Source organism: Apodemus sylvaticus, chromosome 9 (assembly GCF_947179515.1).
Source record: "Apodemus sylvaticus chromosome 9, mApoSyl1.1, whole genome shotgun sequence".
Taxonomy (NCBI): Eukaryota; Metazoa; Chordata; class Mammalia; order Rodentia; family Muridae; genus Apodemus; species Apodemus sylvaticus.
The window spans coordinates 47,273,139-47,345,227 of NC_067480.1; the positions used below are offsets into that span (position 1 = coordinate 47,273,139).

Below are 72,089 nucleotides of genomic sequence, written 5' to 3' on the forward strand. Positions count from 1 at the left end.
CCTTTCCCCTGGTGACTAAGTTTACCTGCATTCATTCATCTTTTTAAAAATAATACATATAACAAAATAAAATATAATACACAGCAAAAACTATCACCTTGAAGTTGGACAAGACAGACCAGTAAAAGGAAAAGATTCTGAGAGAGGGAACAAGTCAGAGACCCCTCCTCGTTCATATGTTCAGGAATTACACAAAAACAGTAAACTGGAAGCCATAACAAAAGCACAGAGGACTTGGTTCCAACCCATGTGTGCCCTGTGCCTGTTGATTCAGTCCTTGTGCGTTCATATGAGCTTTGCTCATGTGGATTTAGAGGGCCTTGCTTTCTGGGTGTCCTCCATGCCCTCTACCTCTTTTAAATTCTTTCTGTTTCCTCTTTGTTGAGGATCCCTGAGCTTTGAGTGGAGGGATTTGATGGAGCCATCCGATTTAGGGGTGAGTGTTACAAGGTCTCTCACTCTCTGTGCGAGGAGTGATTGTGAGTCTCAGGGTTTGTTTCCATCTGCTGCCAGAGGAGGCTTCTCTGACGATGCCTGAACAAGGCACTGATCTCGCTTTATCACTATATTTCTTTCTCTCTCTCTCTCTCTCTCTCTCTCTCTCTCTCTCTCTCTCTCTCTCTCTCTCTCTCTGTCTCTCTCTCTCTAGTCCTCTTCTCTCTGTGTCTGTGACTGTCTCTCTGTCTCTGTCTCTCTCCCTCCCTCTCTCCTTTAGATCAGTATTATTTGGTGTTGCCCTAGGACCTACCACTATTTATTCTACATACCTAATTAGCCAACAGTGTCAGGTGTGGGTTCTGTTTCATGAAGTGTGCCTCAAGCCTCAAGTCAGATCAGTTATTGCTTAGTTATTTTTACAGTCTTTGACTCATCTGTGGGGTGGTGAGCTATGCATAGGCAGCCTTGTCCCTGGTCTTAAAACCCCAGAGACCCAGGAAGTGACTGTAGCCTGCAAGGGACAGCAGGCGTTTGGCCACGCCCCTTGGTCCCCTGGCTCCTGTGCTCAGCTATAGCCTCCCACAGGCTCCCCACCTCCCCTCCCTGCTGCAGAGAGGTTTGTGGCCATCAGTCAAGTAGGAGCAGCACCAAGCCCTCCCACGTGCAAATAAGGTTTCCCCAAGCTCTCAGACCAAGCCAATGGGTAGTGCCTGCTGTCAGACCCTAACCCACCCCCAAACTGTATGTGAGAATCCGATCCAGAAGGCTTAGAGGTATGTGAGAACTACTCCATTCTCTGAGAGCTTCTGTCATAAGAGCTGTAACGCGTGGGGAGAGATCTGCTCTCCTGAAATGCTACCTGAAGCTCCTCCTAGACTGACTCAGTGCAGGGCAGGGCAATGTGGAGCAATTGAGACAGCATGGTGGAGACAGAAGTGGAGCCAACTGCAGCAGCAGAAGTGGCAGAAGCAGCTCCACTTTCCTGCTTGCTCGCTCTCCCCTTTGCCTGAACCCTCACACCTGGCCTGGCCAGAGATCTCCGTGGAAAGCCTCCTCCGGTACACAGGCCCACACTCATTGCCCTAGTATATCTTGTATGTAGTACACTATTGTAGATAAATGATTTGTGACCAGCTTGATGTATCTATGGATCTTTTGATAGCATGTACAGTACCTTTCTGTAAGAAAGACACTGGAACATAAGGTAAAGGCTCAATGAAGCTTGACATCTTCATAATCGATGACTTATATAGGTATTGTCTTCAGCAGTGAGGTCTTTCTGTCAGTTTGTGGAGAGCAACCTATAGTCTTGGCAATAGCCTGAATAGTCTGGGGATTCCTGTGGGTCCCCCTTGAACAACAATTCAATTAAATGTAATGCAATTCCAGCACTGGAAGCTTCAATTGGTGACAAGAGATAATCAGTTGGGCATCTTCCCCCCCTCTCCCAGTTATTTGGTAATTTCATTTATATCACCTTTATATTTGTATATATTTTAGGAATCTTCTACTAAATTAAGTATCTGCTTTACCTATCAAATGCCCTTTGATTATTGCTATCTTTCCCTCCCTTTTACTTCCTTTCCTCCCTCGCCTTACTTGGCCTTACTATTTCAGGACTTCATTCATCTATAAATATTTATTCTATTTACTTTTCTTAATGAGATTGATTCCCTTTAGTTCAGAGGTTCTCAACCTTCCTAATGCTGAGACACTTTAATACAGTTTTTCCTGTTGTGGTGACCCCCAACTGTAAAATTATTTTGTTGACACATCATAACTGTAATTTTGTTACTATTATGAATTGTAATATAAATATCTGATGCACAGGATATCTGCAACATTCAAAGGGGTAGCAATCCTCAGGTTGAGAGCCATTGCTCTAGTCCTTTATTCTATGTCTTCTGTCTGTGGTTCTATAGATGGAAGCTTGGCTATTATTGACTTAACAGTTAATATCAACATACAAGTGAATACATATCATATTTGTCTTTCTGGGTCTGAGTTACCTCACTAAGGATGTTTTTTATAGTTCCATTTCAATGATGTCTTTCTCTCTCTCTCTCTCTCTCTCTCTCTCTCTCTTTCTTTCTTTCAACAACTCAGTAATTTTCCATTGTGTAAATACTTCCCATCTAGGTTAGTATATCTAGGTTGTTTCCAAGTTTTGGCTATGATGAATAGAGCAGCAATAAACATGTTTGAGCAAGTGTTCCTGTGGTAGGATAAAGTATCCTTTGGATATATGCCCAAGAAAAATGGAATAGCTGGATCTTTAAGTAGACTGATTCCCATCTTCCTGAGGAGCCACCACATTGATTTTCATGGTGACTGTACAGACTGGCACTCCCACCAGCAATGGAGGAGTGTTCCTCTTATTCTACACCCTCAGTACCATGAGCTGTCACCTTTTTGTTGATGTTAGCCATCTGACAGCTTTATGATTAAATTTCAAAGCAGTTTTGATATTCATTTTCATGATATCTGCAGATGCTAGATATTGTTTTAAGTGTTTCTTAGCCACTTGAGTTTTCTCTATTGAGAATTCTCTGTTTAGATATGTACAACATTTTAAAATTGAGTTATTTGTTTTCGTGATATCTAGGTTCTAGAGTTTTTTTTATATATTGAATTTTGTCTATATAGTGGATCTATAGTTGATAATTTTTTTTCTCATTCTGTAGGCTGCTGCTTTGGCCAAATGTGTCCTTCGCATTACAAAAACTTTTCAGTTCATATGCCTATGCTAATAGTATTGTATTCAGAAAGATTTCTGCTGTCCTTTTGAGTTTAAGGCTATTACCCACTTTCTCTTCTACCATGTTAAGTGTATCTGGTTTTATGTTGAGGTCTTTGATCCATTTGGAATTGAGTTTTGTGCACGGTCACAAGCACAATTTGATGAAGTACAGGTTTTGAAAGCATGGCCTTTTGCCTACAAAATTCATGATGGCCTTGTTTTTAATAGCTAAGTAGTATTCCATTGTATAAATGTACCAAATTTTCTGTATTCATTTTTCCATTGAGGGACATCTAGGTTGTTCTCAGCTTCTGGCTATTATAAATAAGGCTACTATGAACATAGTAGAGCATGTGTCCTTGTGATATGTGTACTGGCTAGTTTCGTGTGTCAACTTGACACAGGCTGGAGTTATCACAGAGAAAGGAGTTTCAGTTGGGGAAGTGCCTCCATGAGATCCAGTTGTGGGGCATTTTCTCAATTAGTGATCAAGTGGGGAGGGCCCTTTGTGGGTGGTACCACCTTTGGGCTGGTGCTCTTGGGTTCTATAAGAGAGCAGGCTGAGCAAGCCAGGGGAAGCAAGCCAGTAAGAAACATCCCTCCATGGCTTCTGCATCAGTTCCTGTTTCCTGACCTGCTTGAGTTCCAGTCCTGACTTCCTTTAGTGATGAACTGCAATGTGGAAGTGTAAGCTGAATAAACCCTTCCTCCCCAACTTGCTTCTTGGTCATGATGTTTGTGCAGGAATGGAAACCCTGACTAAGTCAAATTGGTACCAGCATAGTGGGGTATTCCTGTGACAACCTGACCATGTTTTGGGGAAGATTTTGGAAGGACTTTGGAACTTTGAGCTAGAAAAGCTGTGGAAAGTTTTGTAGCAGCTTGGAAGACAATGTTATGAACAGTGCAGAAGATGGAGGCCTGGCTTGTGAAATTTCAGAGGGAAGATTAAAGACTCTTAAAGTAGCCATGCTTTGATAGTGAAGATTCTGTGGCTTTGGTTAGCTTGGGCTGAAGAATCGGCTGTGAGTAACAAGATACCAGAACCACTAAAGCAAACCTTTGTGTTACTGGGACTATTGATGCTGGTTAGCTGGAGCTAAGAAATTAGTGGTGATTAAGAAGAGACCAGCATCACTGAGATGAAATCTTCTTGGAAGTGTTTTCTGAGAGCACAGAGAGTGTGTTCCAGAGATAGCCACAGTTGTGTTTTGTGCTGTGACTGGACTTGGTACTGTGTAAGAGTCATCCAGATGGTACTGGTTTTGAAGGCATGAAGGGGTCATGAAGAACAGCTGAAGCTCTTGGCACACTGAGAGGCCACGGAAGGCCATTGGTGAAGGTGCAGCCTCAGTTGCAATTGATGGCCCAGGACTTGAAGGGGTCATGCATAGGAGCAAAGGCTTGTCACCCTGATGAGAGCCTATGAGAGGCTATTAGTGATGCCTAATTACAGTGGAAGATAGCAGCGTTTTGGAGATGCCAGTACCATGTGATGACCACCAAGAACAGCAGCAGCAGTGGAGTACAGGCAGCTGAAGCCTAGAAGACAAGCTGTGTGCTACAAAGGGCAGAACTGAAGAAGTGACCAAAGCCCTTGGAGGAGCCCAGAAGATCGTGAGTTGGATCCCAGACATTGAACCATTGGAGTTTGAGTTTTGTGACTGTGCCCTGATATGTTTCCCTCATGAAGGAAGAAAGTATTTTAGTGGAGCCCGCAGTTGAGAGAATTTGAATTTTTAAAAGACTTTGAATTTTAAAGATATTGGGCGTTTTAAGGTGATTGAACTTTTAATATGTAAAGACTGTGGGACTTTTAAAGTAATTTAGATCTTGGGGATGAATAAGAAAGTAAGGGTTGAGGCTTAATAGTGATGTGTTTGTGTGTCAAGTTGACAAGGGGTCAATTGTACTGGCTAGTTTTGTGTGTCAACTTGACACAGGCTGGAGTTATCACAGAGAAAGGTGTTTCAGTTGGGGAAGTGCCTCCATGAGATCCAGCTGTGGGGCATTTTCTCAATTAGTGATCAAGTGGGGAGGGTCCTTTGTGGGTGGTACCACCTTTGGGCTGGTGCTCTTGGGTTCTATAAGAGAGCAGGCTGAGCAAGCCAGTAAAGAAACATCCCTCCATGGCCTCTGCATCAGCCCGTTTCCTGACCAGCTTGAGTTCCAGTCCTGACTTGCTTTAGTGATGAACTGCAACATGGAAGTGTAAGCTCAATAAACCCTTTCCTCCCCAACTTGCTTCTTGGTCATGATGTTTGTGCAGGAATAGAAACCCTGACTAAGTCAATATGGTAGAGCATCTTTTGGATATATGCCCAGGAGTGGTATATCTGGGTCTTCAGGTATAACTATTTCTAATTTTCTGGGGAATCATCGATTTCCAGAGTGGATGTACCAGTATGCAATCCCACCACCAATGGAGGAATGTTCCTCTTTTTCAACATCCTCACCAGCTTCTGCTGTTGCCTGAGTTTTTTTATCTGAGCCTTTCTCATTAAGGTAGAATCAATCATAGGGCTATTTTGATTTGCAGTTCCCTGATGACTAAGGATGCTGAACATTTATTTCTGTAGATGCTTCTCAGCTATTTGAGATTCCTTAGTTGAGAATTCTCTGTTTGACTCTGTAGCCCATTTTTAAATTTTGTTATTTGGTTTTCTGAAGTCTAACTTCTTGAGTTTTTTGTATGTTTTAGATATTAGCACTCCATTAGATGTATGGTTTTGAAGATCTTTTCCCAGTCTCTGGGTTGCTGTTTAGTCCTAGTAACATTGGTTTTTTTTTTGCCTTATAGAAGCTCTTCAGTTCCATGAGGTCCCATTTGTCAATTATTGATCTTAGAGCCTGACCCATTGGTGTTCTGTTCAGGAAATATTCCACTGTGCCAATGTGTTTGAGGCTATTTCCCACAAATTTTGCAGGCAAATGGATGGAACTAGAAACTATCATCCTGAGTTTGATAATGTAGGCCTCTAAGGATATACTGATAAGTGAATATTAACTAAAAATTACAGAATACCCACAATATAACTCACAGACCATATGAAGCTTAGCAAGAATTCAATCCCACTTAGAAGGCAGAACAAAATGATCATGGGAAGTAGAGAGAGGGAGGGATCTGGGTGAGAGAGGAGAGGAGAGGGAAAAGGGGGCCATGATCAGGTATGGAAATATACAGAAGAGAAGCCGTGAGGGTCAGGAGAATGAATAGAAATATGCAGCAGTGTGAGGTAGGGGACAGGAGGAACCACTGGAACATCCCAGACACCAGGGATGTGATAGGCTCCCAGGATCCAATGGGGATGACATTAGCCAAAATGCTCAACAATGGGAAGCTGGAACATGAAGAGTCCACCTCCAGTAAAACAGATATTGCTCCCAGTTGAGAGATGGGGCCAGCCACCCATCTCAAGATTTTTTTGGTGCAGAATTGTTCCTGTCTCAAGGAAGCGCAGGGACAAAATAACAGAGCAGAAACTGAAGGAAAGGCCATCCAGAGGCAGTCCCACCTAGGATTCCATTCCATCTGCAGGCACCATAACCTGACACCCTTGGTTGTTGCTGCCTACAGCTACTGCAAACTGGTTCCTCGAAGAGAAGCTGAGGAATGGATGCGGAAGTGGCGAAAAGAATGAGGGCCAGGGAGACAGTTACCGGTCCAGGCCGAAACTTTAATAAATGTTAGTCAATATATAGCTTGGGAAAAAACCCTACCCCCCACCCCCACTCTGGGCTGAGTTCCGGGGAAGTCGTCTGGTGGTTCTTGGCTCCAATGCTCAGGCAGCTTAATTCCTGCTTAATTCAGGAATTCATAGACCTGGAGGAACAATGAACTTCACCTTCACTCTGAGCAGGAGCAGGATCCTGACTAGCACAGGAGTCCCTGCTCAATAAAGGCTGGGAGAAGAATTTTACCTTGACCAATGTCAAGTTCACTCTGAGCATTCCACCCTAGGATAAAAATTCTTGCTGAAACCTACTTCTCTATTATGCCCTAATGTCAGATTCCGGCCTGAAGTCCTTGTCCTTGGACAATATCAAGTTCCTACCAAGTGGCATGACACCCTGTTATGGCTCTGTACACTTGATGATGCCAAGATGTACTTGCAGACAATAGCCTGGTATGGCTGTCCTCTGAGAGGCTCTAATCAGCACCTAAGACAGATAGAGACACTCACAGACAACCATTGGACTGAGCTCAGGGAGCCCTATGAAAGAGTTAAGGGAAGGATTAAAGGAGTTGAAGGGAATTGCAACCCCATAGGAAGAACAACAGTATCAACTAACTGGATCCCTCAGAGCTCTCAGGGACTAAGCCACCAACCAAAGAACATACATGGGCTGGTCAGTGATCCTACAGCATATGTAATAGATGCCTTGTCTGGCATCAGTAGGAGGGGATGTGTTTGATCCAATGGAGGCTTAATGTCCCAAAGAAGTGGGTTGCTAGAGGGGTAAGGTGGTATTGGGTGGGTAAGTAAGTGGGGGAGCACCCTCTTAGAGGTGAAGGGAAGGGAGGATACGGTGGGGGGTTTATGCAGGGGGGGTCAGGAAAAAGGACAGCATTTGAAATGTAAATAAATAAAATAATTAATAAAAAAGATAAAAAAACTATGTCCTTGGGATGTTATGGATTTCCTAAATGACTGTTACTATGTTTCCCTTTCACTTCTAATTTGGTTAATTTGCATATTCTCTCTGCCTTCTAGTACATTTGTTTGAAGGTTTGCCAATCTTATTGATTTTTCTCAAAGAATCACCTCTTTACTGCATTGGTTGGTTTGTTTTTACTTGATTGATTTCAACCCTGAGTTTGATTATTTCTTACTGTCTACTCCTTCAGGGCATGTTTTCTTCTTTATGTTCTAGAGCTCTCAGGAGTGTTATTACGTCACTAGTATGAGAGATTTCCAGTTTTTGAAGGGAGTCACTTCAGTGCTATTGTGGACTTGCCTGTTAGAGCAGTCTTCATTGTGTCCCATAAGTTTAGATGTTATGTATTCATTTTCATTCAAGTATGGAAAGTTTTTTGTCTTTGTTAATTTCAGTTTTGACCTTTCATTGAGTACAGAATTCTTCACTTTCTATGTTTTTGCTGCTGATATCCAGCTTTAATTCATGGTGGTCAGAAAGGAGTCAGTATGTTATTTTCATTTTCTTGTTTTCTGTTGAGACTTGCTTTGTGTGGAAGTATGTGGTCAGTTTTGGAGATAGTTCCATGATGTTTTAAGAAGAAAACATATTCTTTTGTGTGGGTAAAAAGTTCTGTAAATATTTGTTAGCCCCATTTGATTTCTAATTTTAGTTATCTCCTGAATTTCTCTTTAGTTGTCTCGATTGCCTGTCTATTGGTGAGAGAGATAATCTTCCACTATCAATGTGCAAGGGTTAAATATGTGGTTTAATCTAGAGTAATATCTCTTTGAAAAACTTGGGTACACTTGTATTTGGGCATAGATCTTAAGAATTGAAATTCCCTCTATTTTTTGTTTAATGAATATGAAATCTCCTTTCTATCTCTTCTGATTAGTTTTGATTTGAAGTCCATTTTGTCCACTAATAAAAAGCTAAATTAGCTTGCAACCTTAAATATCTTTCTTCTGTACATTTACTGTTCTGATGACTAAGAAAAGAAAGGGAACTTTCTTTTCTGGTTCAATCTATTTGGTATTCTGTAACCTTCTTGAACTTACATAGGCATCTAATTCTTCAGGTTAGGAATAATTTCTTCTATGTTTTTGTCAAACATATTTTCTGTGACTTTGACCTGTGCTTCTCCTTCCTCTATTCCTATTATTTTTAGGTTTGGTCTTTTAATAGTGTCCCAGATTTCCTGGATGTTTTGTGCCAGGAAATTAGTTTTTAGATTTAACATTTTTGTTTGACCAGTGTAACTATTTCTTAATGCCTGAAATTCTCTTTCATCTCTTGGGTTCTGTTGTGTCTGTGGTTCTTGTACAAGTTTCTAGGTTTTTCATTTCCAGACTTCTTTAGTTTGGTTTTTTATTTATTCTGCTTCTATTTTCAGGTCTTGAACTGTTCTATTCATTTCCTTCTACTGTTTGTGTTTTAATAGATTTCTTTAATGGATTTATTATTGTCTCTTTAAAGACCTCTATCATATTTATAAAGGCTGTTTTAGGTCTTTTATTTGTGCTTAAAATGTGTTAGAATATTCAGGGTCTATGTGGTAGGGTTTCAAGTGTCTAGTGGAGATGTTATTATTATGGCTATTATTGATTTTTTTCCACTGGTCCCCAGGCACTGAGAATTTGAAATATTGTAATTCTATATCTAGACATATTTGTTTGGTGGATATTTTGTTCCATGGTTTCTGTTTCCTCTCTCCTTCTTAGGAGACTGTGGTGGTTGTATGAGCCCTACAGGAAAATCTATTAGGTTCTTGACAGGTGTGGTCAATGGGGGTTCCAGGTAAAATGTGTGTCTGGGTATTGGGACTTGAAAGTTAGAAATGGGGATATACTGGGGATGGTGGTGGGGTTTCACAAGAGGGAGGAAGCCTGGGTGTTCTACCAAGTTCTGCTTAGTTCTGGGAATGTGTGCTGGGAGCAGAAGATCTGCTAAAAAGCTAGATTTAAAAGAGCAAAGGAAGAAGTGAAGGTCTGCAGTTAGTCTACCAGGTTTTCTGGCAAAGGTGGCCTACATGTTTGGGGAGTAGACTAAAACATAGAGTTAGGGGAGGGAGGTTGGGAGGGGAAGACCTATGGGATCCACTAGAGATGGGGTGGGGGAGGCTGCAGCAGTTGTTATGCTGTAGAGATGGAGAAGAGACTGGAGAGTAGGATTTGGAGAAGTGAAGTAGATCTGCAGTTAGCCTCCCTGCCTCCTTGGCAGGAGTTACAATCTATTTTGTATAGGTTTGTCTATTCTGGCTACAATTCATAGTAAAAAAAATCACATGATAGGGTCCTTGATGACTGAGTTATTTTATAAATCATAGCATTTTAAAGCTCATTTATGTTGCAGCAGCTGTTTCTTTCATTGATAAAATATATTCTGTTCTACCCAGACATCATGTTTGCCTTGCCTTTGTGTTCATCGTTGGTTAGATGTTTGAGTTGCTCCTACCTTTGATGATTATGAATAATGCTTCTCTGAATATTATTTATTGGTAAGTTTTTATATAGCTATAGGTCTTAATTTCCTTCATACAAATATTTAGTAGTTAATAATATATCAATGTTTAATGATTTGAAGAACTAATACACTGTTTCCAATGTGGAAGCACCTTTTCTACATTCCCACAACACAGCACATGACAGTTCTCATTTCTCCACATTTTTCTCCATGGTTTTTATTATATGACCTCTAAAAATCATCGGAGGCATCTTGTGAAGTGTTGTCTTATGACATCTCATTAATAATGTTGAGTATTTTTTCCATTGCATATTGGTCATTTACATGTGTTTGCAGAAATACCCATTAAGATATCTTCCCCATTTTTAATTCCAGTATTTGCCTTATATTTTTGAGGTGCAATTGCTACTCTGAATTGCACAATTTTTCAAGTCCTGTAACTCCTGGCGTGGAGATGAATTTATTTGATTAATCAAAAACAGCCATTTCTTTCCAGGAATTGTCTCTTGGTAATGCATCACTTAACCCAATCTCTTCATTTGTGAACAAAATTCTCTGTAGTAAATTGAATCTGAAATTTCAGTCTAAGTGAAAGTTTAGTGCTGTAAATTAATGGATATAATTCATATAATCAGAAATCACAAATGGAGCCTCTTAGCTTTTTTTTTATACTCTGTAGATGCCAGAGATATTAGAGATACTTAATTCACAGTAAAAAAAAAAAAATGCTTAAAGTCTTATCAACTGAAGTGCATTATTGAAATAAATTTCACGTGGGATTTAAATATTCTCTTCTTCATGTAATTGAATCTTTTTGTCATCCCTATTACTTTTGAAAACAGGTATGACAAATTGTTGGGGCAGGGGATCCTTAAAAATATTCCAAAAGAATTCCTTATAGATATTTTATATATACTAAAGAAAAAAATGACCTTTTTGTTCCCTTTATGCCATAGAAAAATCACTGTCTGAGAACGAAGCCTGAGATTGCCTATGGTATATTCAATTGAATATAGGTACAATTGTCTTCAGCAACAATGAAACCACAAAGTCACCCTAAAACCAAATAATAATAATGATGATGATAATAATAATAATAATGGGCAGAGTTTTACTTAATGACAGTGAAATGCAATACATTTCATCATTTATTGTAACCTGCCATCACCTGAAGAGCCTTTTGCTGTGTATAGATAGCAAACAGTACTCTTTCTCCTCCTGCTCAGTGGGGAAGGCCAGGCTAGACTGACTCTTGAACTCAGATTTCCCTTTCCTGTCAGATCAGCATCTCTCCTTTTAACACTTACCTCTTGCACAGCATATGTCCCTAGTTTTACTTTTCTCAACAACTTGTTTTTGACCAAGAATTCCCTTAATAGATTATTCCCACAACAGCTGCCCACCGACACATTCACATTCTGTAGACTATTCTTAAAGAAGAGAAAGGCTTCTTATCTAATAAGATGTATTTCCTACAGAAGGCCAGCATTCTTCTAGGAAACTTATGGCTTATTAATAATCTTTTTCTTTTATTCTTTTAAAGATAATAGCAGATATTCTTAATAATTTCATTTAAATAAGAGAAAATATTCAACATATGTTTGCATACACAGGTTTGTTTTAGCCTCACTTTATTTATTTATTTTTATTTATTTATTAATTTAAGCAAGCATTGATTGAATTGACCAATTTAAGTACTTATTTAATTTATCCATTTCAATAATTCATATTAGTGCATAAACTGTAAAGTGGCATTTACTACAAATGCCAATCTTCTTGGACAATTATCAAAAGAGTATGTCAAACGCTAAAGGAGGTTTTAAAAAAGAAGAATTACTTCAAAATATTCTTAGTAATTTATTCATTATATAAGTATACCCTTGCCTGTAGAACCACTTTGAAAAAATCTAGCACAAAATCTAACATTCATTTCTTTAAAATGAGTTATATTGTTATATAAATAAAAGCTTTTTATGCACTAGTTTGGTGTTTGGGGTTTTTTGTCTTTTTTTTTCTTTTGTTTGTATTGTTTTTGGCTTTTGAAAGTTTGTTTGGTTTGGTGTTTTGCTTTTTTTTTTTTCTCCCTGATGTAGAGCATAGAGTATTCAGGGCTGGCCCAGAGACAAAAGAAAACGCATCACACTGTCCTCTAGCTTCTTGGAAAACTGAGTGGGAAGTTGACCAATCTTCTCTTTTTTATTCATGAATTGTGTAAGGGACAAGAGGGACAGGCCCTTCATATACTGCAAACAGAGAAAGAGAAGAAATGTGTCCCACTTCATTTTGGGTTAATTTTCTTTTATGAAGAATTGTGTTCTTTTTCTAATGAGCAGGTGGTAATCTTTTTAAAAGCTTGCAAGTTATTTTCCAAATACTGTAGTCTTTAGGATATTGAGCACAAATATAAAAGGAGAACTCAACCAGAAATGTAACAGACATTTTGGAAGACAATTTGCATGTAAAGTGTTTTCAGAAAATTCAACTCCAGTTGCTACAAGGGGGAAAAATAGTATCTCTTTGGTGTTTATCCCAAAACTACATGCTGGGAACCAAAGGAAAATTCACCATTTTCCAGATACAGAGATCTGCAACATGAGGGATCCAACCTGCTCATGCTTCTAATCCTGAATTACCTAGATCCTGGAATACAGAAAGCTATAATTTGGTTCATTTTATGGGATGCTTTCTCAGTCACAAGAAGCAGAGCAAAACCTAAGCTGAGTGTTATGTCTTTTCTACACTAAGGGGAAATTCCACACTAAATGATTTGCAAGTCTAAGAATACTTACGTTGTGCATAGTAAGATATCCAAAGAGAGATAAGCATCATGCTTGGTTAAACTAGGATTGCAGCTTTCCTGCAGCTTCTGTGATTTTCTTTTTATGTGTTGGCCTTATTAAATAGATCATGCTACTCTTTGAATTCCTAAATGGGCCTTCCAGATCTCACAGTAAGTAGCATAGTGACTCATGATATGCCAGAACAAAAACAAAGCTTTATTGCAGTCCTAAAATAATGTGATTTTCATTAGTGAGTTTGAGACATTTATACCATATATTAACTTTTTAAAAGATTTATTTATTTTATGTGTGTAAGTGTTTTACCTGCATGTATGTACACTTCATGGGTATCTAGTGCCATAGATATTAGAAGAGGGACTCAGGTACCCTGGATCTAGAGTTATGGATGATGATGAGTTACCAGTGGGTACTGGCAACCAAATCCCAGTTCTTTGCATGAATAAATATCCTTATCATTTAGCCAATAGTCAAGTCCTGATGCTGAGAGACCCCAACTCAAAATGTTTAAACCCCTAGCAATTAGCCTAGACATAGTTCAACTTAGAAAACCGTCAACCTTAAGATAGCACTCCCACTTAAAGTGATATAAAAGCACACTGGAAAAAACAAACCTGCTTTAGCCTCAGAACTGGCTGGGATCATGCTACCAAAAAAAAAAAAAAAAAAAAAAAAGCAAAAAAAGCAAACTACCTGGGCAATGAAATCATAGGTGACTTTATGTTGTAGGAGAACATACAGCTCTCATTTTTCTAACCAGCATAATTCCTAACTACACTCTAAATGTTTATACCCAAAAATAAGTGCAAATCTTACCCATCATCAAAGAAACATTTCTTTGCAACAGACAGGGACCATTATAGAAAACCACAACTTGTCAAAATGCAAAGAACAAGTGACAGTGTGGTGCACAGCCCCAGTTGACACATCTACAATAGAACTCTTGCACCTAAAACTCAGTGATTATTGAAGAAGAGGGGACAGAAAGCTTGTAAAAGGCAGATTTGCTTTGACTTTGCTTTGAGGTATTATCTCCTAGAAATATCACTGAAGCTGCACTCATAAAGTCTTATAAACTTGACTGCCTAAATAAGATCTGAACAAGAATGACAATAGACGTGCTAACATGGAAAGGGGAAATCACATGGGGTCTCAACCTTAGACAAAAGACTATAGGCAATTAAGGAATGCTGAGAAATAGTCTTCCTCAGGGAAAAGGTCGCTTTTTTTGTTTTGTTTTGTTTTTTGGATTTGGTTTTTTTGAGACAGGGTTTTTCTGTATAGCCCTGGCTGTTCTGAAACTCACTCTGTAGACCAGGCTGCCCTCAAACTCAGAAATCTGCCAGCCTCTGCCTCCCAGAGTGCTGGGATTACAGGCATGTACAACCACCACCTGGCTAGGGAAAAGGTCTCAAATTGGTTATCCAGCATGAAGTGATCGGCCTTGAAATCACATAATTCAAATAATATTAAAGGACTAAGCATGTTGTATGTATATATTTAGGAACATACATATATATGGAGCAATAATTTCAGAAACAGAGATCATGAAGTTGAGAGAGAGCAAGGTATAGGGCTGGGCTAGGAGGAAGAAAAAGGAAAACTACGGAAAAGGATGTAAGTGTACTTTTGTGTCAAAAATAAAAAAGAGAAAATACTAAGGGTCAGCAAATGATTTCCTTTTATAAAAGACCAGGTAATGAACTTGTTAAGCATGAAATCTGTGTTGCAGCTACTTAGCTCTTCAATAATAACATATATATATATATATATATATATATATATATATATATATATATATATATATATATGTGTGTGTGTGTGTGTGTGTATGTGTGTGTTATAAGCAGTATGTGAATGAGTGGATAGCTCTGTCTAAATAAAAATTTATGAACAAAATTTGAATTTAAAAGTAAATAAATAATTTCTCCTTCCACCCCAAAAATGAATTGTTGAACATGTGTATAGATGCCAAAGGCTCCAGCAACAGACATGTTCAGTTATGAGGGTTGAGTTTGAGACCAACTGGGGCTACATAGCAAAACTTGTTTCAAATTAATTGAAAAAAAAAACTAAATAAAAACTTAAAGCAACAAAAAAGAATCAGTTATATGATACTCCTACCTAAATGTATTACTCTACAGGTCATCTTGAGGACACATCATGCAAACCACAAATTGTGGACAGTCTACAAAATATTTAGCAGAGTCTTGAAAGACATCATTGTTGTTATTATAAAAAGATAAGTAGCTATAAGAATATGTTTTATGGGGGTGTGGTGAGGTGTGGGGGAAGGGGGTACCTCAGCGGGCCAATCTCTTCCCCGAGGGAGCAGCCACAGGACAGTATAGTATAGAATAGAGTTTATTGGACTGGAGAGATAGCTCAGTGGTCAAGAGCACTGACTGCTCTTCCGAAGGTCCTGAGTTCAAATCCCAGCAACCACATGGTGGCTCATAACCATCCATAATGAGATCTGACTCCCTCTTCTGCAGTGTCTGAGGATAGCTACAGTAAATAAATAAAAATAAATCTTAAAAAAAAAAAAGAATAGAGTTTATTTAGGGCATGAGGAGGGGAGTTCAGAGGGTAGTCAAGGCAGAGAAAGGGGGAGAGAGGGAGCGAATAGAAAAGTAGAGGCCAGCCATGACCACCTGGAGAGAGGGGGGAAGGGAAGAGGGAGGAAGAGGAGCCCAAGAGGGCAAGAGAGAAGCAGGCAGGAAAACAGGAAGGAGTAAGAGAGGGAGGAGGCAGCAAGCAGCCCCTCTTATAGTGGGCCAGGCTTACCTGGCTGTTGCCAGGTAACTGTGGGGGTGAACTTTAGATAGAATGCTAACAATCATGGTCATGAAAATTTAAAAAATAAAATATTTCTAGAGCTCTTTCAGACAAAAAGACTTAAAAGTACCGATGACTAAATACAGTGTAAGTGTAAATATTATTGAAACCAGAAATAGTCTAGTAACTTAAACCTATGGGAATATCTTGTATACTGAAGTAATAAGCAGAATTACATATGAGTTATATATAATGAAGAATTAGTTAGAATTTATACATTTGAGATTCCTATATTATTTTGTTATTTATTGTTGGTACTTCATTAAATAATATCAATAACACTTGTTTAGATCTTTTGTAAATCTATATCAACTATTAATCTCATAGTAAAGAAATAAAAAATTATTTATTCTGAATCAAGCATGAATGACCACACCTCAGAACCAAGGTTCAAGTGGTCCTGAACAATGCATTACAATATAAAAGTGGTTATATGCACTTTTACAGTAATAAAACAAAAGAAAATTATGTGGGGTCACTTTCCAAATGGCGGGACATTTCCACAGACAGGGAAAACTGTGCTTAGTTTAGATGTTATCTGATGGCATTCTTGGCTTACCCATTGGCACAAGGTAGTTGTCTGTTAATGCATGCCAAAAGTTTTAACTTATAGTTGAAAGAATGTTAGGTCAGACACAGAGGTAAGCAATGAATGGCTACTAAAGGAACTAAATAGTCTGGTCCTGTAATAATAGTCCAACTTCCCCCAATCACAAAGTGTTAGTAAGTTCTCCAGCCTTGTTTGTAGAATCCTTACATAGATGTGATAGCCTTTTATTTCTTTCTGGGAATTCACATGTTGACATAAACTTATAAGAGAACAGCATCAGTGCATATCAATCACACATGGTTCTTTTTGAAAAATGCACATCATTCCTAAGGTTGAATTGTTATCAGCACATGGAAATGGGAATCAAATATTTCAGCTTTCACATCCATTTAATTACTTACTGTAACTTCTAGGTCAGAGCAAAAAGCTTTTTATAAAATTAATCAGAGCCTCAATTCTTTTAGAGTAACTCCTTATCTCTCAAACACTGTAAACATTCGGTCTTTTATCAATATTTTGGCTTTGGTGACTTAGAGAATCCTTTCCATCATTCTCAGACAGCTCCTATCTCTATGTCAAAAAATGTGGCAGGATAAAAATAATTGCACGTTCAGAACGAGCATCCTGAACTTTTCCCAAGTCTTATCTTGTTTTTGAAAATGAGCTCAACTGAATTGTGAAAACCGGAATTCGATTTGAAAAACAAAGTTTCTTTTTGCTGTGTTTTTTGTCTTTCGTCTATTACCATTCTTTTTGCTGACAAAAGCACAGAATATCGATGTTTTCTCCCAGACACAGTAATAAATAGTTCATGAACAAACCATGCCACATTTCTCTAGATTTTAGTTTTCAATATCTATAAAAAGCTACTCTTAGCCAGCTAGCTATTTGATAAACATTATTGAGTGTCATTCTGCATTATGAAGAGAAAACCTCCCCCCTGGAGGTCCTGAGCACTTAGTGCATGATTTAGATCTTCTTGTCTGGAATAACAATTTGCTCTTTGGAGCTAACAAAATTATATCTATGGCTGCACCACTGGTATGGAAAAACACCTCTGGGGTCCTTCCTTAATCATTCATCCACATGGACACTATCTTGTCTTCTTCTCTTTCAGTGGTTGAAAAAGCAGTGAATACGCTTGAAGGACCAGGAAGAAGTTCAGGGTGGAAGCTAAACAGAAAGTACACAACGCACAAAGGAAAGACGCTAGAGTGCTAGAGTGCCTTCTATTCCCCTTATGTACATCTATAAACTAAAGGTCATATAAAGCCAAGAAGCATTTAAGGTTGAATCTTAGCCCAGTTTCTGATTGACATGTCATTTTTGTTTTTGCTGTAGCTCTTAGTAAATTCTTAGTAAAGTGGGAACAATACTTTCAACCCAGAGAACATGGATACATTTAGTCTTAGTTAGGGTTATTATTGCTGTGATTAAACACTGTGACCAACAGCAAATTGAGAAGGAAGGGGCTTATTTGACTTACACTATTACATCACTGTCCATAATTGAAGGAAGTTAGGAGAGGAACTCAAGTAGGGCAGAAACCTGGAAAGAGGAGCTAGTGCAGAGGCCATAGAATGGTACTTACTAGCTTCCTCCAAAGGGGGTTACTCAGCCTGTTTTCTTACAAAACCCAGGACCATCAGCAGAGGGAAGTCACCACTCACAATGAGCTGGCTCCTTCCCCATCAATCACTAATGAAGAAAATGCCCTACAGCTCTGCCTTTTCTTAACTGAAGTGGAAACTTCTAATTTCTTTGGAATGTTATGTCAAATGATGGTTTGCTGGGGCACACAGGTGAAAGGTTGATTTGTTGGAGCAGATATTAGAAAAAAGATGTTTCCCTGAAGCAGACACAGGTGAAAGAATGTTTTGATATAGCAAACGTTTGAAAGGAGCCATGATGAAGGAGTATAAATATGACCCCACAGACAGTGAGAGATGAGCACTGAGCGTTGGGTTTGGTTTGCTCCACCTCAGTATTCTTCGCTAACAACATGCATGTATTGGATCACCTTACACAGCACTGTTGAGCTCAATTTGTGGTAATGCAGCCATTGAGAGAAACTCTCCAAAGAAGTGCTCTTGGGGTTCCTGCAGCAGCTTGCTGTAGTGGCCTCAGGCTGGTTGGCAAGCCTTATGGTTTCTTCAGGATTGAACTACAATTGCTGGTTCGTGGCTACTGTCTGCCTGCCTAGAGGACTGTTCTACAGCGACTGAGTCATGTTTGGTGTTTGCTATAGGACTGAACTGCTGCCAAAGAAGATGGAGCTCACCTCTAAAGAACTGTTGCATAACAGGTCCATTCCCCTATATCCTAATATCTTTTTCTCTTCCACTACCTCTGTTGGGTGGTGGGCTAGAACTTGAACCCTTGTTCAAGAAATTCATGTCTACAGTTCCCTCCTCTCAGATTTCTTCCTCAAGATACTTTGACTTGTACAGAGTTGTCATAAAACTATCCAGTAAGGTCTCTGTAAGGAGTCAATGAATTGTGTGACAAATGAGACGTAATAAGGGGTACTGCACAGCAGTAGACTGGTGGGATATTGTGATATATGAGAACCTTATAAGTTGAATACTCTTTCTGCCTGGAGTATTCATTTTTTAGGGCAGACTCTACCTGTTCAGAGATAACAAACAAACACCCTTAGGATTTACTGAATTACATTTTCCACATACTTTAAGATTCTCCTGTTTCAATGCCTTTAACTAAGGCTGGGATTTTCTGGTTGGTACAGATTTTGTCATTCTCTGGTACTGTCTACTAGTAAACTCCTGGCACTCCTCTTACCTCAAGGATTTACTCCTACCTCTCTTAGATCAAGGCATTCTTTTCACCAAATAATGTTTTTTATGTGACTAAGATATCCTAACTCATCAGAAATTGCTACTTCCCAAAGGCTTTCTCCCTACATCCAAATGCAGGATTTCAGTGTCACCTCTTATCTAGAGTAAGAATTTATGTTTTAGATCTAACAACAACAGCAAACAAAACAAAAAACAAAAAAAAACAAAAACTCTGGCTGTGCCAGATCTACTGATATGCAAAACACTTCTAGTCTTCTCGTTCTTCAGTTATCCTTCAATAGTTAAAAACTTGGGTGAATACAGAAAGGAGCACCATAAAGATGATAGGGTGGAGAGGAAACAAAAGTAAACAGAAGAAAGACACTAGACACGCCTCCTACTGCCTTTAAGTGATGGTAAATGGCAGGCTATGTAAGTCCAGGGAGCATCTGAAGTACAGATTTTGAATCTACTTTATATACAATGCAATATAGTAGCTCTTCCAGGGGATGCAGAGCACAGATTCCAAATTGAAAGCATTGCAGCTGAATAGCTGTCACTGTACTAGGGGCAGACTGGTGGGGTGGGCTGAGTAGTGACTTGTTTCAGTGGGAACCATTTTTTGCTGTTGACATTTCAAATTGCAGGAGCATTTGAATCGGACACTCACAGCACAAGGGTGGGACTCAGTCTTGTCCAGCTCTCTTTCACTGATGACAAGTGAAAATTACAGTATAATTGAGCATATTTGTAGAGGAGAATTATTGACTATAAACGGTTAAATATATTACCTTCTACCTATTAACTCTCAGAATAAACCCAATTTTCATGCCAAAACATCTCAAACCCCAATGCTAAGGTCTGAATGTTGTGTGAGCACAATTTCCCACTCATCTTCGATCATGGCGAGTGTCTCCATCATCAACAGGAATATAGGAAGGAATGTAATCTTAGATTTAAGACTTATATTTTAAAAGTTTAAAAAAGATTGCTACCTTTTAAAGGTTAAAATGTATGAATAGCATTGGTTTTAATTTTTCTTTACTATGTATTTTATTTAGTCTAACACATAAAATATTCTTTAAACATAAATGTATGCTATATGCAAGCATATTAAGGTGTTATTTGTGCTCTTCATTCTGAGTCTTTAGATCATGGGGCCATTTTATGCTTAGAACATGTATTCAGACTGATGTAACTCCAAATGTTTGCAGCCACATGTTCACTAAACACAGCAACTCTAAAAGTTCTTCAGAGCTTCTCCAGGTATCTCGGGGCTTGCAGGTATACTGGGTTAGTAAAACATCAGTCAAAAGTAGTATAACTATTATATTCTAATGTTCTGAGGCAATGTATTTGCTAGCTGATTGGTATTTTGTATTCAAGCAGAAAACAATTTGTTCAAAGGGAAGACAGGCAGGGGGGGAATTACCAAAAATTAAAAGAATATCTATTTACAAAAGGAAAATAATTCTTAGTTCTTATTTCATAATTAGTTTAGTTCACCATGAGTTTACTTTCAAAGAGTTGTCCTTTTAATTACTGAAGCAAATATCCTGAGTTGTATTGTCTCCATTCCATGTAAACATAAAACAAAATGTAGTATCTCTACATAAAAAGAACCCTTTAGTATAACAGAAGGCCTGCCAGATTTGCTTTGTAACGCAGCAGCAGGAGAGGGTGCCTTAACAGACCATGCTGAGGTCCCTGCCTGCCCCACCCAAGCACCAGCCAAAAGATGTCTCTAGTATAAAAGGAAGTTTATATGGAGCAAGGGAAGCAGGGCGGGTGAAAAGGGAGTGGGGGCAGAGAAATACAGGCACAGAGAAGGACAGAAGGAAGGGAAGAGGCCAGGTGGGAAGGCTCCAGAAGAGAGAGGGAGGGACGGAGAGGCAAAGGAGGGAAGAAGGGAAGGAGGGAGGGAGGGAGGGGTAGAGAGACAAAAAGAGAAGGGGGGAGGGGAGAAGCCTGAACAGCCTTTTTATAGCAAGCCGGGTATCTGGCTATTGCTAGGTAACAGTTGGGTGGAGCCTAGAGGAAATGCTAACACTGCTTAGATTTCATTTCATGACTCCTTGCTGCAAAGGCATCTTGAGCTTCCTTAAACAAGCACCTACATCTCCCCCACCCCACTCCTCTTAGGAACAAAACAGTCACCAAAAGCTATTGGTGAGCTCACAATATGTGTCACAGAGATGGATCCAAGTTTGGGGATAATGTCTACCAGGTCCCTGATAGGCTTGTGAGCTTTGCATACCTGCATTGTATGTTTCTAACCACGTGCTCTCAGCCTTTACTCACACAGGACGTGTACCATGTTTCTACTAGCTCATATCACCTACAGCTCCGATAGAAACTACTTTTGACAGAGTCCTTTGGTTTCTTTTAAGAAGGTCCTTGGTTCCTAAATCTGTGCTTACAGCATCACACACACACTATACAATATAGATATATTCAATAGTATAGTTTTAGACTTTTTGGATGTATCAGACATGACTGTGCTAATAAATAAGTCTCTAACTCTTTCTTCCACCGATGCAGCTTTACTTAGCCACTCCCCTTTATTCAATCACTCCCAAACAGTTTCAAGTCAGAGCACTAAAGTTGAGAGGGAGAGACCAAATTTGGGAGGTTCAGACTTTATTTTAGACAATCTGGCCTACGCTTAAATTCAAGTAAACTAACCAGCCAGTATCTAGCTCCAGCTCCCAGGTAGCCCCCTAACAAGACCTGAGCCTCCAGGTTATTCCCCCAACAAATCCTGCATCTAGCACCAGTTTCCAAGTGAGTCACCAACATATCTGCACCTCCCTGTTACAAGCCTGCCCCTGCCTAACAACCACCAATTAGGAGGAAAACAAAAGTTAGGTTTATGGTTTGGCTCTCAGCACCAGCCAGTTATGCTAATTAGATGCTTGTCAGACTAGAAACACCTCTCACCTGTCGTTTCCTATAAAACCTTGTCCTGATGAGTGGTCTGGGGTTTTTGTCCATCGGAACTTCCCGTGGGTCAGTGGTACAAGCTTCCCGGAGCTCAAGCTTGTAAATCAAGACCCTGGCATGACTGCATCGGATCAGCTCCTGATTAGTACTTCGGGGTTCATAAAGACTTCCTTGGTGCTACAAGAGCAAATGATCCACTTGCGCACTCAGAACAGCTTCCAGGAAACTGTTAGCAAAGCCATTGTCCGCAATGCAAAAATGTAAACACACTTAGTTTACATCAAAGTTTCATTAAAAGACTCTTATTACTCCCATCTTCACAAAGCAGGACACGGAGGCACAGAAATGCTAAGTGGCACGCCCTACCACATATAACTATTGAGCGATTGGGGCCCGGATTCCGGAGGCTGAGCTCCACTGCTCAGTCCACAACGCCCACTGAGTAGAAGAAAGTCCACATTCTTCCTTCAACAGTTTTACTCCACCCTTCCAAGAAGGCTAAAATGAACACAGGACACCATCGCTGCATGGAACACACAGGAAATATTTTATTAACTTCCAAATGATGAAAGGGCAGAGTAAGAAAATTCAATAGAAATCCATGATTCTCCTCAGAGAGCCCACCCTGGCGTTCATGGCTCCCCAGTCGTGGTAGCGCCTGTACTCCCTGGGCCTGAGCAGGTACTGCCGCCCCCGGTAGTTGGGCATCTCGTAGAGGACCCAGTAGCCCTCCATCACGTGGAAAGAGTGGAAGTCACTGAAGTGGAAGCGGTCCTGCAGGTGGGAGCAGTCGTCTGTGATCTCCACCATCTGGCCTCTGTAGTCCTCTCGCTCGTAGATCCTGATCCTGTGAGAACTGGACTGTGTGTGTCCAGGAAACAGCAGACAAGGGGACATCAGAAAACCTGAGCTGAGCTTGCCAAAGCAGCACGCGCTGCCCGGGGGAGGGGCGCTCCCTAGCTTTTCTATGTGGAAGGTGACTACGTTGAGAAAGTTAAATAATGGCTCTCAATGCCATGTAAATCACAGGTTGGCGGAAATTCTAAGAAAGTTCGAGTCGCGCAACCTCTTATCTATCCCTTCTTTTTGTTTCAGTTCCTGTTTTCAAACCTGAGGCTCAAGATCACTTCAAAATTTAGGTCTAAAGGAGTTGTGGTGGTGCGTGATTGTAGTCTGAGCCCTTAGAAGGCGGGGGCAAGAGGATTTCAAGTGACAGAGTTGGGGGCCAGGCTGCAATACACAGGAAATTTGGGGCTAGCCTTGGGTGGGTGCATCCCGAAAAATCCCTGTAAACAACAGCGACAAAATGCAAATAAATAAACTCAAGAATGAAGTTCGACTCTCAGCTCTAATGTACTCTGGCCAATCACGTTTATAAAACCGAAAAGAAAAAGTCAAATATTCTCAAGAGGCCTGTGCAGATCAAGAGAGTGAACCGTTTACAGCAACGAAAGTTCAAGCTGCCTGTCGTGTCTACTCTGTTATCTTGACCTCCTTAGCTTCCTGCCCTTTCCCAGCAAGCTGTCCCAGTGTCCCCATCCACCTCCGGAAGTCCTCTGTGGGAAGGATTCTCCTATGCAACACAGTTTGAGGAATGAACAGCGGCTGGTAAAGTGCCATCCACCATGCATGCAAAGTGTTATAACTTCCAAACGGACTTGTGTATGCAGCCAAAATTTGATCTTTACAATGGCTGGCACACCACCAGCACGACTCGCCAAAGGACCTCTCAGCCATTTCTGTTAAATAGGAAAACTAAAAAGCAGTTCTCATAGCCTGTTACAGGTCCATTTTAGGAGCTTTCAAATTTCAAAGGCTTGTGCCATTTTTCCTAATCCTAGAGAAAGCCCACAGGAAGATAGCAGGTGCCCTGTCCCTCAGTTCAAAGTTGGGCTAGATTGGGGCAAGGTGAGATTGAGGGACAGTGAACACCCTAGGAAGAAACTCACGTGGGGGATGAGGTGGCAGGAACGGATGGAGTCACTGAAACCCATCCACTGCTGGTAGTCAGGGTAGTCCCCGCGACGCAGGAAGTACTGGCAGCCTGTGAAGTTAGGCTGCTCATAGAGCATCCAGCAGCCACTGTCCACGCGCACAGAGTTGCAGCGGCTGAAGTAGGGCTGCAGGTTGGAGTGGTCGCTGCTGCACTCATAGTGGCGGCCCTGGAAGCCGCGGTCTTCATAGAAGGTGATCTGGAAGGCAAGACAGGGTTCAGAGGCCTGATGTAGCCTGGACCCCCTAGGGAAGGTCCCTACCCAGGCCCTGGGTGCCCTGGGCTCACCTTTCCCATGGCTGGTGTTAGCAGGTCGGATGGGATGGTTCTGTTGGGTGAGTGGGGCTGGGAGCAGGGTCTATATAGCAGGAGGTCTGCTGCGTTGGCAGGAACAGCACAAAAGGGGCCCGCGGGGAGACTTTTTTCCCTCTCTTTTCTATATAATGACTGTGGGGGAGGTGTGGGTTATTGTATGTTTTCTCTTAGACTCTCCAGAGCTTTCGATTGGATGACGAATCACTGACCTGGTAAAAAGGGTCACTTATCAGCTTGGGTCTTTAAATGATGCCTATCTGGGAAATTGAAATGGAGTAGAGATGCTTAACTAGTTAACCGTTGTAGTTAAATGATTTATAATTCTCAGACTAAGAGAATTTGTGTAACAGTGCACAATAGTTTTGGGATCTGCTGACCCCAAGGAGCTTGTGGCGTTTAGGCTGGTGTACTGCTGAAAGAATAGAAGACAGGGATGGCTGTGCTTTCGCCTGTGTTCCAAGTGGCACGAGAATCAGACCATTAATGGGAGGGAGGCAACAGAGGTGAATAGCCAGGTAGCTCCTTTGTAACAGGATCTCAGCTTTGCTCCCTGGCGCTGGGACCCCACCCGGCAGTTTTGTGATACATGAGAACATGATTCAGATACATTTGAAATCTCAGGTTTACAAAATGTCTTTCCTGCTGTTTCAGCGGAGCAAGTACTGCTTGCTCTGTGGTTTAAGCTCGGACTCCTAGGAAGTCTCTTCTCCCTGCTTCACAGTCATCCCCATCATTCCTAGGTGCTCCAAACACACTGTGCTATTGTGGCATTCTAGGCTGAAAACAGTGTGGGAACTGCTGGGATCCCTGCCCGGTGTTTAGCAGTCTCAGGTCTCTGCCTGTTTACACCTACACTATATTCCCTTTTTCCGTTCCCAAGTCATGGCAGCCCTCATGTTGAGTCACTGCAGAGTGTACACGTGGGAAAGGATACAAAGCCACTGTTCTATAAGTACTCCCTGTGCTTAGTTCATGCTTCGTGTTAGCTTAACATTAACCAGTGCCACTCAGAGGGCTGCTGGAGGAAGCAGTTTCCTCTCAATTAAACAGAGCATCTCATGCATGTGTGTTCTATACAGTCTTACTTGAAAATAATGTTTTCGTTACTAAAATTACATCTTGAGAAGAAATACACCAAACCCCTTGGTAGATATTGTGCCACTCCTAATACTCCTATGAATAAAAATGCCTTATCTATTAATTACAGTATATAATGAAATAATTATCTTATGTGTGTATAAGTTTCCTGGGACTGATAGAAATTTACTTATAAGAGGGGAAAAAAATCTATAAAGAAGAGTAGTAGGCCTGCTGGCCTTTGGTATGAAAAAGTCTCAAGAGATTATATCATTACAGTGTAACAAGGACAATAAGAATGAGTGAGATACTGCCAGGAAGGGTCTGGGCAGCAAGGGATGGGGAGAGGGCCCCAGACACAGCTCTAGAGTGCTGGCAAAGAGATAAGCCCAGAGCATTCAAATTCATGGACTGTTCTGGATGCTGATTTCAGCTAGGACACCTTTGTTAATGGTTTCTAAATAGTTCTCTGTAGCCATTGTTTGTCTATGAATTAAGGGCTTACTGGTTTGTTTATTTTAGAGATCATGATGAGTGCACGTGGTTACCGTGCTGTTCATATTTCCTTTCCCCTGCCAGCCTTCTAACTACAGAGCTTTGTGCTGAGCACAATCCTTTTGAAATAAATTTTTCTCAGAGACTGAAAGCAAATAGCATATTGAAGGTCAAATGTGAGGGCCTCTTACAAGTTAAGCTGTTGCTCCTTGCTTAGCTACAGCCACAGACCTTAGCAACTAGAAAAGATGGGGAAGGAAACTTCCTTTCCTGTAGGACTAAAAGAAGACAAATAATATATGTGACATTCAGCAAAACTCATAGTGTAAAAACTAATACAGTATATTATTTTTCTTTCTCTCCTTAAGGTTTCTAAAGAATGTGGGCTCTTAAGCCTTTAGTCCACCATGGATTTTGTGTGTGTGTGTGTTTGTTTGTTGAAGGTGGGGGCAGTGGCAGTGGGCACCAGCCCTTTAGATGACATTACAGGATGAAATAAGTAGTTGATTTATCATCAGATAAAGGATGTCCTTCTAGATATGTTCTTGGAAAGTAAATATAAAAATCATAGGGAACAAGGATTTCCAAATACCTCTTCAAGGCTTGTAAAATACTTTCCTAAAGTGACTTCACAGAACATGTGTTTCCAAATTTTTGTGGAAATATTTGGAGAAATTTTGTGGAGGAGTCTATTTTCCTCCAAAGATACAATAATAAATCTCCCAAAATATTTTAAGGTATTCTGAAAATAATATATTCAAGGCAACACATATTTCTATTACTTTTGCCTCACTAATAGGTAGCAATAGTTCCTTAATACTAATCACAGTAAAGTATCAAGGCTCTTAAGGGAGACCTGGAAATAAATGCAAAGTATTATTAGCAAGAATATTAATTTATCTGAGGAAAGAAAGGTAACTCTGTTGATCACAAATGGTTTCTGATAAAGGCCTATGATTTGATTTTCTACTAATTGTTTTCTTTCATTTAATTTATAGCATTTATATCTGTGATAGAAAACAGCATAAGGCAATTCCCTTCAAAGTAAGTTTGCCATGGTAGCTGTGGAGTGCAGACCATGAAACACATACAGAACATTTCCTCATCAGTTACATGCTAAAATAGATACTAAAGTAAAGCACTTCCCAACTTTAAAACAATAGATAAAAAGAAACAGGGTGCATAGTATATGATGCATATTTGAGGGCATCTAAATTTAAATTTCATCTGGAATAATACACACATACATTTTCAGATAAATGATTTCTATGTATAAAATGGGAATTTAACTGAATTTTCATTAAAATCTAAGATTAGTTTCTATTTAAAACTTGTTAAACTTTCGATTAGCATCTTAAATATCTACTATGAAACAATTCAATGCCACCAAAATAAAATAAAATTAAAAAATAACTCTGATTGGGTTTGGTTGTTTTTCTTTGTTACTGAAAAATATTAGTCATGATATCTTCTATTACCAAGTAGTTCACTATTGTATTGACTAAAATAAATCAATTAGGGCCTAAAGAAATAAAATATAAGCAAACAGATGCTGCACAGAAGTCATGGCTCATATCCTGCTCTCTATCTCTTCCTGCTGTTCCCACTCAAGTGCTCAGCTTCATGGTCCTCCTTTTAGCAAAATAGACTAAGAAAATCTAAGACTACCATGCCTGCAGGAACTGTTTGTAAAAGACTTTGTAAATCAATGCTAAGTTAAATCAAGCTTCTCAAAACAAACAACAACAGCAATAAACACAATTCCTGGTTTTTCCCCCCTAAGGAAAATAATGAAAGAACACTGAATAGAGTTGACCCTCATATCTTAAAAACATCAGATTTTCATTTACTATAAGAATATCAGCATAAAATATCATCTAGTAAAATGAAATATGTTCCATACCAATTTTTAAAGGTCACTAAAGTGTTGAAACAATATTTATAATTTATTTTGAAACATTTAGACTCCATTGTGTTTTGCTAAAATGTGTGGCTGACTGTTAATCTTCATTGTCACCGTGAGATTTGGAATTGCCTGGGAAACTAACCTCCAGGTATGTCTGTGAGATGGCTTCTATAGAACCTAACTAAGGTGAGAAAGTGAACTCCAAAATATAAGGAGTAGGCTGGGATCCCCCTGATGAATCAAAACAGAGAGCTCCAGCAATTCTTGCTCTCTGCCTCCCATTGGTGGAGATCGAGAGCAGAGGAGATGAGATATTACATGTGAGGGGCCCCTTTGCTGTGACTTCCTTCCTCCCTGCCCTATCCCTGCCCTAAAAGCATGAAGAATACACCTTCCCACCCTCTAGTACTCTCCTAGCATTTGGTCATAGCAATAAGAAAACTAAACAGTTGATTTAAATGAATTTAATACATGATTAGCTGACAGATATTCACACAACCTTATTAGTTTCCTTGTCCCTCAGTTAAGGAATCTTGGATATTGTAGTGTCAGGAGCCATCATAGGACAAGCTAATAACCAGCAGGTAATCTTCCTTAGATGATCTGCTTCCAATTCTAATCTGTGACAGATTCGTTCTATAGGCAAGGTCCAAGAAAATTCATTTTAGAAAAGATTCCTGCTATTAATATGCTTTTCCTGTTGTAGTTAAACATGTCTAACAATCATAAGTATTAGCCCACCCCCTTTGAGTAGATCTCTGTCTTGTAGTTATGTTTTATAGACAAGTAGATGACTTCTTAATTCTAAATGATGATGATTTTATAAGGATTTCTTTCTTTCTTTCTTTTTTTTTTTTTTTGGTTTTTTTTTGGATTTGATTTTTTCGAGACAGGGTTTCTCTGTATAGCCCTGGCTGTCCTGGAACTCACTCTGTAGACCAGGCTGGCCTCAAACTCAGAAATCCGCCTGCCTCTGCCTCCCAGAATGCTGGGATTACAGGCGTGTGCCACCACCACCTGGCTTTTATAAGAATTTCTAAAATTATATTGGTGATTATTAAAGTATTTTATAATGGGACTTCTATTAGATCCTTTTATGATAGTCAAAACTGCAATGAGAACTCTGTCAGTCATCCATGTGTTACCAGTTTATTGTCTCTTAGTAACCAGACTTTCTCCTGCTCAGAACACAATTCTAAGAGTTGTAAAACAATTAACCAAAGGTCATAAAAAGGGAATTAACAATTTATTATAGGTGCTAGGACAGAAGATCAAATATTGGCTAGGTTTATGTATACAAAACTTTACTAATAACTTAGTCATGTTTTTTCAACTTTCAGTGAACCTGTGGATCTGAAACAGGTGATGGATGTTTAGCTAGATAATTACTCCTAATAGATATGCATGTAAACATTCTCTGTTGTGAACATCTCTTTCAATTTAAAATTTGATTTTTTTGTGTGAACTTGTGATCACTTTTTTAAAATGTGATCATGTATTCTGAATAATGTCTAAGTGCTGAGGACAAAATGATGAGGAGAATTTTTCCCTTGCCCCACTTAGAATCTTTCTGCTTCTCCCTTTTTTCTTAGATAGCTTTAATAGGAAACTTTTTACAACTTAGTAATGCTATAATCACTTTTCAAAGTGTCCCTCTTTCTTTTTTAAAAAAATTCCACTTTTTTTAAAATTTATTTATGTGAATACACTGTATCTGTCTTCAGACACACACTAGAAAAGTGCATCGGATCCCATTACAGATGGTTGTGAGCCACCATGTGGTTGCTGAGAATTGAACTCAGGACCTCTGGAAGAGCAGTTAGTGCTCTTAACCTTTGAGCCATCTCTCCAGCCCAAAGTGTCCCTCTTTCTTCCTGTGATTTTCGACTAGCTTGCTGAAAGTTAGAACTGCCCAGTTCCTGCTGGGATAGAACAAAGGCCACATTACTTAATCACCTGCTGTTAGGCTGTAGGTGTCAATCTCCTAAACCAGCAGCTTTTTACCCTCAGAAGGTGCAAACAAGTTTTTAGGACTTTTAGAAGTTATCATCAGCATTTCAGTACAGTTAGAGAGCTAGAACATCTGAAAACCCTCAGACTTTAAAGCCACACCAGAGTCCTACTCTGTGACCTGGCACTACTTTCTTCCAGCTAGGAGGCTCCTAGCATTTTAGAGATCCTCTTTAACCCTTAAATTTCTACACATAAATAAAACTCAACTGTCTACCAAAGAAAGAGGAATAAATGCCAGAGGGCAGTTACAATGAAAGTCAGATTAATTTTGTGATGTGTTCATTCTGTTTAAGCAGAAACTGGAAAATAAATTGCTATATTTGCTTTTATTTTCTCAGATCAATATTTAGTTTAACGGATAAATTGATTCTCAGCTCCAATCTAATTAGATTAATAGAAAGAAATTAATTTAGAGAAATTTATTTCATATTCTTATTATTTTAGTGTTGACAATTTTCTTTGTGTTCTAAAAGAGTAGTCTTGCTATTTACATTTTCTTTTCTATTATCCCCCCTTCCTTTAATATTATCTGTGTTCTGTTATCCCCACCTCTTAGTCTCATTCTTCTCTGTCGCAGCAAATGATATCCTTTAGTTCCTTGTGTTCTACAGGTGATCTGGGTTAAACACAAAGATCTAAAGGTTCAACAGTAGGATCAACATGAGTCAAAACATGCACTATTCTTTTTTGAGTGACCTCATATAATATGATGTTCTCCAGTTCCATTTATTTACGTGAAATTTTCATTTTTCCTTACATCTATATAAAATTACATTGTATGTGTTACTATTCTTTTATTATCTAGTTATAGTCAATGGACATCTAGGCTGTTTTCAGAATTCTAGCTATTGTGAATAAAAAAGCAATGAACATTGTATATTGTAGTAGATTATGGGATACTTTGACTATATGCATAGATTTAGTATGGTTGGGTTATAGCTAATACTAAAGATGTTTGGAAAACTATATAGAAACCTATTTCATAAGTTTCATACAAGTGCATATGTATATATGTATATGTGTATGTACTTATATATGTATATGTGCGTATTCTTATATATACAAGTGCACTTGTATACATATGCAGTTGTGTGAAACTTATGATATATATATGTGTACATAGATACGCATATATTTATAGATGTGTGTGTGTGTGTGTGTGTGAGTGTTGTAATTTGATGAGTGGCATTAGTGTCCTTCTTACTGCCATCCTTATAATTTATGATGAAGGGGATTATAATAATCTTCCCAGAAGCTGTATGTTATTGAATAAATAGCCCATCCCTAGGTGTTGGATGCCTTTTCTTGAGTTGTTATCAGGGGTATCCAGAGACCCCCCAAACAGCACAGACTATTGTCATTTTTCTTGGTTGCCCATGAGAAATTGATAGTAACACCCTGTTACTGAAGCTAACACATATTTTCTTCACAGGACATGGAGAACTCAAGTTGGCACTGACTAGAAAGCTTCCTTTCTGCTGTAAATCTGGCCCAAAGGTGGCAAGGCAACTCATAGGTATCAAGGAAGAACCTATTACTACTATTGGCTAACTGGATGTAGTATCAAATTGTGCTCTATTTTAGATCAGTGCCACTCTTCAGCCTCAACATAGAGGATCTTTTGTACAGTGGATGGTAGTTAACACAGAAACTCACAAATGGTCAAAGTGAAGAGAATAAGAATCTGTGTAGTAATCAGCCATGATTGCAATATTTATATTGATGTGTTTATAAAAAAGATAAAGAGAGGGAAAAATATGTTCTATGAGGGTGTGGTGAGGTATGGGGGAAGGGGATGTCTCAGTGGGCCCACGCCAAAGCATCCCTTCTGCCGAAGGACCAGTCACAGGATGGACAGTATAGTATAGCATAGAGTTTATTCAGAGCATGGGGATGTGAGTTAGAGGGTAGTAAAGGCAGAGAAAGGCAGAGAGAGGGAGAAAGTAGAGAAATAGAAACAGGACATGAGATTGTGGAGAGAGGGGGAAGAGAATCGGGAAGGGACGGAGTAAGGGAAGAACCCAAGAGGGCAAGAGAGAAACAAGAGAACAAGAGAGGGAGGAGGGACCAAGCAGTTCCTGGGCCACGCCTACCTGGCTGTTGCCAGGTAACTGTGGGATGGAGCTTAGACAGAATCCTAACATACATACTCTCTCCTCATTGACTGTCATGGAAGAGAGGATAGAAAGACTATAAGAGCTAGAAGTTGGGGAAGATGGGTGAAACAAGGCCTTCTGGACCTGACAGGTTGGCTACACTCATGAACTCATAGTGAAAGGAGATGATAAACCCCATTTGTCTGCATTTAAGAACCTGTTTGTCTCCATTTAAGAACACTGTTTGTCTTCATTTAAGGACCAGGCCTGATTTTGAAAGAAAAAGAAAAAAATAAAAGCCATAAGGCACCAGCTCCAGGAAATTCAGAATAAAATTATGAATCCTGCTCCCAAATAACAAACTGGGGATAACCATCAAAATGGGAAAATATCTTAGAATAGTTCATTGGCTCCGGGCAGCTCTATTCCATCGTATGGTTAAACATTCATTGCAAAAGAATGCTGACCACTGACCACCTGTGACCCCCCCTAGCACTTACCAATGAAACGTTAGATGTCCTAATCCTTCTAGAGAGCCCCCCCCCACCCCCCAACTTCCTATAAGAAGGCCTGTATGCCTTTGTCTGAGGTTGCCATTTCAAAGAATGGTTGACCCTCACATACTGGTTGTTTCTGCAGAACAAATGCTCTTTGTTTTGCATACTGAGTCTGGTGTTTTCCTTCACAAACCATGCACTAGAATAAGCCAGTCAGTGTTCTGGTACTGAATGTGTGTATGTGTGGGGGGAGGGGGGCTTATTAGTTCCCATTCATGGAGCTACTGACAGTTGATGGTTGATGGCTCAGGAGGGAGACTCAGTTTTTTTCCAAGGGCATGGCTACTGTTAGGGAGACCAAGAGCTAATGGATGGTCTAACACCCTGAGTATATAAGCAGCACAAATTTGACTCAGTGGTTTATTAAAGAGAGATGAAAGGGAACTAGGGAGTGGATCTGGGAAGCATGAGGAGAAAGAGCAGAGGGGATAAACATAATCATAATATATTCTATGCACATATCAACTTAAATTATTAAATAATTAATGACTAAATAGTTAATAAAAAAGAAACAAGTACCGATGTCTTCAAGGGTCTTCCCCAGTTTCTTTTCTATTAGCTTCAGAGTGTCTGGCTTTATGTGGAGGTCCTTGATCCATTTGGAGTTGAGCTTAGTACAAGGAGACAAGGATGGATCAATTCGCATTCTTCTGCATGCTGACCTCCAGTTGACCCAGCACCATTTGTTGAAAAGGCTATCTTTTTTTCCGTTGCATGTTTTTAGCTCCTTTGTTGAGGATTAAGTGGCCATAGGTGTGTGGGTTCATTTCTGGATCTTCAATCCTGTTCCATTGATCCACCTGCCTGTCACTGTTCAAATACCATGCAGTTTTTCACACTATTGCTCGGTAATATTGCTTGAGGTCAGGGATACTGATTCCCCCAGAATTTCTTTTGTTGTTGAGAATAATTTTAGCTATCCTGGGTTTTTTGTTATTCCAGATGAATTAGAGAATTGCTCTTTCTAGGACATCGGTACAGGGGGAAAGTTCCTGAACAGAACACCAATAGCATATGCTCTAAGATCAAGAATTGACAAATGGGACCTCATAAAATTACAAAGTTTCTGTAAAGCAAAGGACACCATCAAAAGGACAAATCGACAACCAACAAATTGGGAAAAGATCTTCACCAACACTACATCAGCTAGAGGGCTAATATCCAATATATACAAAGAACTCAAGAAGTTAGACCCCAGAAAACCAAATAACCCTATTAAAAAATGGGGTACAGAGTTAAACAAAGAATTCTCACCTGAAGAACTTTGGATGGTGGAGAAACATCTTAAAAAATGCTCAACTTCACTAGTCATCAGGGAAATGCAAATCAAAAAACCCTGAGATCACCTTATACCAGTCAGAATGGCTAAGATTAAAAACTCAGGAGACAGCAGGTGTTGGTGAGGATGTGGAGAAAGAGGAACACTCTTCCAATGCTGGTGGGGTTGCAAATTGGTACAACCACTCTGGAAATCAGCCTGGCGGTTCCTCAGAAAACTAGGCATGTCACTTCTGACAGATCCTGCTATACCACTCCTGGGCATATACCCAGAGGATTCCCCAGCATGTAATAAGGATAGATGTTCCACTATGTTCATAGCAGCCCTATTTATAATAGCCAGAAGCTGGAAGGAATCCAGGTATCCCTCAACAGAAGAATGGATGCAAAAATGTGGTATATATACACAATGGAGTACTATTCGGACATTAGAAACAATCAATTCATGAAATTCTTAGGCAAATGGATGGAGCTGGAGAACATCATACTAAGTGAGGTAACCCAGTCTCAAAAGATCAATCATGGTATGCACTCACTAATAAGTGGGTATTAGCCTGGAAAACTTGAATACCCAAAACATAATCCACACATCAAATGAGGTACAAGAAGAACAGAGGAGTGGCCCCTGGTTCTAGAAAGACTCAGTGTAGCAGTATAAGGCAAAACCAGAACAGGGAAGTGGGAAGGGGTGGGTGGGAGAACAGGGGGAGGGAAGGGGGCTTATGTGACTTTCGGGGAGTGGGGGACCAGAAAAGGGGAAATCATTTGAAATGTAAATAAAAAATATCGAATAAAATATTTTAAAAAAGAAATAAGTAAATAAATACACATGGTCTTGGTTGAAACTATTATATATTTTCCCTGTTTCCTTCTGGGCTAATACCTAGTCTCTAGATTCTTTCTCAATACAGTACTGTATTTATTATAAGTTCTTTACCAGATTTATTGAGGTGAAGAGAACTGTACATATTTAATACATTGTACGGGTCCAAAAGTTGCTAAAGGAGGGCCCCCCAGATTCAGATAGTATGCAAGGACAAAGAACATTTATTCTGCAGAAGCACCCAGCATGCAGGGGCCAACCATTCTCCAAAATGCTGGCCCCAGACAAAGGTGCACAGGCCTTCTTACAGGGAATTGGGGAAATTCTCTAGAAGGACTAGGTAACCTAAATTTTTATTGGTGGGTGCTAGGAGGCCACAGGTGGTCAGTGGTCTGCATTCCTATGTCATGTGATGAAAATGGGCTGCCAAGCACAGATGACTAATTCTGAGATAAGATAGATCCCTGTTTTTGTGGTTATCCCCAGGCTGTTCTTTGAGAGGGAGTTTTATGATTTTGTTGTAGATTTTATTGTTTGTTCCTGGAGCTGGTGTCTTACAGCCTTTTTTTTTCAAACTTAGACCTACTCCTTAAATGGAGACAAATGAGGTTTATGTTGTTCTTTCAGTATTTAGTTTAGTAAGTTAAAAATATCATAGCTACACTTGAAGAAATAGACATAGCCAAACATTTCCACATTTCCTTGTGCTCTTTCTCCACATGATGGAAAAAAGGCTGGACATAGTTTCTGTGACTTAATTAAGTAGGAAGTTTCCTCTATCTTTTGAGATGGAGGTCTCTCACTAGCCCAGAAGTCACCACGCAGCCAAAAGGCCCCAGGTACACCTCAGTCTGCCTCTCCAGTGCTGATAATACAACTGTGTCGCACTACATTCCTCCTCTTCCTCTTCTTCTTTTTCTGTGGATTATGAGGAACATGCTTGCAGAGTGAACACCTTATTCCTTTTTCCTATTTCCTAACAGTAGGCATGAGTACACAGTCATAAAAATTATTTGAACAACCTGACAAACTCATCAGATTGATGACACAGGCTGACTCCATGACAGGCTTCAAGTTGGCAGTTCAGTCAGGAGATGAGTCTTAAAAACCCAGGCTTCAGGCAGAAAGTGCCTTGTCATCAGAAACTGTCCCATCACCTGGCCTGAAGCAAGGACAGTGGGTCAGCAGTTTCCAGCCAACCCTGTAATGGAATGTCTTTAGAGACAGAGTAAGACAAAGCCCACATTCCCTGGGATTCATCAGCAACAGTTTTTAGCCACCAGGCCCTGAAAGGGCACTGGAATGCCTAGAGATAATGTAAGACACCTACCCCTGGATTCCCCTAATGTGCTTTAAATTAGGCCTTCAAGTTCACTTGGTTGTCTCTCTATCTTGGTAATAGGAGACCCCAGCATGCTGGACTTCTGCAGAATAAAACACTGCATTTTTCATACTATTTGAGAACAGGATGCCATTCTTTGGCAATTCATGGACCCTTACAAGATCAGATTAATGGAAACTTACAAGTTTAATGTCAGATAAATCTAAATGCCATTTTTAGATTTTAAATTCATTTTACTTTTAAAAAGTTTTTGTATGGGCATTTTGTGTTTTGGTACATTTTGGCTTGCACATTTTTGAGAAGTTTCTTGTTTGCATGTTTCTTGGTTATTTTGTTTTGTTTTGTTTTTGTTTTTGTTTTTTAAAGAGAGAGAAAGGGTGGGGATTTGCGCGTGTCAGGAAGTGGAGAGGATCTGGGAGAAGATGTGGGAGGGGAAATGCGTAATCAGTATACACTGAACTTTTTAATTAAATTGTTTTAGAGACCCATTAATTTTTATTTTTTTAGAAGATGTCGAATGAGGGGACATGTTGAAGCATCTCTTTGTCTCTGTCTTCTCTGCTCTAAGGAAGAGACTTTCCTGAGGCAAAGTCTTGTTTGTCTAACCAAATTGTTTGCCTAAAGTGAATGCATACCCTCCTGACCTGACCTTTCCTTTCTCACAGCAGCCTGACTTGAGAGAAGAGGAAACAGCAAGAGCTCAAGCTACCAGCTGTGGCTGTTAATATCCAGGCTTAGGCTCGGTTTGGGTTAGGCTGCTAACTCATCCAGGCTTACTGGACTGCAACTGGACTTCTGAGTCAACAGCTGTTTTTTTCTCAGAAACAGGAACTGCAGTCTTATTTCTGGAAGAACCATGATAGCCCAGGATGAGTAACTTCAGCAAGAGATCAGGAAGAATCCTTGATGAAATAAAATTAACAGGAACAGGCCCAAACCTCAAAAGCAATCACTTTGGGCCTGCCAGCATATTTCATTCACTGAGCATTAACAAAAGCGAATTACTTGAATCAATTTCCTAAAATGCAGGCTGGCCTTGAGAGACAGCATTCTCTTTTCATGGTGTTCACAAAGGAGGTTCCTATTATCAGTGGCCAAATTCAAGCCAAACTCAAAGGCAAGTACATAGAAAGTTTGGCAAGGTGTTGACAAGTGTGTCTAGCCCAATTAAAGACACAAAGAATATGTTTGTGCTGTTCATAAATCCCTATTCATGTAAGCAAAGTGCTTAAGAGGCACTTCCATCGTGTATTCCAAACATTAATAATTGTCTGACAAAAGAATGGAGGATTACAATTTAATCCCAATATTATCTGGGTTTAGAGTGGGCCCTCATGCTTTACCATGCGATCGTTTTTCTTCCCCCAAGAGTACAGACTATACAGATAAAGTTCATGGCTTTCTAATGTCTAGAGGAGAAGATACATGTTATTTAGTACTTTAGTCAGAGAATTCATTAAAGTTTTATACAGTATTAGCATATTGCAATTCGAGGATCTGATTGAACCATTTGGACTACCCTGATTGATACACTCTTTCTCTGCCTCATGTGCTAATCAACATCTTGCAACATCATTCCCTCACCAACATAGATCATGTCCTTTCCATCATGCAAATAGCCTTACAGATTCTGTGCAGTTGCAGCGATCCTTCTGCTTGGTCTAGAAAACAGAGCACACTTTTTGTAAAAGATCTGTTATAAAACTGTTACGAATGAATACCTCTGTCCAGCTCCCTAGCAGCTGTGACCGCAGGAAAAATCATCTAGCTACTGTTCAGTCTGATTCAACTCAAGTCAATTCAGTTGTCACATTTAAATATTCATTACGCTTTCATCATATGGTTAATGTGGTGCACCTGTCCATAACAGGTGGACCTATGGTGCATAATACTGTACTTTGTGTGCATTATCTCATCAATTGTAGGTGCCAGCAGCCACGCTGGAATGGATAACCTGGAACGGAAGCTGGGGATAGATGGGGAGGCAGCGGAAAAGAACGAAGGCCAGGACAACCCACTTGCTGACTGAGGCCCAAAGTTTAATTGGGGTCTGACAATTTAAGGCTTTGGGGAGAGTTCCTCCCCCCCCCCCCAAATTCCAGGATGTACTCTGGGGAACTGGTCTGGCTGTTCCTTGGGCGTTGGCTCCACCTCTAGAGCAGCTGGGCACCCACCTGCTTAATTCAGGACTTTGCAGACCTGGAGGAACACTGAGCTTCACCTTCACTCTGAACACTCCACCCTAGCTGGAGCAGAATTATGAGTAAGCACAAGAAATTGCAGCTCAAGGGCTGGGAGAGGAACTTCACCTTGGTCAATGTCGAGTTCCTGACAGGTGGCATGATACCCCAATACGGTTCTCTACAATTGGTTTGCGCAAGACTCCCACAATTTTTTTATTTAATTTTACCAGTCAAAAACTAATGCTCTTTTGCTTCTTATGGTTGCTATGAATGTTAGATAATAAAACAAATTGTCATCTTTCTTCCATTCTTTTAAATTTATTCTACTGCGTTTAAAAACTATTCTACTAAATGAGCACATAATGAGTTCAGAGAACTAGCATCCATAATCTCAGTGGATACTGGCATCAATACATTTACCTAAGGAACAGCAGGAAAGAGGAGGGGGAAAGGGACAGAGGGAGAAAGACAGGAAGCAGAGGGAGAGAAAGAGACTCCTCTTGTCCATAGAGCTGGCAACATTGATTGTCTTGACCCATTGAACAATCTGAGACTGTGCCTTTCATTTTTTTACTATGGAGAGTTCCAAGTGGAACTAAATTCTGTGGATTGGGAACCTTGAAAGTTTATATAGTGTTGCCACACCCATGCTCATTAGGAAGACTATGTACTGACACTCTGATCAGGGGAGCTCATTCCCCATTTCTAAACTTTTGTGTTGACTTCTCTCAACTTTCCTTAGACAAACTTTTGTGTTTCATAGATCATGAAATACATTCATGAGACACAAATGCATTGTGTCTATATTTAGGGATGAAGAAACATGGTAATATATATATATATATATATATATATATATATATATATATATAATTTCATAACTAGACAGACGTAGGAAGGCATGGTGGTAGGTGCAGCTCAAGGCAGCCTGAGTTTAAGGCTGCTCAATAACATCTGGAGATATCACAAAGCAGGCATTGACAAGGCTTAGACACTATTCCCTGACCCACCTAGATGTAAGCAAGAAGCAACATAGTCTTAATGCTATAACTATAAGCTACTCCCATTGCCATGCCTTCCAAAAGAAACCCAAAAATCAAAACAAACAAACAAACAAACAAACAAACAAAAAAACGGTAGGCTATTCTCAAACTGTGAGTCAAACTAAATTCTTTGGTTAGGTATTTGGCTTTTTCCTCTCCTTTCCTCTTTGTGATGGTTTGCATGAAAAATATCCCCTTAAGCTTATATATTTGAATGCTTAGTCATCAAAGAGTATTACTACTTGAGAAGGATTAGGAGTTGTGGCCTTGTTGGAGGATGCATCACTGGGGGTGTGTTTTGAGGTTTAAAAGCTGAAGCCAGGCCCAGTGGCAGAAGCTCTCTTTCTGCTGTCTGTGGCTATACATATAGAATTCTCAGCAGCTTCTGCAGCACCATGTCTGCCTGAGCCATGCTGATAATGAATAAATCTCTAAAACTCTAAGCAGTCTTCAGTTAAATGCTTCCCTTTGTAAGAGCTGCCATGGCCATGGTGTTTCTTCATAGCAGCAAAACAATGACTAAGACACCTTTTAATTCAGTCTGGACCCCCTAGTTCATGCATAATGCAATTTACATTTGAGTAGACCTTCTCTAAGAAGTCTGGCCTTTACTGTCTACATTTTCATTGGCATTCTAGTCTTCAGAATTCCCCTCAGAATTTATGTTGAGCGCTGCCTATAGCATTCTATGGACTCTCTAACCCACAGCTTCAAATTTTAACATTTCGCCCACAACACATTTCTGAAGGCCTATAAATCAGTTTATCAGAGCAAACAATAATGTGCTCTTGGTACTAACATTTTGTTTTCTTGTTGCTATTTGTAACAGGAATATAGTATTTTTTTCCTCACATCTAGTGGGTTAGAAAACAGAGTAGAGTCAAATGTGAGCACTTAGACATTTCCCTGTTTCTCAGTTCAGTCAGTCTTGGCTTCCAGGCTATAGGACAGTGTTGCCTATGTTCAGCATAAGTATTCCTTTCTCAGTTAAACATCTCAGAGAAATCTCCACAGGTTCTCTCAGAGCCTGTTTCCTAGGTGAATATGAATCTAGTAAATCTGGAAATAAAAATGAACCATCATACCACTGTATGATGTTACTATTATAAAAAACCCTATAAAGTGAAAATAAAATATTACCCCACCCTCAATTTTTTTAAAAGGTAGAATTTCACTGCATAGTCAAAATTAGCCTATTATGATTTTCTTGGCAGCAGTGGCTGGTCCAGCTGAAGGGCCATCAGCAGTGGAATCAAGGTGACAGGGTCCAGGCAGGCCTTGTGTCCACGACAACTGACCTTCTCTGGCCAGTTGGGCTGCAAGCAGCGGCGGATTTACAGTGCCTTTCACCACACAGAAACCACTTCAGAACTCTGCCTCCCGCCAGTCACGAGAGACTCGCCTCCATCTTGGTTCTCGGACTCCAGAGAGATCAGACAGACTGAGGTACGCAAACATAACCCAAGGCCAACATCGCGGGGGTCTAAGCCTGACGGGTGTTGGCCTATACCCAGGCCCTGGGCTGTTCGGGGGGGCCATGGGGTGCCAACCCAGTCAGGAGGTTTTTTGCCCGGGCCCAGCGCGTGCGCCACCATTTTGCCTACAGGATGCCAGAGAGCTCTAGCAGGCAAAGCCCGGATAACAGGCATAGCCCGAGGCTAACATAGCAAGGGTCTAGGCCCCAACAGGCCCTGGACTCACACCAAGAACTGGGCTGCTCAGTGGGCCATCTGTGTGTCAACCCGCCCAGGAGATTGTTAGTCCAGCAGACTCTCCTGGCACTTTCAGGGAGTGCACTCCGGCCATCCTGGCCACCTGACAGACCCAATTAACAGTCATAGCCCGAGGGGAACTTTGCTTGGACCTTGGCCTCCCAGGCTTTTGCCTAGACGCAGGGCCTCAGCAGCTAGGCTAGCCTTGTGTGCACCAACCCGGTTGGGAGATCGGCTGACCAACAGAGTGATCAGCAGACAGAAAAGGTTCCCGCAGCATACACCCTCAGCACTCCCTGAAGGAGCAAACAGGCACCATCTGGCTCACAGACACAATCTGGGGCAAGGCACACTAGGGCTGCAAGGGAACCTAAGAGGAGGACAGCACATCAGCAATCTGCAACAGGGGAAACCCAGCCATCCAGTGTTGCAGAAATAGCCCCAGAGCCCCTCAGGAGGTTCAAACACCAGCAAGAGACAAGACCAACTAACTCCAGAGAACAAGATGGCAAAGGGCAAACGGAGGAACGCTACTAACAGAAATCTAGGCAATATGGCAGCATTTGAACCAAACCCTCCAATATCAGCAAGTCCTGGTTATACCAACACACCAGAGAAACAAGATTTGGATTTAAAATCACTGGTCATGATGCTGCTAGAAAAACACAAAAAGGACATAAATGAATCTCTTAAAGAAATACAGGGGAACATGAGTAAGCTAGAAACCTGTATAATGGAAACACAAAAATCACTTAAATGCAGGAGAATAAGGCTCAAGAGATAGAAGCCAATGAAGAAGAAACACACACACACACACACACATACACACAGAAAAAAAACTTAAAGAAATGCAGGAGAACTTGAGTCAAGAGGCAAAATTCATGAAAGAGGAAACACAAAAATCTCTTAAAGAATTACAGGAAAAAACAAACAAACAAATGATGGAACTGAGCAAAACCATCCTGGATCTAAAAACAAGTAGAAACAACTAAGAAATCACAAAGGGAGACAACTTTGGAGATAGAAAACCTTGAGAAGAAATCAGGGGCCATAGATGCAAATATAAACAACAGAATACAAGAGATGGAAGAAAGAATCTCAGACGCCGAAGATACCATAGAAACCATTACTCAACAGTCAAAGAAAATGCAAAATGCAAAAAGCTTGTATCCCAGAACATCCAGGAAATCCAGGATACAATGAGAAGACCAAACCTAAGGATTATAGGCATAGATGAGAATGAAGATTTACAACTGAAAGGGCCAGCAAATATCTTTAACAAAATTATGGAAGAAAACTTTCCCAACTTAAAGAAAGAGATGCCTATGAATATACAAGAAGCCTACAGAACTCCAAACAGACTGGATCTGAGCAGAAATACCTCTCGCCACATAATAATCAAAACTACAAATGCACTAAACAAAGAAAGAATATTAAAGGCAGTAAGAGAAAAAGGCCAAGTAACATATAAAGGAAGACCTATCAGAATCACACCAGACTTCTCACTAGAGACCATGAAAGCTAGAAGATCCTGGGCAGATCTCATGCAGACTCTAAGAGAACACAAATGTCAGCCAAGACTACTATACCCAGAAAAACTCTCAATCACAATAGATGGAGAAACCAAGACATTCCATGACAAAACAAAATTTACACAATGTATTTCCACAAACCCAGCTCTGCAAAGAATAATAGGAGGAAAACTCCAATACAAGGAGGGAAACTACACCCTGGAAAAAGCAAGATAGTAACCTTCCTTCATCAAACCCAAAAGAAGATAATCACTCAAATATAAAAATAACATCAAAGATGACAGGAAGTAATAATCACTATTCCTTAATATCTCTTAACATCAATGAACTCAATTCCCCAGTAAAAAGACATAGACTAACAGACTGGATAAGGAAACAGGACCCTACATTTTGCTGCATACAGGAAACACACCTAAATGTCAAAGAAAAAAACTACCTTAGAGTAAAAGGCTGGAAGACAATTTTACAAGCAATGGTCTCGGGAAACGAGCCGGAGTAGCCATTCTAATATCAGATAAAATTGACTTTCAACCTAAAGTCATCAAAAGAGACACTGAGGGACACTTCTTGCTGGTCAAAGGAAAAATACACCAAGAAGAACTTTCAATTCTGAACATCTATGCGCCAAATGCAAGGGCACCCTCATTCATAAAAGAAACTTTACTAAAGCTCAAAGCACACATTTCACCTAACACAATAATTGTGGGGGACTTCAACACTCCACTCTCTCCAATGGACCGATCGGGAAAACAGAAACTAAACAGGGACACAGTAAAACTAATTGAAGCTTTGGACCAATTGGATTTGACTGATATTTATAGAACATTTCACCCTAAAGCAAAAGAATATACCTTTTTCTCAGCACCTCATGGTACCTTCTCCAAAATCGACCTTATCATTGGTCACAAGACAGACCTCAACAAATACAAGAAGATCGAACTAATCCCATGCCTCCTATCAGATCACTATGGTGTAAGAGTGGTTTTCAATAGCAACAAAAACAACAGAAAGCCCACATAAACATGGAGGCTGAACAATACTCTACTCAATGACAGTTTGGCCAAAGAAGAAATAAAGAAAGAAATCAGAGGCTTTTTAGAATTTAATGAAAATGAAGGCACAACATACCCAAATCTTTGGGACACAATGAAAGCAGTGCTAAGAGGAAAACTCATAGCCCTGAGTGCCTCCAAAAAGAAAATGGAGAGAACATACACTAGCAGCTTAACGACACACCTGAAAGCCCTGGAACAAAAAGAAGCTATTTCACCCAGGAGGAGGATAAGACAGGTAATCATAAAACTCAGGGCTGAAATCAATCAAGTGGAAACAAAGAGAACCATACAAAGAATCAACGAATCCAGGAGCTGGTTCTTTGAGAAAATCAACAAGATAGATAAACCCTTAGCCAGACTGACCAAAGGGCACAGAGAAAGTATCCAAATTAACAAAATTAGAAATGAAAAGGGGGATATAACAACAGAAACTGAGGAAATCAAAAAATCATCAGATCCTACTACAAAAGCCTATACTCAACACAATTGGAGAATCTGGAAGAAATGGGCAATTTCCTTGACAGATACCAAATACCAAAATTAAATCAGGACCAAATAGATCATCTAAACACCCATAACCCCTAAAGAAATAGAAGGGGTCATAGAAAGTCTTCCAATCAAAAAAAGCACAGGACCAGATGGTTTCAGTGCAGAATTCTATCAGACCTTCAAAGAAGACCTAACACCAATACTCTTCAAACTATTCCACAAAATAGAAACAGAAGGAACACTACCCAATTCCTTCTACGAAGCCACAATTATACTGATACCAAAACCACACAAAGATCCAACAAAGAAAGAGAACTTCAGACCAATTTCCCTTATGAACATCGATGCAAAAATACTCAATAAAATTCTTGCCAACCAAATCCAAGAACACATCAAAACGATCATCCACCATGATCAAGTAGGCTTTATCCCAGGGATACAGGGTTGGTTCAATATAGAGAAATCCATCAATGCAATCCGCTACATAAACAAACTCAAAAAAAAAAAAACTCCACATGGTCATTTCATTGGATGCTGAAAAAGCATTTGACAAAATTCAGCATCCTTTCATGCTTAAAGTCTTGGAAAGAACAGGAATTCAAGGCCCATACCTAAACATAGTAAAAGCAATATACAACAAACCGGTAGCCAGCATCAAACTAAATGGTGAGAAACTTGAAGCAATCCCACTAAAATCAGGGACTAGACATGGCTGCCCCCTTTCTCTTTATCTTTTCAATATTTTTCTTGAGGTACTAGCTTGGGCAATTAGACAACATAAGGAGGTCAAGGAGATACAAATTGGAAAGGAAGAAGTCAAACTATCATTATTTTCAGATGATATGATAGTCTACCTAAGTGACCCAAAAAACTCCACTAGAGAGCTCCTACAGCTGATAAACAACTTCAGCAAAGTGGCAGGTTATAAAATCAACTCAAGCAAATCAGTAGCCTTCCTATACTGAAAGGATAAACAGGCTGAGAAAGAAATTAGGGAAATGACACCCTTCACAATAGCCGCAAGCAGTATAAAGTACCTTGGGGTGACTCTTACCAAACATGTGAAAAATCTGTATGACAAGAACTTCAAGACTCTGAAGAAGGAAATGGAAGAAGACCTCAAAAAATGGAAAAACCTCCCATGCTCATGGATTGGCAGGATTAATATAGTTAAAATGGCCATTTTGCCAAAAGCAATATACAGATTCAACGCAATACCCATCAAAATCCCAACTCAATTCTTCACAGAGTTAGAAAAAGCAATCCTCAAATTCATCTGGAATAACAAAAAAGCCAGGATAGCTAAAACTATTCTCAGCAACAAAAGAAATTCTGGGGGAATCAGTATCCCTGACCTCAAGCAATACTACAGAGCAGTAGTGTTAAAAACTGCATGGTATTGGTACAGTGACAGGCAGGCAGATCAATGGAACAGGATTGAAGATCCAGAAATGAACCTACACACCTATGGCCACTTGATCCTCGACAAAGAGGCTGAAAATATCCAATGGTAAAAAGATAGCCTTTTCAACAAATGGTGCTGGTTCAACTGGAGGTGAGCATACAGAAGAATGGGAATTGATCCATCCTTGTCTCCTTGTACTAAGCTGAACTCCAAATGGATCAAGGACCTCCACGTAAAGCCAGACACTCTGAAGCTAATAGAAAAGAAACTGGGGAAGACCCTTGAGGACATCGGTACAGGGGGAAAGTTCCTGAACAGAACACCAACAGCTTATGCTCTAAGAGTAAGAATTGACAAATGGGACCTCATAAAATTACAAAGTTTCTGTAAGGCAAAGGACACCATCAAAAGGGCAAATCGGCAACCAACAAATTGGAAAAAGATCTTCACCAGCCTTATGTCAGATAGAGGGCTAATATCCAATTTATATAAAGAACTCAAGAAGTTAGACTCCAGAAAAGCAAATAACCCTATTACAAAATGGAGTACAGAGTTACACAAAGAATTTTCACCTGAAGAACTTCAGATGGCGGAGAAGCATCTTAAAAAATGCTCAACTTCATTAGTCATTAGGGAAATGCAAATCAAAATAATCCTGAGATTTCACCTTACACCAGTCAGAATGGCTAAGATTAAAAATTCAGGAGACAGCAGGTGTTGGAGAGGATGTGGAGAAAGAGGAACACTCCTCCACTGCTGGTGGGGTTGCAAATTGGTACAACCACTCTGGAAATCAGTTTGGTGTTTCCTCAGAAAACTGGGCACCTCACTTCCAGAAGATCCTGCTATACCACTCCTGGGCATATACCCAGAAGATTCCCCAGCATGTAATTAGGATACATGTTCCATTATGTTCATAGCAGCCCTATTTATAATAGCCAGAAGCTGGAAAGAACCCAGGTATCCCTCAACAGAAGAGTGGATACAAAAAATGTGGTATATATACACAATGGAGTACTATTCAGCCATTAGAAACAATCAATTCATGAAATTCTTAGGCAAATGGATGGAGCTGGAGAACATCATACTAAGTGAGGTAACTCAGACTCAAAAGATGAATCATGGTATGCACTCACTAATACGTGGATTTTAACCTAGAAAACTGGAATACCCAAAACATAATCCACACATCAAATGAGGTACAAGAAGAACGGAGGAGTGGCCCCTTGTTCTGGAAAGACTCAGTGAAGCAGTATAGGGCAAAACCAGAACAGGGAAGTGGGAAGGGTTGGGCAGGAAAACAGGGGCAGGGAAAGGGGCTGATGGGACTTTCGGGGAGTGGAGGTCTAGAAAAGGGGAAATCATTTGAAATATAAATAAAAAATTTATCCAATAAAAAAAAAGAAAAAAAATTAGCCTGTTATGTATTGTTTAGCTATGGCTGGCCTTTGAACTTATAATTCTTTTGCCTTGCTCTCTCAAGGGCTACAATTATAGATGTATATCCCAATTCCCTACTTAGAATTTTTATTAAAGAAGAAATTAGTTATTGTGGCATCAACTAAGTTAATCCATTAATCTCCTATGAAATGCTGAATGGAACAAAAGAGGCCATGTGAAAGTTTGACAATTTTCATAGTAATCTGAAGTTCTGGAAGAATTCATGCTGTTAGCAGTATTTCTGATTTAAATAACAATAATTTATCTTCTGAAGATGTCTTGGCACAAGAAGAAATAGTGTACACTAGCCTTATCTTGTATTTTGCCTAAGACAAGGAAGACTTTACCAGGAATTGAGGACAGATATGAAATCAATCCACTGTACCCCTCTACCCACAGAGAAACAATGAGAAATATTCCAAAAGAGAAATTTGAGTGAAAAGAAATTAAATGCACACACACACCACACATACACACACACACACATTCATTCACGCACACACACACACACACACACACACACACACACACACACACACACTCTCCCTTTCTCTCTCTGTCTCTCTGTCTCTCTGTCTCTCTGTCTCTGTCTCTCTCTGTCTCTGTCTCTCTCTCTGTCTCTCTCTCTCTCTCTCTCTCTCTCTCTCTCTCTCTTTCTCTCTCTCTCTCACACACACACACACACACACACACTGAGACAGTCAATGCTAACTATAGGTCATGATGAAGTTAAGTTACAAATCTTAGTGTCTTCTTTATGATTTTCACATGTTTTCTGAGAGAAACTACATTGTTTATACTCTTAAAAATATTTAGCTACTGCATTTTATAAGGTATTTCAATGATTTGTGTGAACTCTACTTACTGACTGATGGTTGATTGCCCTCAAATACACCCATTCCCCTTAGATGCAGGACTACCCCAGTGACTGGATTTGGCTCAGCATTTTCTGAGTGATCTTGGACAATTTTTCTGAGACTATGTGACAGAAGAGGACCATGTCCTGATGTTGGGTATTTCCACTCAACATCTCAGTGTTCCTAACTGAGTCAGACTTTCTCTGGCCAGACTCAGAGACTGGTCAGAGAAAATCTTGTGTGTGTGTGTGTGTGTGTGTGTGTGTGTACAAGTATGTTAGACAATATATGTTCATTAGTACATTGTCTCATCTTCTCTTTAATAAAATATTGAATCCTCAGCTCTCCAGGGAAATAATTTTAAGATTTCTCACCTAGGTTGCAATCAAACCTCCATTCCATTCCTCTGCTATTAATACATTATCTGTTCCATTCTTCCTCTTCCTCTTTTCCCCCTTTCTCCTTCTCTTCTTTTTCTTTCTAATTCTTGCTTCCTTTCTCCAAACAGCAAATTCCACTCAGTCAAGCATCTCAGTGGCCTTTCTTCCCATATCTAATACATGATAGGATTTCAAGTTTTCTAGCAGCTATCTTTAGCCATCATTTAGAAATAGCACATTCATTGAATAGATATGTTAACAAACAAACAAATAAACTGTCTTCATAGACATTTGGAGCTTGAAATTATAATAAAAATGATCACAGTGTGAGGAACTAGAAAAAATTAAAAATATGATTATAAAGCTATGTTATCATTGTCATAGGAATAGGAATGATTTCTGAGAATAGGAAAAAATGTGTTATAATTACTGCCAGCTTGAAGACTACCTAGAGATGGAAACTGGAGTGATCCTCAGAGAAATAAAGCCACTGGAACTCAAAAAAGTAATAGAAATAAAAGATTATGAGTAGGCTGGACAACATCCGAACAACCACTGTGGGAAAACAGTGGCATTCATAACAAATATGCTGTTATTACTTAGAAAAATCAATGCTTGCCTCTGAGATAGAGGGAAGTACATAATGTTAATAGCCTGCATCAAACCATGGGGAGGATGAAACTAAATCCCCTTCCCCAACACACTCAAATATGGGGTTTGTTTGTGTTTTCTAACTACTCTTGGGCAGAAGGTCTGCCCTGAAGGGTGGTTGATATATCCAGTATACTGCATTGGAGAAAATTGATTTTTCTTTTGCTAGTAGCTACCAGTTTCATATAGCTTCTTGGCTAATGAAGGGACCATGTTTTTTCAATTTTCCCATCTCAGTTCTAGAGGCTGACCTGGCTTAAACCTGTAAAGGCCTTGCATGCTATCCCAGTGTCTGAGAGTTTAGACGTGCATCAGTCCTGTTGTGACTGGAAGACTTTGTTTTCATGGAGTCATCCATAACCTCTGGCTCTTACATTCTTTCTGATTCCTCCTCACATAGATTTCCAAGATCTGTTGGGGAGGGGGGACATGGAAGGGGAAATTATCAAACAGACTGAACAAAAAATTAAATAAGGAAAAACCATATGGAAAATGGTATTCTGTAATCTCAGTTCTTACTCAATTGACATCATGTCAGCTTTGTGTTGCTTTTTGGTGAGATACTCTATACATTAGCAATCTTATTTTCAAGACAGTGATTAAATTTGAATTTAAAAGAAAAAACAGGAGGGAAAAATTGATACAGTCTTCAAGCCCCAAACTTTAATTCATTATTAACAATGAACAGAAGGGCTGCCCTATAGATATGTGAATTTTCCCTCTCTTTGTTCATATACAGTTTTTGTTATTTTTAATTATGTGTCTGCAAATGGGTGTGTGTATGTGGCCATGTACACCAATGTGTAGGTATTCAAGGAAGCTATGAGATTTTTTTTGGAGCTGGAGTTATAGGCCGTTGTGAACCTCCCAACATAAGTAACGGGAACTAAACTTAGATCTTTGGCAATAGCAGTGTGTGCTCTTACCCACTGATCTGTCTCCCAGGCTCCATCTTCCCTCTCAGTACTGTTCACCTTAGTGCCTTGAATCTTCACAATTAAATAGCTTCCTCTATCTATAATCACCCCAGGTGTTACCTGGCTAAGCAGCTGACTGAAGTATTACATGATATCATAGATAGCACTTAAACTCCCAAGGTCATCTGTAACCAGGAGCACCCAACAAATTCAATCCTTGGGGTTTTGAGATTTAAAATTACATCAAAGACTTAATTTTTCAAATCAGGAATGAAATAGGACCCAGAACTATTTAAAGAAACAGCAAAAATAAGATGTTTAGGCAATATTCAGCAACAAAGCTGTTTAAAATGTAGTGCACCACTCCTTCTTTTCAAGCAGTCTTAGAAAGGTCGTATTTAAATAGACTGATTATGCTGATTCGGATTTAGTTTAAACTAGTGGTATTAGACTTCTTCTAACATTTGTTTCTTTTACAGCAAGATGGTATTAAAATAGCATACAAAATATTTTAAAGCAAAATATATAGAGGGGAAAGGAAGGATCTATAATGCCATGAGAACTTTAACAGAAAATCTAAAGGCAGAATACATTTAGATGTGAAAATTTTAGTTTATACCATGTTAATTTGCACATGCCTAAAGTGCAGACAAAAGTTTAAATACTACATAGGTTTCTTACAGACTGGGGATAAGAAAAGCTGACACCAAATCATGGTAAACACCAGTAAGTTCCTTCCATACCAGGAATGTCCACTAAAAATGAAGGATTAAGGAAATATTTTTATGATATAGCAAAATGTCAAAAATCACATGGATAATAAAATAAACCATTATCCCATGCAATAAATCAACTATACTCAGAATCAGCAAAACTGGTCCTGTAAGAGTCACATCATATATTTTTTTTCTCAGTGGAGCCTTAGTAATAATAATGATAAAAATCAAATTTCCAGACATTGTTGAAGATTGAAGAGAAAAATTAAGTCAATATTACCATGACTATATCTTGTACTGAGAACCCTTATTAGATGTTCTTTAAAATACATTGCTTTTCTGGAGTTTAACTTCTTGAATTCTTTGTATATTTTGGATATTTGCCCTCTATTGGATGTAGGGTTGATAAAAAAAATCTTTCCTCAATATGTAGGTTGTTCTATTGACAGTGTCCTTTGTCTTACAGAAGTTTTTCAATTTTATGAGGTTCCATTTGTCAATTGTTGATCCTAGAACGTGAGCCATTGCTGTTCTGTCTAGGAAAATTTCCCCTGTGCTTATGTGTTCAAGGCTCTTTCCCACTTTCTCTTTTATTAGAGTTAGCACATCTGATTTTATGAGGAGGTCATTGATCCACTTGGATTTGAGCTTTGTTAAAAAAAAAAAAAACTCAAGGAGATAAAAACAGGCCAATTTATATTTTTCTACATGTAGACCTCCAATTAGACCAGCACTACTTATTAAAAATGTTTTCTTTTTTCCACTATATGGTTTTGGATTATTTATCAAAGATCAAGTGACCATAGATGTGTGGATTTATTTGTCTTCAATTCTATTTCATTGATCTATTTATCGGTTTCTGTAGCAATATCATATAGTTTTTATCACTATTTCTATATAGTACAGCTTGAGGTCAGAGATGGTGATTCCCCCAGAAGTTCTTTTAGTGTTGAGAATTGCTTTCTCTATCCTGGATTTTTTATTATTCCATATGAAGTTGAGAATTGTTCTTTCAATCTCTGTGAAGAAATGAATTGAAATTTTGATGGAGGATTGCATTGAATCTGTAGATTTACTGTGTTAATCCTACCTATCCATGAGCATGGGAGATATACAAAGAACTAAAGAAGTTAGAGTCCAAAGAAACAAATAATCCAATTAAGCAGTGAGGTAAAGAGCTAAACAAAGATTCTCAACTGAGGAATCTTGAATGACCAAAAAGCAGCTAAAGAAATATTCAGCATCCTTAGTCACCAGAGAAATGCAAATCAAACAGCCCTGAGATTCTACCTTACACCCACCAGAATGGCTATGATCAAAACTCAGGTGACAGAGAAAGAGGAAAACTCTTCCATGCTGGTTAGATTACCTCCAAGCTGGTGCAATGAATTTGGAAATCAATTTGGCAGTTCCTCAGAAAATTAGAAATAGTTCCAAATGAAGGTCCAGTTACACCACTACTGGGCATATACTCAAAGTATGCTCCAATATATAACAAGGACACATGCTCCATATGTTCATAGCAGCCTTATTTATGATAACCAGAAGCTGAGAACAACTCAGATGTCCTTCAATGGAAAAATGAATACAGAAAATGTGGTACAATGGAATACTACTCAGCTATTAAAAACTATGACTTCATGAAGTTTTCAGGCAAATGGATGGGACTAGAAAATATAACCTGAGTGAGGTAACCCAGACCCAAAAGGACATATGTGGCATGCACTCACTGAAAAGTGGATATTAGCCCAAAAGCTCAGAATACCCACAGACTGTAGGAAGCTCAACAAGAAGAAAGGCCAAAGTGTGGATGTTTAACTTAGAAGAGGAAACAAAATAATCACAGAATACAGTGGGAGGGAAGGAGGAAGGAAGGAAGGGAGGAAAGAAGGAACCGAGGTGGAGGGAGAGAGGGAGAGAGGGAGGGAAGGAGGGAGGGAGGGAGAGAAGGGGGGTAGAATCAGGTATGGGAAGAGACATGAGATAAGTCCAAAGGGCTAGGAGAATGAATACAAATCTATAGCAGTGAGAGGTGGGGAACTGGAGGAAATCTCTAGAAAGTCCCAGACACCAAGGATTCAAGAGGCACTCACAACATAGTGTGGATGATATTAGCCAAAATACTCAGCAGTGGGGTGGTAGAACCTGAAGAGACTGCCTCCAGTAGATAGACATGGCTGCCAGTTGAGTGATGGGGCCACCTGCTCATCTTAAAACTTTTGTCCCAGAATTGTTCCTAAATCATTCAGGGACAAAAGTGGAGCAGAGGCTGAAGTAAAGGCCAACCAGAGACCACAGGACTTAAGGATCCATTCTATCTGCAGACACCAAACCCCAACCCTATTGCTGATGCCAAGAAGTGATTGCAAATAGGAGCCTGGTATGGCTGTCCTCTGAGAGGCTCTGCAAACACCTAATAGAGATGCAGACACTTGCAGTTAACTATTGGACTGAGCCTGGGATCTGCAATGGAAGAGTTAGGGGAAGGACTAAAGGAGCTGAAGGGGATTGTAACCCCATAGGAAGAGCAACAATATCAACTAAACAGACCCCTTAGAACTCCCAGGGACTAAACCACCAACCGAGGAGTATACATGAGTTGGTCCATGGCTCCTTCTACAAATGAAGCTGCCTTATATGGCATCAATGGGACGGGAGGTACTTGGTGCTGTGGAGGCTTGTTGCCCCAGCAATGTTAGAGATTAGGCTGGAGTGGGTAGGTGGGTGGTTGGAGAAGCACCTTCTAAGAAGCAAAAGGGAAGGACAGTGGGGTGGGGTTGTGTGACAGGGACATGAGGAAGGGTACATTTGAAATATAAATAAATAAAACAATTAATAAATAAAGAAAAATGTATTGCTAATGAAAACATTCATTAATTAATAATCTTACTTTTCTTATCAAATCCCTCCCTATGTCATCACTGATGGGTAAGAAAAATGATGGGAACAAGAACTTGAAGGAATCAGTTGCTGTGGCCTAGAAACCTGATGCCTGAGGACAGAGCTATCACACGGTATCTAATGCCAATATATTCTTCCTAAATCCCAGCATGGTTAGGACCCCCTTCCTTGATAACATGCTTGAATGAAACTTTAAAACAATGGTGGAAATGATACACTTTCTGAGGAGCAGTAGAGGATTGCCTAAAAAGAAATAATTATTGGATCAATTTTCCTCCTGCAGTATAATGAACTAAGTATAGGATGATATGGAAGTGACTCCTGCTTTCTCTGTATTCCCAGGGTTAGTACCTGGGCAATGATTCTGGGAGAGCTGATTTTGAAATCATAGTGTCTAAGTCTCATGTCCCCCATTCTGCCCATCCCTCCTTCTCTCCCAGTCATTGACTTCACAGACCAGTAACAACTGCTTTTGGCTGTGTTCATTGATTTTTGAGAAGTGGGTTTTCTCTTTCCCTTTCAGACTCGTTGTTATTCTTTCCTTGTTCTTCCTGAGCCACTGGTACATTCAAGAGTGAGCTGACTTAATTTTCTCAAATGAAATACTGGTGTCTCTGATCTATGGAGAAATCTTGGTAATGAAAAAAATTGATGTAGTAATGCAGTGATGTTTAAGGCATATCTCATTTATTTTAAGAAACCATGAGTTATTAATAATGAGAAAGCCCCTTTGTCATTCTTTTAGTCCTCCCAAACTATGCTACCCCTGCCTGATGCAGTTGGCACTCTCTTCTACATCTAAGCTCTGAGTCCCTTAATAGGATCACAACCAGTAGTTAATCTAGGTAACTACCATTAATAACACCAAGAACAGAAAAATATTGTCAATACATATTGGATAAACCAGTGATCTATTCTCTAGGCCTGTCCACTGCGAAATAGAGTAGCTTTAACTTTAAAAAAAAATCATCCATGTGACATCACACCTCTGAAAAAATAAAGAGAATCACACATAACATTGATCTGGCTCTTTCCCTGATGTGTGCCCCAGAAAGGTAGTTCTAAAAGTGTTCCAGAAATTCTGAGTCTTGCTGCTTTAATCTCACAAAGGACCATGAATTGTGAGCCATGTGAGTCCACATCTTGACTCTTTAAAATTGATAGTCAAGAGGTATACAGTTAATTCTCCAGAGCTGCCCTCCCCAGGCTGAGAAAAAGACCACTTAGGACAGCAATATATTCTGATAACAGTTTTTCCTCCTAATCTTCTCCGAGATCTTTTCTACTTCCCACCTTTCCAAACCATGCTTTTCCATCTTTCTCTTAAGAAAGTAAACAGGCATATATAATGTCAAGCAAAAATAAAACAATATTAACCAACAAATAAACAAAAAACCAAGAAAGAACATGAGAAACACATGTACACAGAAACACAACACACATACACAAACACACACAAAAACATCATTGTATATGAATAAAAACCACAAAACTCAAAATCAGGAACATAATATACCAGCAAAATACCAGTAAGGTTTTTTTTGTTGTTTTGTGGGTTTTTTGTTTGTTTGTTTGTGTGTTTTACCTAAAAGGATCAATATAAAAGGAGTATATTCAGGGAGACTCCCTTGCTAGTTTTTCTTTGTGAGTAGTTATAAATTGGAAATACCATTATGGATAAGGATGTGAGCTTGTTAGCTTCCCCATCTCAGTGGTCTGGATCTGTTCAGGCCCTCTGCACACTCCCACCATCTCTTTATAGATATACATGTGTGTCATTCTGTTGTATTTGGAGGACAGTTTCCTTGGTGTTATCCGTCCTATCTGGCCTTTGCAATCACTCTGCTTCCTCTTCTGCTCTGAGAAGAGTGATATAATGAAGACGCTTCATTTGGAACTTAGTTTTCTAATATTCTCTACACATTGGCCAGTTGTGAGTCTCTGTATTAATTCCCATTTACTGCAGAAGAAAGCTTCTCTTATGACTGAGTGAGACTCTGATCTGTAGGTGTAGCAAAATATAATTGGGAGTCATTTTATCACCATGTTACTTTATCAGAACAGTAGTATTTGATTTCCCCAAATCTCTGGCTTAAATAGTTTCAGGTTCTTGGACACAGAATCAGTGTCAAGCATGGGTTCTATCTCATCTAGTGAGGGCTTAGAATCTAATCAGACAGTGATTGGGTACACTTACAACTTTTGTGACACTATTGTACTAGCACATCATGCAGGCAGGTCACCAATGTAGAACCAAGTGTTCTTAACCCTTTGACTTCTAAGATCCAGTTTCATGTTTTCCTGGCATTTCAATCATATGTCCCTCCTAGTACAGAGCTGTTGCCCATACACAGGCGTTGACATTACTTTTTCCGGCATTCCCCAGCCATTCTTGTTCTCCAGCCTTCTTATGTTTTGTCTTTGGTTTCAACTCAGACTTTTTCTTTTTCTTGAGGAATGACTCTGTATAATACCTCTGTCCAGTCAGTCTGCCAGAGACCAATGGTTTTTATTACAGCACTAATTCTACGTATTATCTACTAACTTTTTGCATGGCTTAATAAATTCTTTTCTATCAAACATATAATTTTCACGAGCCCTTACTATATAAGAGACTAATTTACATAATACTATAAATATTTATTGAAATAATATAGAAATTAATAATTGGTCAAATGATAGACATTTCCTAGATTGGTATACCCTAAATTAAATAGTGCTAGCATTTTGTCTGGGCATATTTTCCTCTGGAAGTTCCTACAAAATCTCAGAAGAATGTCAAATATCAGTATTAACAGGTTAATGCTGTACAGCCCTTTAAATTATCAGAACAGACAAACAGACATGTCTCAAAGTAATTAGAAACAAATGAATCCTTTCATAACTCATTCTTGCTTTTGCATAACATATATATAATTTTTTAAAATATTTACTCATTCATCCTTTCTTTCATTTACTCGCATAGGCGAAGCACACCTGCAGAGGTCAGCAAACAGCTCCGAGTTGCTGATTCTCTTCTGCCACATCTGGAATATGGGGATTAAACTGAGTTTACTATGTATGTTCACAAGAACCTTCGAACAATAGCCATTTTGCCAGCCCTAATTAAAAAAATTTTTTTGGTTTCTCAGAGTTGTTTATTTTAAAGAAGTCTAAAGAAGTCTTAGTCTGCTTAGACTCAAGTAACAGAGTGATATGGACTAAGTGGCTTATGATCAATAATACATTTATTTTTTTACAGATCCTGATGGTCTAAGATAAAGTTATCAGAAGATTAGATGTCTGATAGGACCCTGTTTCCTGGTTGGAGATAGCAGTCTGTCTGTTGTCTTCTCCCATAGCAAAGGGAGAGAGGTGTGTTCTGAGGTCCCTTTTTATAAAGGCAGTAATTGTGTTTGTGAGGATACAACCTTATAATTTACACACTTGCCCAACATTCAGGCTATATCAAGAGACCATACTACTTTGAGAGGCCCCAGGAGAGAGAATTATCCATTGTCAAAGTGTCACTTTGTGACACGGCAGAGAACATTCTTGGCAAAAGTTGACAGCACTTTTGTGGCTGCATGATAAGAGGCATATTTTCCCCCATCCTCCTGCAAACTCTGCCTAGAGACTCTAGGACAATTCTGCTCCTTAACAAAGAGTTTATCCCATCTCTACTGTCTTTAGTTTTGGTCTTGCAAGTTGCTCTTCAGTTCTGAGTTTATGATGAGCTTAGGGAACACCACACACTTGAAAGTTATGAAGAGTTTTGCTTTTGTAAGAACAGGAATAAAATCTTTTCATGTTCTCTTTATTTTCTCATGTTCTTCCTCTGGAAGTTCCTACAAAATCTCAGAAGAATGTCAAATATCAGCATTAACAGATTAATGCTGTGCAGCACTTTAAATTATCAGAGCTGACACACAGTCATTGGTTTCAGAGAAATTAGAAATGAATGAATCCTTTCTAACTCATTCTTACTCATGTATAACATATATATGTATATATATATACATATATATATATATAATTTTTAAAATATTTACTCATTCAGCCATTCTTTCATTTACTCATGTAAGTGAAGCACATCTGTGGAGATCAGCAGATGGCTCTGAGTTGCTGGTTCTCTTTTGTCACATCTGGAATATGGGGATTAAATTGAGCTCATTATATATGTTCATAATAACAAGAACCAATAATCAATGTTTTATTGTAAAGTAAAACATTAATTCCAACAAAATCATGTACAGACATGCTACATTATCCTTTTAATATTTTGCATGCATCATTTGCTGTTTTATTGAAAAGTTTGATCACTGTTCAGGAGATATATTTGTTTATATTTTGCTTTTTAGAGTAATTTTTGCTACAAGTTTGTGTTACACTATTAAAATGAAGAAAAGAGGTCTTTCCTCTATATTTTGCTTTTTAGAGTAATTTTTGCTACAAGTTTGTGTTACACTATTAAAATGAAGAAAAGAGGTCTTTCCTCTATTATTTTATGTAAGGGTTGTACTTTGGTTACTATCTAAGGGTTGCAATGATTCATAGAAGATTCAACCAAGTCTTCATGGTTTGGTCTTTTTTTGTGAAATTTCTAATCTCCAACTCAATTTCTTTTAGATAGAAGATTTGCCCTTACCCATTTTGGTAAATTATGTTTCAGCACATGTTCTAGAACATTTGGATCACAGGCCTTACCTTGAGTTCATACAGATCTTCATTTGTTTATTTTTAATTTTTCAAACATTTTTCTCACTCAAATTTATTTTTGTTCCTTTGGAGAAAGTTTGTCTTAAACTAGTTCACTATTTCTGCAATGATGAAAGCAATTCTTAGTCAAGATCCTCACTGAGTGAAGATGCGATACTTTGGTTGTTGTTGTTGTTGTTGTTGTTATTGTGATCATTGTTGCCACATTGTCTACTTTGTGCATTTGTGTTTGTTTGCACAACTGATTTATAGCCTTCCATTTGCCTTGTTGAACAAAGAAGAGGCTTAGTTGCACCAGAGTGAAGTCTAGCATGGATGGGCAGAGTTCAGAACTTCCCTTCCTCAATCAAAATTATACCTAAGGGTTAAAATATGAAACATAAATGAGTTCTTCTGATCACTGCACATTGCAAGGAAAAATGCACTGACTGTGAAATATCTCCCATATATGTGTATAAATCACAGTAGTGTTCTGACTCACATGACATTCCTCAGAAGCCATTACTCACAGGTTCTGAAATTAATCTGATAAATTATTTCAATATAAGTTATCATTTCAACACCCACTAGTTCTAAAATAATCTTCCAAGGTATTTCTGTCATTGCAAGTGAAGATGAAGGTTTTATATGTTTCAATCCTTTCATTTTCTTCCTCACTTCATTGTAGAAAACTGTTTGGGGGCAGAGGATGTCATTTGGCTAAGTTCTATGCTAACTGTGATGCTGGCATTTAGTTAATACAGAAAGACTCTCTCTGGGAAGAAAGGATGAACTTGGACTGAAAATTATCAATGGCTATAGTTAAACTTTGAAAAATATTTAGCTAAAAAAATAGTTTTGGTCCCCATGCTTTTCTGTTTTACAGCACTAATCTAGCCAGTTACAAATCTTGATTCTGTTTGTTTGACATTAAATTGGCATTATGATGTGAATATGTTACTGGAGTGCTCAGATTCACACCCAGGTTTCAGAAAGACCTGAAGCATCTCAAACATGATTTTCCCCTTGCCTTCATATCTGGACTTATAAAACATGCCATCTTTGAATATTCAATTATACAGTCATTTTAACATCTTGCTATCTCGCAGCTTTTAAATGGTCTTCAATGATTTATGATTGCTTTGACTTGGCCTGTCTCGTTCATATCTGGTCATAAACAGCATCCTTGGATCATATCACTTCCCCTCTTCAAAAGCTGTAAGCTTGTTTCTTATTAGAGAAAATTGTTTCCATTTCTAAAAAGATAGGAAATACACTGTATGTCATAGCATGAAAATTATGTGACAGAAGAAACAACAATTTCCTCATTATTTTATTGTTCAGGAAACTTTGCATCTATACTAAGCAGGTAAAAGATCAGCTTCTTAACGAAAGGATAAATGTGTTCAAGGATCCCAAGTCCTTGAGGTAGAATTATTAAGATAGTTTACTCTTGATTTTAGTCCATTAGAAGTGACTAATAGGCAAAATAGCCAATTTTGCTTAGCATTTTATTATTGACAAACATCAACGAGAAAGACTAGTGGGATTATGACTCAAGAGTTATTAATAAAAAAAGGTTTATTCATAATCAAGCATCCTTATTAAAAACTGCTTAAAAATTCTAACTATGGATTGATAGCCTTGTTAAAATCAATTCATTTCTGCTTCTATAGAAATAGACATCTCTGGGGTAAGAAAGAGTTTTGCCCTTGCAGGAATATTCCTTTCAAAGTCAACATTGGCCATGGGGAAAGTTTGATGGCCTGATTCTAGCTTACAGAAGGTCAATGGGTCAAGTAATGAGAGGCTACCTGAAGCAATAAATGTGTTCATGTATTTTTAGAATGCGATAGTCTCCAGAATATTGGGAACAAGTTAACTAGTAAAATAAGGTATTTGAAGTGCTCAATGCACAGGCTCTATTTTCCTGGCAGTTTGAACCATGAATTACTTTTGACTTTGTATGTATATATTACTTAATTCTGAGTTGACACCTGCTATAAGCAGGTGGATTGTTAAAAATGAGGCATAGTAAAAGTGAATATGTTTGCATAAAACACCAACATTTACAGTGATTTAGCGTTTATAATTGTGAGCAAAAGATAAATAGATGACTAATCTCTTTGGAGAAAACAAGAAGGATAAATTCTTATTATTTCAGAAATTTACTCATGAGAAGATAATCTGATTTAAGAAGGAAAATTCCATTGTTTTTAAAATGCATTTGTACTTGACAAGTTGTAACTATTTATGGGGTACAATGAGATGTTTTGATATGCCAACAATACAGAATTTTTAAATCAGAATAAATAAGGAATCCATCATTTTGCATACCACTTTACCACTTTAAAATTGCTTCTTTATCTTTTATCCTGTGTTTGAATGATCATTTTGCATCTTCCTAATTTCTGTAAGAAGCTGAAAACAAATAAGAAACTGTTCTGGTATTAAAATATTGTACTTGCTTTTTTTTTTAGAAAAAAATAAAATCTGATAACTTGGAACTATACAATTTTAGCAAAAATAATTGAAAGTTTTATTTCAGAGAAATACGTGAAGCTTATCTAGTCTAGTCAAAAATTCACTATGTTTACCTGTAACACATATTACATCATAGATACTCTTAAATGAGTTAAGTTATTCTGTGGGGAAATTTATATTTTGACTTTGTTATTTCCATAGCTGTTTAATTTCAACTTATGAAAGTAAAAGATGGCATTTTTGTTGTCTTTGGTTTAATTAATACATTAATTAAATTTAAAAATTTAATTAATTAATACATTAATTAAATTTAAAAATTTAATTAATTAATTTGGTTTAATTAATACATTAATTAAATTTAAAAATTTAATTATTTAAATAATTTTATTTAATTAAATTAAAAAATTTAATTAAATAAAAAATTTAATTAATGTAATTATATTGTTTCCATACTCTCTATCCTCTGTTCTCACCCTTTCCATCTTTGCCACTTCCAAATTCCTGGTCTTCTCTTCTTTAATCATTGCTGTAACATAAACATTTAAGTGAATAAATATATAAATACAACGTGCTGGATCTGTTCAGTGTTGTCTACATTTATATATGTTCCTAGGACTGACCACTGAATAACCAATCAGGAAGTTCATCGCTGAGGAAGTCTAATTTTCCTCCTCTTAGCAGTTGTTAACTACTTTAGCCCTTCATCTGGGATGGGCCTTGTGGTAGTTTGAATAGGTATGGCCCCCATAGACTCATGTGTTTGAATACGTGTCCATAGGTAATGGCACTGATAGGAGGTCTGATCTTGTTGGAGTAGGTGTGGCCTTGTTGGAGGAAGTGTGTCACTGTAGGGGTAGGTTTGAGGTCTTATATGCCCAAGTTATGCCCAGTGTGGTACACAGTCTCTTTCTGCTCCCTTTAGAACAGAATGTAGAACTCTTAGATCCTTCTCCAGCACCATGACTGCCTGTGTCTCACCATGTTTTCCACCTTGAGGATAAGGACTGAACCTCTAGAACTGTAAGCCAACCCAATGAAATGTTTTTCTTTATAAGAGTTGCCATGGTTATGGTGTCTCTTCACAACAATGAAACCCTAACTAAGAGAGATCCCATAAGATTTTCCCTATCTGCTTTGAAATTGTTGGAATTGTTTGGGTCTTGTTTAGGTAGACATGTTGTTGAGATTTCATGGGTACAACACCCTGTCACACTGGGAGCTTATTCCCAATTTGGGTCCAGTTGACGGGGAAGAGCATCAGCAGGGGCAAGACTTGGTCTTTCAAGAGAGTAGGGTTGCTTTCTGTAATAAGTTATGCCTATCTTGACATTAATTTACTCCGAGACAAGAAGCAAATCTATTGACACTTTTTGCTACCAGCAAAGAGATTAGGAGAAGGATTTATTAGGGCTCACTTTTCTGGCCAGGAAACCAGAGGCCCTTCACTGGCCCTGCTGGTTAACCCTTTATAAACCAGAGAGGAAGAAAAGGAAAAGAATTAAAATTCTTTATACAGGTAACTATCCACAGACACGTATACATTCATACATTCATTCACCCTCTGGCTGGATCTGACCATCTGTCTCAATCAGTTCCATAAGTATTCGTGCATGATTACATACATACACATATACTCACACATATCCATACAGAAAAACAGACATATACATTTGGATGGATGGATGAATGAATGGAAAGATGGATGGATGAACGGATACATGGATGGATAGAATGGTGGATGCATGAATGGATGGATGGGCAGAGCTCTCCAAGTCAAACCATCTAACCAACAACTTTGTTTCTTTTCTCTGGACTTTTTATACCTTCTTAGACAAAAAGTTCTATAGAAAATATCCTCATAGATAAAATGTTACATAAAATGGGAGTTACAGAAGAAAGTCTCTGATAGGAAAGGGATATCAGCTGCAAGAAGTAATCCTGAGATGAAGTCTCCTTGGAACCTTGCCATTGAGTTCACCCATCCCAGACTATGCAAAAAATAGTGGACCACCTCCAGGAAGGCTGCCTGCTAGCCTTATCCTACTTTAGTTGGCTCCTGACACTGTCATACATAAAGGACGCAATTTCACTGCTCATAGTCTTCCTGTCCCTCTTCTGTGACATGTTTTGAGCCTTCAGTGTAAGGGTTACGCTGTCTATGTTTCATCCGGCGCTGAGCACCTCATGATCAGCTATATTCTCCATTGTAGCATTTCTGGCTTTCTGTATTGATATCTGGCTACTGCAAAAAGAAGCTTCTTTGATGGGGTAAGATTTACTCTTATTGATGGGTATAAGGACAAGTAGTTAGAATGCAGTCAGGAATTATATAAGTTTAGGAAAGTTACAGTGGTAGGTTCACCTTTAGGATCTATAACTTCATTGGCTAGGTGTAGATTGGTTTCCAGCACCAGGCACGAATTCATGCCTAAGTGAACCTTGTATCCAAATTGACAGCCTGATACAATAGTTCATACCAAAAATTGAAATGCATAGCTTTTTTGTTGATTCTTTTCACTTAGAAATGTTTTGCTAAGTGCCGGCAAGTTTAAAAATAAAATCCCTTCTGAAGATTTCATCTGTTTTCAGCTATCATAATATATAATATGGCCCCTGCCAAAATTGACACTTTTCTGGTTATAATTATACTTCTGTTATTAAGAATAATTGCTTATTTGTCCCATTTATTAAATAAAATAACCATAACTAATTTTCCTGTCTATTACAAGACATAAAAATAAAAATAAAAAGTTACTTCCCTGTCAAGAGATTTAAAACTTCTGTTTTCAAACTGAATTTCCAGGAACTAAAGCATAATTCGTCTTAGAAAATCTTGCTTTACTTCAAAGTTGACAAAAGAATCCTTGGCAATTGGTGTACTTTACATTAACACATACTCTCCTTTAAGTCTTTTAGTTTTTATTTTTCAAAATACAAATCTAATAATTTCCTGCTTTTTAAGCTTCCTTAACTTTTAACTTGGTTTGTTTGTTGTCTGTTTTTGTGTTTTTTTCAGACAGGGTCTTACGATGTAACTCTGGCTGACTGGAACTTCCAATGTAGACCACACCTAACTCAAACTATGAGAGATCTCTATGTCTCTGCTTTTTGAAATCTGGGATTTATGGAATATGCCACCACAACTGAACTATATTTTACTCTAATTTATTTAATATAAGTAATTTCCTTAAAATCAGGAAGTGTTAACTCTTTGTCTACTAAGCAGTTCATTAATTTGTTTGCTAGCTGTGAGACAGATTTGTATTGTCCAACGTGGCCTTGAACTCCTTACCCTTCTGCCTTCACCTCCTAAGTTCTGGGACTATAGGTACATACCATCACACTTGGTTTTAGTTGTTCAAGCACTCTTCCAGTTCATCTACATGTTCCAGATTTTCATCATCCTGAGATATTCCTTAATAGAAGCATACACATGATCATTTGCATATCATTTGCATATCCCAATGCTAAATACTTGGTCATATAGATCCCAGCTAGCAACTGACAAATACTACACAGTGTATCAAGAAACTGCACTGTTGAGTTAACATTTGAGGAACAATTTGGAAAGATAATTTTAAGATGTCACACCTATTTTTGGTAATTTTTTAAAAGTTTCTAATTAGTAGAAATACTGTGGTATGTAGATATTTCAAGAACTCATTATTTCAGTCATATTTACTCAACTTGTTCTAATAAAAACTTATATTTTCTTCTCATTTTTATGCTTTGTTAGTCAATTTCTCTCACTTAATTGCCTGTCAATTCAAGTGCTACCTGAAAGATAAGCACTCTTCTCCTGTTAATTACACTGACATACTGTGAAAATTCTTTGTTTATTAATAATTTTAAATCCCAAATATCCCTGACTTGGTGATTATTCAGAACTTCCATTTATAAATAAGCAGTTACAATAACTGGAGGTCTGGAGAAACTCACTGAATATTTCAATGATTGGCTAATTATAATCCTTTATTTCACTTTTCTTTCTATTATTTGTGTTTAACTGAATATAATTTTCTCACTTTCTTTAGTCTATAGGTAAAATTATTCATTATTAATTTGCATCTATAATATTTAATGTTTTATGACTAAGAAATCATGATGTATAATATGTCTTGACTTCTGAATTTAGTTCTACAATATCACCAATGAAAACAGGGTAAACTGCATGTGCAATCAATCATGTGCCTGAATGTCCACATGCAGTATGCCTGAGTGCACATTGTTGATATCAGTGCACTATTTCGTAAGACAAACGCAGGCATTAAAAACCTTTGTTCTTTAGAATTTTGTTCTTTGAGACTTTCATGCATGTATACTGTGCATTTTGAGCTTTTCCGTCTCGCTTCCATCCACCTCCACTACTTCTCAAACTCTTCCTCTCACACTCTCCTTCCAACTTCATATCCTCTTCTTATTTTATTTTGTATAATATATGGAGTCCAATGAATTCTGCCTCTATATGTGTCGGCTTTAGGCCATTCCCCAGACCATGGGCAACTTATTAAAGTCCAAGTACATGAAGCAAATTAATCCATGATTTTCCAGTAGCCATCAAACAACAATAGTTCCTCAGCTAGGGTCGAGCTTCCAGAGTCCCTCCACTATTCAATATGCAGTATTGACTGGCCTTTCTCCCCAGACAGCCTGTACTGCACAGCTACTACGAAAGCTGGGCATTAGTGAGACAGGTTTCAGTCAGCACCACCTTGATTTCCTCATGTCCTATGACACAAGTGTGGAATGCTTTCAGCAATGAGGTCCTGTTATCAAGTTCTTGGACTGTAAGACCCTAAAAAACCGAGGGCACCCCAGTGCCCCACGCCTCAGAAGGCGACACCCAAATCACTCTCGATAAACAGTCTTGATGCAATAGCAAGAGGATTTTTATTCCAGAGCTCTAGGGTCCACAGTTGTACACCATGCAGGGGTAGAAGACTGTGGGATCCCGAGTGCCGAATCCGGACAGCTTTTATGGGTTTGTTTCACACACCAATTATTCCTTAGCATCAAGAGCCCATGTAGTATGAGCCAATCGATTTGTACCACTCCATAGTTTTTAGACCAATTAGTTTAAATTATCTGAGCCTGTGCGCTTTGTGGACCAATTAGTTTCCTATTTTCTCAGATTTCCATAGCTGCATGAGCTCCTGGGTAGGGGTGATGGTGTAAGCAGTTTACAGAAGCAAGATAAGCAGCTAATTAGCTCATTTCCTGTTACCTTAAGGGGCCAGGATTGTGTACTCAAGGCCCTCTTGCCTAGATCTTAACTAAGGGTGGACTCTGGAACGGACCTTTCAACTAGTTTCTAACAAAGAGCATGTTCAAGGAATGAGACCTTTCACCTAGTATCTAACAAAGAGTGGGTCTGGAACTTCTGACTTTTTGGGGTCATTAGAGAGTTAGGCTATATTTTTTATCCTTTCAGGACAACCAAAAGCAATGGTAATGAACTGGTTATTGAGGTCTCTTCTGACCCCTCCTGATCAGTAACTTGAAAAGATTTATGAGAGTTTGGCAACTATTTTGAGGCTATAAGAGTTTGTGTAGATTTTTATGAGAAAGTAAGGCAAGTATAGTAGCTCAAAATATTAGCCCCTGATTCACTTCTAGACAAGTCCATCACTTCTGTAAGCCTCAGCTTCTTTGTCTGATATATGGAGTTGTTCCCAAGCCATAGAGTAATTATTAAATGAGTCTATGCCCTGCATATAAATACTCCCACTATGCTCATGATATTATAAACATAGAATAAATTTCAATCTATTCCTGCCCTACAAGCTGGACAGCCTGAGAATTTTGGCACAGGGGATACTTGAATGCACTCTTTCAATACTGCATACAAAGCCTGCCATTAGCAGATGCATTCTGTGCTTTTATAGAGAGCATTAGAAAGCAAAGACAGAAAAAGAAGTAATTTGCAAAGAGAGCTCAGGACATTCAGGCTTGAGGGCCATAAACAAGATGCTCAACATTAGCACATGAAGCCCATTGAGTGGGAGAAGGAAATAGGATACCATGATTAATGGGGACAATTGTTTTATGTATGTATGTATGTATGTATGTATGTATGTATGTATGTATGTATATAATCCTTTAGACTATTTTATCATGTCAATTAATGTTATATTTAATTATTATATATCAACTGCTGGTCTTGCTAGCTATTAAGAAATTTTAACTCGATTTTCTAAGACTCCTTTTATTTATGTGAGTGGGCTGTCATGCTTGACATTGTTCACCTTGATATCTGTGTTGATGATGTAATGGCAGGAAAGGGAATTTGTAAAAGCAATGAAAAGAAATGATTAGAAGCAAGCATTTGGAAAAGTAAAGCCAGTCTGGCATTAATAAATACCCTTCCTTTTGAGAATTAATGCTTAAATGTTTAAGCAAACACACTGATATGGAGAAATTTAACAATATTGTCTAATCATGGGCTTCTTATTTTGTGTACTGGTTTTTTTTTTTAAAGTGCATTTAAGACAGTACGTAACTAGTAGCTATTATCTTTCTTCTCAAAATTGATCAAAGGACACAACTAAAAAAAATGAAACAATAAGAACAGACAAATGTTCAAAATTAATGTGAATGGGGCTATACACTTAGATAGAGCTATAGACTTAGATAGGGTTATTTAAAGAAGGCATTTATGTGACAGGCCATAAAAGAAATGATTAAAATGATATTTATTTTGTGAATTTAGATTTAATTAAAGACTCAACATCATGCAGGTTTAGGTGAAACTAAACATAATGGTGATCAATCAGAGGTGATTCAAACTTCTTGATTCAGGAGGGAAATTATAGAGGTACAGATCATGGTCAGAATTTTCAAAGAAGACACTAATTCTAAAGTTAATCAGACCATGTTTATTACAATGAAGATAATGACTTTTTTTTGGGGGGGGGGGTTGAGTCAGGGTTTCTCTGTGTAGCCCTGACAGTCCTGGAACTCACTCTGTAGATCAGGCTGGCCTCAAACTCAGAAATCTGCCTGCCTCTGCCTCCCAAGTGCTGAGATTACAGGCGTGCACCACCACCACCCAGCTAGATAATGACTTATTGAATGGTCTTCTCATTAGGAAAAATACAGACCATGAACATAGCAGCACATTAGGGTTCCTTATAGTGAATTTGATTTCCTTTCTTTCTTTCTTTTTTTTTTTTTTTTAACAGAGCTGAGGACTGAACCCAGGGCCTTTAGCTTGCTAGGCAAGCATTCTACCACTGAGCTAAATCCTCAGCCCTGTGAATTTGATTTTCATTGATAGGACCTATGACATTGTTGTGGCTGATGGGGTCAGAGTAAACAGGCACAGCACTGAGCAGGAAAGTGATGAAAAGGGGGCAGCAACATATATGCTAATGTGGTTGGGGAAAGCTCTAATAGCTGCCATCTGCTGCAAAAATAAGCTTCTTTTACAAGAGTTGAGAGCAACACATTTTGGGGCATGAAAGTAAACATTTAGATGCAATCATAAATTATGTTGCTTCAAAAAATGCCTGTACTAGGTTCTCTTTTGGGGTCTATACTCTCTTCAGCCATAGGTAATTGGCAAGGTTTACAGTACTAAGTATGCATGATCTCCTAGTGATCAGGTCTCCTACCCAACTAGACAGCTATTGGGTACTCCAAAGGTAATAGTGCTTCTACTAGAAAAATGTATAACATTTTTTCTGGGATGGCTAGTGGTTTATTGACTTTAAAGATGGGTAGGGTTATTGATTGTTTTTCTTCTTTGGTAGTTTGCATAGGACTTTCATATACCATGAAGACTAGTCTTCAAGGAAGAGGCATCCAGGTCAGTTCTAGTTCAATGTCTCCATGTCTTGTCTCCAAATTACATGTTTTGAGCAAAAGGATCTTGAAGTTCTGAAAGCCAACCAAGGGCAATTCCAAGAGTTTGGGGAGTCTTTTAGATCCCCCTGATCAATAACTCAAAGTGAATTTTCCATTAACTGGTACTAGGATTTTTATTACACATTCTAGGTATGTCTTTTGTGAAGAACAGTGTAGCCGCCAGCAGCCACATGTAAACCGGGTTACCTGTTGAGAGAATTTTGGGATTATAGGGAAGAGGGACGAAAAGAAAGTGCGGCTAAGACAATGTTCACTGATCAAAGCCGTAAACTTTAATGGCGCCAGACCTTTTAACAGTTTGGGCAAACCCTTCCCCCCAGACTCCAGGCTGAGTTCCGGTGGAAGTTGTCTAGCTTCTCTTGGAGGTCCTCGTCTTGATTGCTCCGGCAGCTGGGTGGGTCACCTGCTTAATTCAGGAATTCCTAGACCTGGAGGAACAATGAACTTAACCTTTACTTCGAGCGCTCCACCCTAGGTGAAGCAGGATCCTGGCTTTCTGGGAGAAGTTAACCTTGACCAAAGTCAAACTCTGACCAAGTGCAAGACTGCCCCAATATGGCTCTGTACATGTCCTCCTTTTTTTTTATTATTTGAAAATGAGGAGGTAGAAAACAAGTGGATAAATATCTTTCATAAGAAGGCGGGCCTTAACCAGGAGGGGAAGCATTGACCGTAATTCCTCTTAAATATTGTATAACGTCTTTTTCAGAGGAGGGGTAATAGGCTCCCTTATCATTTTAAGGACAGCCTCTCGACGTTAACCCCTATGTAATTAGGTGTACTTCCTGGGGACTCAGAAGCAGAAATTCACCTCCCCATGCAGTGCTTTGCCTCGCACGTCTCGCTGGTACCCATGTTTGTTCATAAACAAACACACATAGATCTGAGTTCTATGTGGCTCTCTCTTTGGAGATCCACTTGTGTAAGTTTTGAAGCCAGGGGGGTCTGCAAGTGTCTTTAACAGACATGCAATCTCTCCATCCAGGTGAGCCTGGGTGGAGACAGCCAGTCTGCTTAACAGACAAGGTCAAGAGTTAAAGGTGGAATAGGATTAACTTGTCCCAGAAGTATCTAATTCAGTTGTAAATTAACAACTTTAAGGACCCAAAGCTTGGCCTCTGAGGTGGGAGAGGTAGCCTTGTGTATCAAGAAATAAGCTGTTACTTCTCAGGAAAAGTGGAGACTATATGTTAAATTAACACAGCTGGCTGAAGATTGTTAGCCATCTTCAAAATTGGAATCTTCAATATTGGAATTATTTCTAGACCAGTCTATGGTTGAGTCAGCTGAACACAATAAGGAGAAGAGTCATTTTCACTCTTCTTTAGATTAATTTTTCCTAAGCTAGCTTAACAGTCTCTATGTTCTGTCTCACAAAGTCTAAAAGCTTGAAGCTAGGCAATTTATCTAACCTGAGACATTTAACAATTGAGGTAAGTCAAGAACATATACCCAATATAGGTCTTATGTTACCATGGTCTGGGCATTCAGCAAGCACACAGTCAGCATATCTTCTGCAGCATTCTGTGGAAAGAACAGAGGACATGCCTTCTCCCCCAATATTAAATCAGGATCATGGCATATGTTAATAAGTGAATTCCTTCATTTCACCTAGACATCAATATGTCTAATTACAAGATGTCATATACATTTAGCAAGGAGTTTCTTGGCATCTAAATTTTAAAATTTTCTTAAAAACATGTAAGCATAATTTAAATTATATGCACAGGGACACAATTTCCCCTCTCTTCTTTCTTCCAAGAAGATATTGTTTTATTAATTTAAGTTGGAACACAAAGTATAACCCATAACATAGGCAATAACCATGTAATTATATAAAATAAACATAGCATTTTTAGTTGCTTTTTCTGTTAGAGCAGTTGTAACTAGACAGCCTAAAAATGAATCATTAGTCACATGTACATATTTTTTTAATCTTCTAAATTAGAAATATGAATATCATTTATCTGTAATAACTAAGTCCTCTTGGATTAACACCATTACGTGGTAGAGGTAGAAATTGAGGACATCAAGAACAAATCTTTATATTTTGATGTGCACAAAATATAAAATTATTTCAAATAACTAAAGGACAGTCATTTGGAGAACACATCCTTTGTTCTTAGAAATTTGAATCACATTTGTATAAACTGTAGAAATTAAGAATTAGCAGTATTAAAAATGGACCAATTTTAAGCAATTATAAACCATGAGCTATATATATATCTACTATTATTAAAAGCTTGACTTTTAACATCTTAAAAATAGCTGCTATAGCATCTAATTCAGGTATCTGTGTTGAAGCAGGGAGAAACAAAGGAATAAACATGTGATCTGATAGTACAAATTATCTTTTGTATAACAATTATTAATTTTGCCTAAAAATGTTTGTCATGTAATAGATCAACCATTAATAATAAATTTGATTGCTGCTTGAAGCAAGGAACAAACGTTTCCTACCTTGAAAACAGAGGTTTAAGACCTTTTGTGGCAAGCTTAAAATGAGGTAAATAAGATAAAGCCAATTAATATATCTTAACAACTTTTGAAAACCATTTACCTAAAAATTCTAAAAGTCCATAGGAGCAAGGGCCTGTAACAAACATTCTATGAACATTATACACTGAAAATTTTAAGATCTTAACTTCTAGTATTGAAACAGAGACAAAACACATTTTTCTTTTCTTTTTTTTTTTTTTTTATTTATCTGCCCTAGGATCCACCTTTAGTCCTTGGCAAGGACTAGATCTGAGCCTTTTAACTAAGACCAGACCCAAACCTGCTAGGACGTTTTCAGGATTAAACAAAAGAAACCTGTAATTCTATGGTCAAAGGAACCTACTTGATATCAAATACATTTCCACAGAGATATCCTTTTTAATCTTGGAGGGTTAAATTTTGCTCCTACTATTGTAGCCTATAAACTTGTGGAAAAGAGGCAATGGGCCTCTAAAACCCATAGCTGTATCACTCTCAAAATTATCTTAATTACAAAATGTTAACAATTATGAGCCTGTAAACTGAAAACTGTAGCCAATGACACACTGATTTTTATTGTAACTCAATGTTTTCTTGTAATATTAGAGCACAATTGTAATTTTGGAAGCAAATCCCAATTTTAAAACAATCTATTTTGTTTAAAATCAATGGCAAACACATATTTACAGCATAAGGTTTGTCTGCCAGTTCTTATGTTCAAGTGTATAACAGTGTAACTTATTAAAGAGACAATATTTTAAATCTTAATCTTCATTAAGTCCAATCTCCAGGCCAAGATTCACATGAAACACCATGCCAATTTAGGAGCGTCTCAAAGGCCTGTATTTCCTGGATTGCGTCATGTCACGTGTTGTTCAAAATGGCGACTACCCTAAACTACCAGCCTTAACCGTCATGCCACGTGTTGTTCAAAAATGGCGACTACCCTAAACTACCAGCTTTAACCTAACTTTTGTTAATAACATTATACCTTTTAAATCATGTCTAGTGACTTAAGCCAATACTCTATAGTCAAGACACGCAAAATATACCTTTAAATCCAATTATAAACAAGAACAAAGCATGAGTGGCATTAGGCCACGTGTAGTTAGTTAAGATAGCTCTAACACTCAATCACCAGTTTTAAACTAACCTTTTCTTAATAACACTATACCTTTTACATAATAACCAATTAATTTATA

General features: G+C 38.7%; 1 protein-coding gene across 2 annotated transcripts; it reads right to left on the reverse strand.

Annotated features, from left to right (window-relative positions):
• Positions 1-22,794: 22,794 nt before the first annotated feature.
• On the reverse strand, positions 22,795-24,496 carry LOC127692720 (gamma-crystallin F). Of its 2 annotated transcripts, none has more exons than XM_052193335.1 (3): positions 24,488-24,496; positions 24,156-24,398; positions 22,795-23,067 (listed from the first exon to the last, which is right to left on the reverse strand). In XM_052193335.1, the coding sequence occupies exons 1-3, from the start codon at positions 24,494-24,496 to the stop codon at positions 22,795-22,797; spliced, it is 525 nt and encodes a 174-aa protein (XP_052049295.1). The 2 variants fall into 2 exon arrangements, with proteins under 2 accessions (XP_052049295.1, XP_052049294.1); XM_052193334.1 differs by having other exon boundaries at positions 22,795-23,062; positions 24,139-24,398.
• Between the last annotated feature and the right edge of the window lie 47,593 nt (positions 24,497-72,089).

Excerpts from the sequence above, each read along its gene's own strand:
- LOC127692720 (XM_052193334.1), bottom strand. Across the intron at positions 23,063-24,138 it reads CACGTGAGTTTCTTCCTAGG|TTCTCACAGGATCAGGATCT; the intron begins GTGTTCACTGTC and ends CACACAGTCCAG.